The 72,089-nt window shown below is 44.4% G+C and overlaps 1 protein-coding gene across 1 annotated transcript; it reads right to left on the reverse strand.

Annotated features, from left to right (window-relative positions):
- Positions 1–10,163: 10,163 nt before the first annotated feature.
- On the reverse strand, positions 10,164–32,967 carry LOC126528366 (uncharacterized). Its single transcript, XM_050176262.3, has 5 exons — positions 32,805–32,967; positions 21,039–21,177; positions 17,650–17,789; positions 14,259–14,361; positions 10,164–10,706 (listed from the first exon to the last, which is right to left on the reverse strand). The coding sequence occupies exons 1-5, from the start codon at positions 32,857–32,859 to the stop codon at positions 10,298–10,300; spliced, it is 846 nt and encodes a 281-aa protein (XP_050032219.1). The 5' UTR covers positions 32,860–32,967; the 3' UTR covers positions 10,164–10,297.
- Between the last annotated feature and the right edge of the window lie 39,122 nt (positions 32,968–72,089).

Here is a 72,089-nt window from a genome sequence, read left to right on the forward strand (position 1 = left end):
GATATCTGGCTTGCGAGAGGCGCGACGTTCTCTATGTGTCGTTGTGCGCAAGCGCAATGCAGAAATAATGAGATTGATAGTTCAAACTGCAACTATATTGAGAAGTTAGGCGAAGGTTTTGCTAGCGCTGCTTCATTATCTTTAACAAGGAAATATTTGTCGTATCTTGATACTTCGCTGCTTGCGGATGCCCGGATTATTGCACTGCCTATAAATATAGTGACCCGGCGTCCAATGAACATTCTGTTGAATGTGAGCGCCTGTGTGTGTCCCGTCCAGTGTAAAAGTTTCCGCGCTAAAACACTATAACGAATGAAAAGGCACGGCGATGTGGCCACTCGGTTTGCTATCTTTGTTCTTGTGGCGCCACTTAACGCCTCCGAAGCCATGGTGTATTAAACCTTTTAATAAATATCTCCCCGAAACATGGCAGAGGCGTGATGTCCCTTCTGATTAAGCAGGCGACGCCACTTCGCAGACAAGGTTTGCAGAGAAGCCCGCTGATTCTGCTTCGGCTGTTGTACTCCGGTTGCCTCGGCACTTTTTCGGCCATGTTTAAAATATTTACGTTGATTTGCTCTAAGCAAAGGAACAGGTATATCTGGCTCGGACTGTACACAGATATATTTGAACATTTCTGTGATGTTCGCCTACGCGATCTGACAGCTTTAGGAGAACTTTATCTTTAAATGGCTCGTAGTGGAGATTAAGTCATTGATCCGGTTGGCTTGTCGGCATTCTTACTGGGTGAAGTTGACTGCATTGGATATTTTGCATCATGCAACACAACAGTTAGGTCCACAGTTGTTGGCGTAGCTCGATGCACATGCCAGGATGCAGGCGAAGAAAGGTTGAATGTTTTAATTAGTTAAAACGCGTCAACACTCGGTCCTGGGCACTCCCAGTAAATTGCAGGGAGTTCGAGTAAAAGTCCAACTTGTTTCTCGAGCCTTTTCTGTATAAGTTTTAAAGCATCGCTATAGGCAGTACAAAAACTGTAAAGGATGGCGTAATGAATCAGAGTTTGTTGCCTCCTAATATGGACGCCACGATGATTAGAGGAATCTATTGTTTTTCAATTCGGTGAGCGAACCATGGCGTTCACTTTGATGCTCAGCATTGGCAAACCTTTGATGACTTCAGCGGGTCGCGTGACAGCTAGTAATAGTCGAGACCTCATTCATTAGCATATATGTGCTAGAGGCTGCCGGGACAGATTTTAGAAGGACGTGTGACGTAGCTACATTTTTAGCAACCATGGCAAACAGGCGAAGAAGAGTACGGGACAAGCAGAACTGCCTCTGAATTTGCGCATCTATTTTTTTTTCTTAGAACAGTAGATACTGCTCCACTAGAAATGCCAAAGTGTCGCTTTCGAATGTACGCCATTGAGTACCCCACTCAACTTTTACCTTCACAGATGTGATCTGGCGTTATCCCTATTGCATCATTTCTGTAATGAGAGTGCATCTCTACAACATTCCTTTTAAGGTGGTTGCCAATTTAAGGTTCGAAAAGAAAGGATTGTTAGAAGAGCCATTATGCAAATTTCACTCCACGTTGACTTTCCCGGTGGCCCTTTCCTTTGGTGATACCAAACTGGGTTTTCGCCATTGGGACGTTCGTTATCTTCTCTGCAAGTGTCAGTGCCAGAAAAAAATTCTATGCTAAACGTCTTCGTTATTTTGTAAACGAATATTAAATATATAAACTATATATAAAAATATATGAACGAATACGGTTCATCTCTTTAGCCCATAAATTTTAATTTGCACTGATTCCAGTTACCAGTCTTTATTGAAATTGTATTCTTCAACAAGAGTATTATTTTTGTATCCTTGTATGGCCGATCCCCCAGAATGTTTTGCGCCAGGACACTGAAGTAAGCAACAGCCACTGCAACAATGACTCGTAACACTTGAGATTAAGCGCTTGTACCGCAACGTTCTTCGTCTTTTTATCTCTTCTTGCGCAGCTCTTTAACAACGTAGTTATACCAAGCTCACGGAGCCCCTTGGGAACTCGTTAGTGACTGAGGCGGCGCTTTTCTATCCAAAGTCGAGAAGCGGCTTATCAGGGAGGTCCACATCATCCACCGCACTACTTATAACCCCTACTACCCGCTAACGAACGTGGAGCGTGTCAACCATACTCCTGGGGACATGTTCGACATACACGTCACTTCCGGCCATTACAGCAGGGACGCTGTGCTTTCGTTACTAATGTACGCCTAAACACTGTCACTCAAACCACCACTACCTTCTCTTCGTTTTTCCTATTGTACGGCCGCAAATCTTCTTGCACCGTCGACACGCTTCTGCCCTGCCAACCCGAATCTTCGGAATGTGTTGCGGTGTGTCAAGATGTGAATCAGGCTGAAGACTACATATAGCACGCCTGCTGCCTTATCATGGCGGATTCGTGCCACCAGAAGCATCGTCATGTGGCTCATGACCATTCAAGCTTCTCAGCACGTTTGGCTCTGTGTTCTATCTGAAACTCGTGGCCTTCCCTCTGAATTTTTTTCTATTCAGGAGTATTTCCCGTGAGGCATAAGGCATAAAAGAAAATTAAAGGCTTCCAATTGTGCATCCTGCAAGAACTTCAGCACTGGCTTTGCAAACTCCTTAGAAAATTTCTCCCCAGATAACATGGCCCTAATGTGTGAGTGGGCCAACTTCCCGCTTGAACAATGTCTTACAGGCCTCTGTAGCCGTCTTCTCTTCAACACCTCTGCAATCGTGACACTGTCCTTATACATCAATTTAAGCTCTTGTACGATCCCTCTGCGTCGCCATATGCTTAAGTCATGAGCACGACATTTTCTCCTGCGGGAGACACCTGTGATGAAAAAGAACCACCGGTCAGCCAGGCGCATCTCCAACGTTTATCTACGGGAGTTTGTTTACTACGTTTCCATTGCGAACCTGGGCCAATCCCTCGTCGTGGATACGTGCCATATGTTAAAGGCGACAACAATATACAAGAACCTACGGAATTTAGCTTACATGGCCGTCTTAGTTTGATGCTCCGGAATTTTACGGCCCCGATCGTTATGTCTTCAGATATAGTCAGATTGACTTAGATAGATTCGTTTGTGAAAGCCAGTTTTACTATGGTACAATAAATATAAAATCTTCAGTGTCAGTTTTCTCAGCCTGGCAGTCAGAGATTCCCAGTAGAACTCATGTTTGAACGCCATGCGACATTTTCTCCTTTTGTACCGCCTCAAAACAAATCTGGCCGCTTGGTTATAGAAGTGGAATAGAAGTTACGTAGACCGTATTTGTTTAAATTCACAACTGAGCATCGCAAGTACCGCTGAAGGAAGTTCAACGCTTTACCATCGTTAGTCATGGCATTACCTTCGTGCAACTTCCGTGAGCCGCAGGATTAGAATGTTACCGCCAGGTATTTATGCGAAACATTATATGAAAGGTGCGTGAAATTAGAGCCAATAGTGCTCAAGGAGCTTGGAACTACTTTATTATTTCACTTTCGTATAATCAAGCAGTCTTGTGCCATTTTCCTAAGCTACCACGAATTGGTGGACGTTAACGATATGATTGGGAATGGGAACAGCTGTCGCGGATGCATGGGTAACGCCGTCGTTTTCTACGCTACACAGGCCTTTTTTACCCGAGTGGCTTACTACGTGGTCGCTACGCCGCCCGCCATTGCTCCATTGACAGCGTCGCTCACCGAGAGCCCTGCGCCATGCTACTATCTGGAAATTGCGCGCGCATTCGCCGATCCCATTCCTCAGACCATAAGTTTCCCCGCTATCAAGTTGTCAAGATAGACGCTGGAATTAGGTTTCGGTCCGCCTTTAAGCGCCTGGCCGCCACTTTGTGTTTTCAGTGGGCCCGGAAGCAGCCGTCGTGGAAGCATGGCTAACCACTTCGGTTTTTACGCTCCGCAGGTGTGTAACCGCTTTGCTGTCTTCGCTAGAAACTCTGACTACCGCTGCTTGGTAGTGTCCCCGTGCCCATAGGGGCAACGCTTTCATTTTCCCCATTTTCCGGGGGTGAGAGGGGCGATCAGCTTTCCGAACCCCCCCCCCTCCCTATATAAATGTGGGTGTGCGTGTGTGTGCAACGTTTAATACCAGTTGCACTTAAAGAACTTTCGCGTAGAATAATTCTTCCCTGAACCGGCCTTATATGAGTATTCAGACAGTTCAATATCACAACCTGGGTCTCCTCGCCCTGCCACGAGACTTGCGTCTCTCGAATCAGCCATGCGTCAAGCAGATTCAGCTAAACCCGTTAGGGAAGTGTATGTGTTCTGTCCGTGTTAAGTCGCGCATATACACATCAATAAAACACCCATGTAACGCCTTGTGAAAGTTTTAATGTACAAAGATACGATCACGAAATATTTCTCTTATACCGAACGCGATTCTGCACCGAACGCGATGGCTTCTTGTTTGGATGTTTTTTTTTTTAATATTGGCTGTCAAGTCGGGGAGGCGCCCCTCACTCGGGGGCAGCCCTTACGCGGGCTTATACAGTAACAATTTTCCTGTATGCGAACTGTATTATATTTCGCTATCACTAACACGGCTTCGCCTTTCCGGCCAAACTGCACCCCTTTTTCTTCTTTTTAGTGTGAGTCCGAGTATAAAGGCTGCTGCGCATGACTGCTATTGATTCTGATTTAGAGTGAATCTGTCTTAGCTTCATTTCAGTTACTGAGTAAATCATATATATTTATGACTTCTGTATACAAGTGGCGATGTTTATTACGCGAGAATTATTATTAAGCGAGAATAATTAGGCGAGGTTTTTTTCATGACTCAGCATTGCCTACTGGAAACAGTAACAATGCTGAGACAGATATCGTTCACGTGCATTACACACGCCGTCAATAAAAGACTGTCGAAGGGGTCATTGAATTTTGCTTGTGTTATCGGGGTCGAAAAATCGCGCAAAGTAATTAGAGGCGAGGTGACTACGCAACAACATATTCATTTTCTAGGCAATGGCTATCCATACCACTAAAATAATTGTTAGTTGGCTGACTCGTTCTCTATAAAAATATAGTAAACTTCATCCTGTGCACATATTTAGATATATAGTGTGTCTCCGTGTGGTGTTCAGAGCGGAAACAAAAAAAAAAATGTTGACGTGAAGAAATGTGCAAGGGGCAGCCGCCGCCTTTGCTTGTCCTCCTATTGTCTGAATATGGAGAAATTAGGCGAACGTACCATTTTAAAGCCGTGCGCGGCCACGCCAAGAATGCTGCAGTAAGATTATAGCTACAATAACATTTTAAGTGAAAAAGTAGAGTGAATCGAAAATAAACCTTGAATGATGTTGGTAAAAGAACTGTAGTAGTGACACTTTGGGAGCTGGGGCACTCCTTCATCATGCAGGGTGGGGAGGGGGCTCTGCCCCCTCCAGAAAATTTCGTAGGGGGCTCGGGCCCCGGACTCGCCCCATAGTCGGCTCCTATGCTGGGTCATGCTCACGAGCGCTTTGTGGAACTTTGTTCAATTGCTTCTGTTCTTCCTTGTTGCTATTGGGTCCTGGCAACATTGAGACAAGACCTGGTGTGTACCCCACTCTACCTACTCAAACCGATAGCGATTTGGAGCAGGCTCAGGAAGGTGCCATGATGCATATGCGTGGTGATCATGCACCAGCATGATCATGCATGGTGCATGATCAAGGAACTCTCGAAAGAATTTGCAATCGTTAAAGTGGCAGCAATAGCCGATATTTAGACAAAAAGTGTAACCAAGAACCACTGGAAACTAGGCTCATTGACATCTTCACCCGCCTGAAAGTTCTCTATCGTAAAACAAACAAAACTAGTTCCATAAGCAATCATATCGCTACCGTGCCAGATACTGCCGCATGCTGATGTCGCAGAAAGCTTCGATCCAGACTCGCATAAACGATCTAGAAGACTGGTCGATACGCGAAACCCTGACTATACATGGTATTCCAGACGCACGTGACACATGGCAGCATACGGAGCAGAAAGCGCTTGCTCTGTTGCCTACCGTGCTGGGCAGTAACGTCTCAGAATCCAAGATCGAACGCGTACACCGTTAGGGTAGTTTCATAGCATCAAAAGGCCAACCTGTTATTACAAGTTTTCTTCTTTGGAAATCAGAGACATTCGGTTGGCTTCAAGGTCAAAATTGAAAGAGAATGGAATATCACTTGCGGAAGAGTTTTCCGCTGCCACTCACTGTGCTACAAGAGAGCTCGCGGAATTTTCCAAGGGTCTACCCGGGTTGCCTATTTCCCAGCTCCGGCACAACGAACTCATTGTTAACACTGAACGCTACATATACGACGCAGCCGCTTCCGGCATCAAAAATCTAAACCCGCCTACACACAGGTGAATCATGCGCCAGGGCATCGCGACCTGCCACGACTAACTCGAGTGGCTAAGCACCGCCATTGATGATTGCGAGGAGGCGTTGTGGCCTGTTGGCGACGCGCAGTGGGTCTACACTTCTGGAATATGGCAGGAGCGTACTTACTAGGCGAGAGTCACTTGACTCACATCTTGGAACGCGCAATTGAGCTATCATTGCAGTCACTAAAACCTGGCTTCACACAAACGTTGCCGACAGCGAAATATTTCTTCACACGCACAGCTTCACCATTTATCGCTGTGACCGTGAATCATGTGTAGGATACGACGTTATGTTGACGGTTTCGCGAAATATTTCGTTTTACTGTATCTGAACATTCCCAACATTTCCTGATCTTTTGATTCTTGGGTTCCGAGACCGTTCCTCATTTTTCGGAAAGCTCTGACTTCGCCAATCTTTGCGCGGTATATTATTTTTATCAACCTGTTTCGCAACGAACTGGGTTATCAAATAATACAGCAAATACGCACGACATTATACCGGCAAACTGTCCTGATAAATTATCTGATTTACGGCATCTGCCTTGCCTAAGTGATCTTCTAGCGCTCGGTATCGCAGAAAAATTTTGTCATTTATAAAACAGCAGAACCAAAAGAGGCGTCGTAATTACAAGAAGCAACTTTCAGGATAATATTAATAAACTAGTTTTCTAAACACTGCCTTAGATCATTTTCGAAAGTACAGCAGCAGAAACTAACGGGGCTATATTTGCAACAACTGAGCATCAACTAATTGACAGACAAATTTCTATGCACAGCTTTTCTTCCCATTGAAAAGTACTTTGGCACAACTTGCATATAAAGCAGTTTTGTGAAAATAGATTGGCTCTATCACTCAGCCAAGCGTTCTCCCTCCTAGCAGGGGGGATGCATATGTAAAAGGACAAATGCTTATGTTTCCGCAGTAAAAGTTTCTCGTAATAATTTCCTCAAATCTCGTTACCGTCTATGCTCAGTAATGATCCAGAAAGTTTGGTGAATCATTAACTTCGAACGTAACAGTGAAATCACATTACGTGATACTTCTAAGAAAACGATACCTGTTGCTGGCTGCCCTGTTGCGTTAAACGATGTATTTTATCATAATTTAGTTACAACATCATGCACAAGATTTCCCAACGTGCACTGTTTTGATTCTTCATCTGTGAATCCAGCCATTGTTCAACCCCGCGTGGTTGAAAAGGTTATTAATTCTTTGTTAGTGCCCTCAAGCCCAGGAATTGATCTTATCAATGTTTATTTTTTTAAAAGTACCAACATATATGCTAGTATCATGCCTTCTGAGATATATCAACAATAAATTGATGAATCGACACTGCCATCCGGCTGGAATGTTGGTTGCAGGTCACAAATCAGGAACTAACATTTCGCCCTTAAGCTATCACCCTATCTTGCTAACTAGTCTCTCGTGTAATATCCACGAACGTGTCCTTTACGTAAACATTGTTTATTTCCTTGACACTAACTCATTATTTTCGAATGCTCAATATGGCTTTTGGATACTTTTTCGATGTAAAACCTAGCTGGCATCTTTCACACATAAACTATGTACAATTCTTAATCGTCTCACTAAAGCTGATTGTATCTTGCATAGACCTTGCAAAAAGTTTTGAAGAAGTTTGGTGCTGTTTACATCTTGCGAAATTAAACAAAATGAACATTCTTAGAAAACTACACTTTTGGACCGACTATTTTCTATCCGGACGCTAGCAACTGGCGTCTGCTAAGACATTTAATAGTAGCTACGTTCATTCTGGAACTGCCCCAAGATTCAGTACTGGGCCCTGTCTTGCTTCTCATTTATATTAATGACTTCCCCAATGCGTGTACTCCAACATTCATTTATTTGCCCATGATTGTGTAGTCTTCCGAGAAATTGGTTACCAAAATGTGTGGCCCTTCTTCCAAACGACATCAAGTCTATATTTATGTGTAGCCTGGTTGATGGAACTCAAAACAACTAAATTCAAGGTAGCGCGTGTCTCCTGTACAACTACTTGCCCCGCTTCCTATTTGCTCGAGAACTCAGTTCAAACTCATAACATCCTATTACTACCTAAGTGTTCACATAAGTTCCTCTCTTATTTGGTCTCTTAGTATTAGGAAAAGGGTTAGCATTGCTAAGTGCTCGTTAGGCTTCTTTAGGAGCAACTTATCTGCTCATTCTGTTTCTTTGAAACTCAGCCTTTACAAAACTTTAGACCGAAGTAAGTCCGAATACACCGCTCCCATCTGAGACCCCAGCACTGATGTACTAACCACGGCCCTCGAGCTACTACAAAGTAAATCTGTCTGCTGTATTCTCCTTAACAAGAGCCGCACTGCCAGTATCACTTTCATAAAAGGGTCGTTACAGCTTGCGTCACTCGCCCATGGCTGCAAGTTTTCTCGCCGATGTCTTTTTCAGAAAGTATTCCACAGTCGCACACTGAACAATCACCTTCCACCATCATACATTTCACGGCATTTTCATTCTGCAGGAAAGGTGGGAATAATATCGTGCTCAACGCAAACATGTCATCAAGTATTTATACCCCGCCTTTCACAGGACTGGAACTACCTTCCCGGATCAATCACCTTGCCTGTTCATTGTTCCCACTTTAATACAATTTTAGACCCAAGTGTGTGACTGCGTAACTATCAAACTATGTTTGCTTGACTACAACTATAATTGCTTGACTGTTTTCTTCTTCTGGCTTGTAGCTATACTTTGTCGTCGCTTTAGCTAATGTTGTATGAACAGAAAAAAGCCTCTATCGTGTGTTTTTCAGTATGTACCGCTCCACTCTTTGTAATGCCTCTGGCCCTGAGGGTAAAGAAACAAACAAGCAAACAAACAAATAAACAAGCAAACGGACAAGTAAAAGAATAACTAAATAAAAGAATCAGTATATAAATAAAAATACACAAATAAATAAATATTTCAACATGGCTGGTTACTCTTCGTGACCACGCTTTTTGTTTTTCTCAGCTACTGCATTCCCCGAATCCGCAGTGCATGAAGTAGGTGCCTCCCAGTAAGGCCAGTAGTACGGCTTTGCCGAAGGCATGTTCGCGAACGACGTAGACAGGCATATTGAATCAAACTTGTTGCAAGCTTGGTACGCGTTCTTGTTTTTGTGTGCGGGTTAGCCCACAAAAAAAGTACAGAGGGGGAACAGTGGAGCTCCAACGTTGGCGAAAGCACGAGGCACAGCTGTGAGGTGGGATTGTTCAGTATTTTTCAAGGTCAACCTGATGTATTGATTCTGTTTGCAATAAATATATAGAGGTAAAGTTACCATACTAGCAGAGGGCTAGTCGCACATTGTGTTAAACGCTTCTATAAAGGTGACTTCCATAGTGAGTCAATCATTGGGAATATCTGAGAGAGAGGGCTCTGTCTTTTCAAACGTGCCTGGCCGTCGGCTAGGAAATGAAAAGCGAACGGCATAAATGACATGGCAATATGACCTTCATTTTTTTACCTTCCGTGCATGATGAATAAAGGAGATTCGTTATTTCACAGGGAAGCGTCTCAGTCAGCTTTAACCAGTTCTGTTCGGCAAATGTCATTAGCGTTTATGAATGCATGGTGTCACCGGGAGTCAACCGCAACGTGGCGGTACATGACAACTGCCATGATAGAAGCTACGCATAGCCAGCTTGATAAGCGAGTAATACAGGTGCAGCGGCTTGTGTGCGGCTTATCTGTGTCAGAATTTGTGTCGCCCTCCTATACACGGGCGCTTTGTTGTAGCGGCAACGCCATACGAAAACGACACCGTGCATTGCCGCGTGTCTTGGATGTTTATTTCGGTAAATAGCCTTGAACAAAGCAGTGTGCCCAATGGCGAGATGGGAAGTTCACGGTGGCTGCTGCCGTCAGCACGGCTAGTTTGAATCTACGAACGTTTTTCGTCAATCACGCAGCCCGCACAAGCCATGCGATCGCCACTACGCCAAAGGCCCCGACCGCTTGTGCCGTCGAAGCGGCGCCAGGGGGACCTTGCGTCGTCGGAGGCACGCTGGTTGTAGTGGGGACGGGCTCGGAGGTTGTAGCCGTGACAGGCTCGGTTGTTGCAGCCGTGACAGGCTCGGTGGTTGTTTCAGTCACAGGCTCCGGAGTTGTGGATTGTTTGGTGGGTGAGACGGTGGTAGTCGAGGACTCCGTGGTTGCCGGCTCGGTCGGTGGCGCCGGCTGCTCCTTGTGCTTGTACAGGTGTTGGACAGCACTGGCCACGTTTTCCAGGTACTGTATAAACTCTCCCACTACAACCTCGGAGCAGGGCATCAGAGCTGTCTCGAGGCAATGGCTGAGGTTCTTCGCGGCCCTGAATGAAGAACACGTGCATTAGCGTACTCTGTGTGATTTGCAATTGTCTGCTGGAATACCACCGGCGCCTTATACAGACCATTAGATGATACCATATGAATAGTAGAAATCAACGCCTTGGTTCACGACGACTAGGTTTATTGAGGTTGTCGTTTAAGGAGCCTGATAAACTGCTGAAAAAAAAAATTGACCAACCTATCTTCCGACATTAAAAAGGCTCGAATGGTTTGCGTGACGTTGCATTCTAACCAAACTCGAGTGTGAGTGGGTTTTTTATTTTTTATTTTTTTTTTATTGAGACGCAGTTTTACTCTGAGCGGGAAAGTTCCAACAATCACTTGGTAATAATATACGCTGTTGTAGCTCAAGGAATCTTCGTTCTGCAGCACGTTGAAATCATGAGCTCTTATTTTCGAACGCGCGGGAAATTCGCCCCCACCAACCCCATGCAAGCGATCTTGCACGCGACAGCGACAAGCGACGCGATGGAGATGGCTGTCGCGTTCGCTCGTCGCCTACAAGTGGTACCCCATGCGAGCGACGACTTCGAGTGTTGCTGGTATGAGGGCAGCAATATAGGCGCCGAAACTGGCGTGACGCGTGCTTTGTTAACTCAAGTTGATGTGTTTTACTGTAAAAAGCAGCATAAAGCATTTCTGAAAGTCTTGCAGTAGGTTCTTATCCTTGCACATATAAAGATTCAATCGTTTGCTCGTTCCGTGCGACAATCGGAAGTACTTGAGTTATGTACGTCCAGTTCCGGCTTCGCGCTATTGGCCAGTCGCTCATATCACTTTCGGGCGACGAGCGACGAATTCTAGATTTGCAGAACCGAGCGATCGCGCGACAAGAGCGAGCGATCTGTTCACGCGACGGCCCGATCCGTCGCTCGAAGCCGTCGCTCGTCGCTGTCGCGCACAAAATCGCGCTCATGGGGTTTAGACTTTACTGGTACTTTCTTTTTGTTTTACCTCGCGGGGGGGGGGGGGGGGGGGGGGGCTGAGCTTAGACTACCAAGGTGTGATCGCTGGCAACGTACGTTGACTTACATATAGTTTTGAAAATTAATATCAGTCCGTCTCGTTTTAGCACTTTTAATATTTTAGCGCCGAGAAATATTTACCCCAATGATTACAAGACAGCGCAGATGTCTACATTCTAGCCAAGCAAGCTGCCGCACAAGCAGGCGATGCGTTGCCTACTGAATTAACTGTATTAGAGCCGTTCTCGTGGTAGCCTTGTAAGACTCAAATTAATTTGTTGACTTAGTGGCATATTATTACATTTGTCATGCATAACAGATAAGGGAAGGTTGGTGATTTTTTATATGGACCTTCAATACACTATATTGCAGTGCTTGTCACAGCTTCTCCCGAAAGAGATAAAATTTGCGCAATCCAGTTTGCCTTGACTGCAGCCCTCCCTTGAACTAACGCCTCCATAACCGAGGGATAGCCATGACATGACGCGCCTAAAAACGCATACTACGAGGAATCAGAACGAAGCCCGGAAATTACGTTGTAGAATTAAAATTTTGTTGGCAGTGTCTGACTATTGGTTTACGCTTGTCTCTTGTTTTTAAGCTGCAAATATGCGTCATGGATTACCATCTAGCCCAGTTACATACTTTGGCAACCTTACACTCGTATACATATAAGGCACGATATCGCTAGGGACGTTAAGCAGGGGAAGTTATAACTGGCAGGCATCTCGACCACAGGTGTCTGCATAAGGATGTGATCATGAGCCATAACAATGTCGCTTAAATATAGCAGTCTTACAAAAAAAAAACAGTGAACAAATAAGCAATGCAAGCAAGTTAAAGAAAATACAGTCGCTGAGGAAGGCCGGAAGCAAGCGCAAAAAAAAAAAACTTTTTTCCTGTCAAGTGTTTTCTTAGGACTAAGAGTAGAGCCATGTAGTTTCGACACACATATTACGAGCCAGGAGGTCAATGCCTAAATTTCTTGCCCATTCTGACACCTACTACGAGTTTGCACCACCCCAATGAGTTCTGTGAAGAAAGGATACGCACATTCTCAGTTTCCCTTATACTGCGTAAACTCAAGACCTCCCTCCTCCCCCCCCCCACCCCCTGAGCATCCGTTTTCCTACTTTTCCGCAGGGCCTAATTTCGTTCAGCTACCAGGACGCATGATTAGTGATACGCTGTTTCTCACCAAATCCCAGTCTCTAATTAGCGTCTCAAGCTTCTCGTCATCTGCCGCGATATCGTGCTGCGGCGGGTAGCAGTACAGTGACGCTCACCTCTGCTTCATCGCCTCTCTACGGCATACCCCTTTGCGCGCCACCACAGTTCTCCTTTCTGCCTTCCTCATTTGTGCCACAGTGAGAGCTCGGCAGTTGTGTTATCAAGTGTCCGTTCATCAACATTTTACGAGACTGCCTTACTGTCTCTGCTTTATTATTATTTTTGTCTCCACTGACGCTCGTATGGTATCTCCCTGTCGTTCCTGTCATCGCTTTCTTTCTCTCTCTCCACTGACTTTGACAGAGCACCTAGCACGAGTACACCAGTGTTGAATCGACGATCCACACTATTACAGTTAAGCTCGGTGCGCAATCGTTTGCGGAAACGGGTACAGGGTAGACTGTTTTACAAAATGAGCGGTGCAACTGCCATTGACTGGAAGATGCTATCAATAAACAAATTAAAAGATCATAGGATTCTTTCCATCTGTACTTGGTCACACTAAGGTGCTTTGTCGGGAAGCCTTTTTAGTGAAGTCTCCCGGATTTTCCTGAGCGTTGATGCTGTCTTGCCGAATTGGCGTGCGCCTGGCGTTCGTGTAGCACGTGCGCGCGAGACACCGTTTGCACGACAGCGTGTTCCCGCGTGCCAGTTTACAGTATGCTAATGACGCGGAAGTAAAACGGGCAGAAGGATAGTCAAGTTACCCCTGTCTTTCGCGTCGCACTTCTCTCGGCATACGTCTGTCTGCCCAGGCCCTTTCCTTCAGCTAACATCATCGTTCCTTTTAAGGCGCTACTGCATCGACGTCTTACAATGTATTTTGCGCTAACTGGTATTTGCAGCCTTCCGGCTCCAAATAGTCGCCGGCATGCTTGCATTGTGAGCGGTGTAGCGCGTAAACATAGGCATTGTGTCGCAATATAGCTGTCACGGGTGCGGTGCAAAAAATATCAACATTGCATGGAATTACAAGTTTCAAGGATCACTCTAAAGGTAACTGTGTGCATCGGGTTTAGTTTTCCAGCGTTGAGTAACTTGTTCACAAAACCTTCGAGTCACGTAGATTCAAACATGCGCGTTCAGTCTGCGTAGCTTTTGTTTTTCTGTTCTCAAATTGGCCTGCGGTCGAACGAAAACGTGTGTTGACAGAAAATAACTTCTGACTCCCGTTTCACGACTAACAAAACCTTTCAGTCTTACAACTAATGAATCAGACGGCTTTCTTTTTTTTTAGAATTCTATTGCTGCTTCACAATAAGAGTTATAATTTACGGGGTGTTTAATCCCATCCTATATTTCTGTTTCACAACACAGAATGTTTATTTTTTTACTTACAGCTCGTTTTGCTTTGCGTTGTGCAAAGAGAACTCCTTGACGAACTTGGCGGCGCACTTTGCCATGGTCTCATTGTGAATGCATGTGCTCAGTTTGTTCACACCTGTTTTGGTTGTAAGAAAAGAACAATAAAATTCGGTTTTTAGAGTAGCCCTGAAAAAAAAAATTACGCGACAGATGAAACGGTTACAAAGGCAACACGCTGATAGCGAGTGGTTTATTCTATCACCTGGCCCAGGAGTCCAAAAAATGTGGTCTAGTTCTCCTGTTCTAGCATCACATGTGTTTTTACATGAAATTTTTTAAAGAATATGACACAACATAATTGTGAATCGAACGAGTTGCCGCCACCACAATGAGCAACATATCAAGATGTTCATATCACCATAACTATCATCATTATTATCATAATTTTACATACTTTATAAGTTAATGCACCTCCTAAACATCCGTTGTGTGTAGATTGGTTTCCTCTTTATTTCATTCTCCAAAAACTAAATTGCTTTTGTTAACTCGGATCTAGCTCATATGTGTTACTTTCACTGCACTGCAAATAGCATTTGCTCATCGTCGGGACGCTTGCTTAGTGAGAGCACGTGGCAATTTTTTTTCTTATTTTATGCGTGCAAAATCATCTTGCCTGACAAGCTTTTTTTACGTTCAAAGAATGAGTGTGCCATTCTTGGTCCAAATATTTCGTGCACCCGAACTCGTGTTCTTCGTTGGCTGACAATCAAAGCAGTGAGCCGCATTTTATCGTGGAGCAACCGATTCTGGGCAATTTTCATATCTATAATTTGAAATCTGAAAAAGTACTCGATATATAAACACTGACCGACGACCGGATCACCGACTACGGTTCGTGAATGCTACGTTTCATAGAAGCCACTCTTGAAGGTACTTCATAGAAGTTAATCTTGAATTTTTTAAATCCGACATCATATTGTGATAACGTAAACTTTATTCGGCATTATATTTCTTATCTTCTTAGTTTCATTTTGATGTAATCTCCATTCATATCTTATAGGCTTCTGTGAACCCTTGTGATGGGGTCTGCGGGCTCATCAAGCTGCGAGTGGCAAATTTTATCTGCCACTCGTCTGCCTGTTTATTACCATACCCAAAAACAGATAGGTAGACGGATAAGATAGATATATTCAATAACCAATTGATTGATTGATTGATTTGCTGAATGATTAAAGTTTGATTTCACCCCTGCGACAACAAGATGGAGGAAATACTAGTAAAACGGTATACTCCGAAGACAAATCTTTTTATTCATCAGCATATCTCTAACTGAATTTCGCAAATATGCTTGTGAATTTTTGTAATGAAGTGCTTTTCGGCAAGCATCATCGACTGTTTTGTTTCCCGAAACATCGCAGCGACGTTCTAATTTTCTCTTAGACATGAACGTATTTTCACGATCGTTGTAAGTTTCGTGCGTTATTTCCTGCAAAGTATTAGTTGGAAAGAGGCAGCTCTAACGACCTGAGGACTACGTGAGCAAGCGTTCCAACTTTTCTCCTAGGGGAATGTAGCAAAAAAGCAAAGCTAATAAAGTGTTACTAGAGTTCGGGCATTCATGTGTTACAATGTTTGTAATTTTTGTTATTTTGTGCGTGTGCGAGGTTTTCTTTATCAAGTGCGGCTGCGCAAGAATTACTCAGCTGTCACCTCAGAAAACATCAGCTCCCTTGCCAAGGCATGATACACGTAAATGTAATAAAAGTACAGAACAGTTGAGAGCAGGACAAATTCCGATAATTCTATTCTCGTGCAACAGCAAGAACCGAGTTGACTGAATGTTTTTTTTTTTTTTTTTTTTTGCAAACAAACGAAACAGCTAGTTTTACACTCACTGTACTAAGTAGAAATTCATGCATGTCATAACGTGCTAAAAATGCTGAAATTGGGCAACGTACAAGTAACTGAAGCACTATGCTTCCAAAATCTAAGTCGGTACCAAAATAAATAATCGCAATTTGGTAAAGAGCATCAATTAAGGCATCTAATAATTCATATATGAGTTTTTAACTTGCGTAAAATTGTAACAATGCTTACCAGTTTTTTTGCATCTGTCCTTCTCACAAATCACTGGCATGTTAGAGAGAGGTCTATAAAACATCCGTATTGCGTGATTCGATGTCTTAGTAGGTTGCAGTTTAGAGAATTGTTATTTCGCTTTACTATCGCTGAATGGCCGAGTTGTAAACACAATACTAGAGGTTTTCAAAATTTCTTAGGGCTTACTTTGGGGCTAGTTGGAATGACAAAAGGGGGAGACAGCGCTGCTGCATTTAAGACACGCACGCACGGCAAACACGAGCGCAGACGACCATTGTCTGTGCTTGTGTTCACGTTTGAACGCGATAGCGTTAAGGAGCCCCTGTTACAGAAAATGTGGCGGCAGACGTCGCATTAAAAGGAAGATTTCCGAAGCACATATACCCAGGTCTTCCGTATGATGCAAGGGATTGGCTGAAATAATTAAATTTCTCAAGCTAAAATAGGTAAAAAAATTGTAAACTACGACTTGCACACAAGCTACAGACATAATAGCTCTCGGATTGTAATTTGACTATACGAGAAAACATAGTTCTAGTACGCGGAAACTCAAATAAACCCCTTCACATACACACAAACCGGCCGCGGTGTTCACAGACCGGCTGCGGCGTCCGCCATTTTGCGCGCGCCGGCGCTATGGGGGTCTTGGGCGCCGCGGACCACGCGCCCGGTTCCTTTTATTAATTCCTGTTGGCGCTCACCTTCGCAGCATTGCAGCCCGCGCACGAGGCCTTGGTTCAACCACAAAGCTCTCCTTTGTGCATAGCGTTCGGGGAAAGCGTTTCGAGGTAAACATTACGCTTACCTACGCTCCAGTTTCTGGGAAGCGACAGAACCAGTCAGGGATCTTTGAATGCTTTCACGTTCCACTCTTAAAGGCGGAACTTAAGCATCGTCCAAATTTGTGTGTGTGTTTTAACTTCTGCAGCGCTGTTTCGTAATTAGATAAAAATGGGCTATTTCGAAGAAATATAAATGTATATCCTAAATTAGAGATCTAGGCCCGTATTACCAACAATGTTTTCTGTCAGAATTGTTTGTCAGAAAAATGCCAGCTAATCCTGTTGGCGGTCATATCATTAACGGATCTGGCGGCCAGTCACAAAAAAAAAAACGTTTACAAACAAAACTTCGCGAATTCAGCCACCGACATCCAACAGACAGAAGTTTCATTTTCAAATCCTGCGAAACATACAAAATTACGTGCCAAGGATGGCAAGGAATACTATTTATCCGTTCACATTTATTTAGGACGAAGCTCGCGAGTTCAACTTCGCCCTAAATGCTGCACGTCGCACGTGCTTTCCTCGTTAGCAGTGCTCACCTTCGCACATTGTCTTATTGAGAAGCAGGAATCGAAGCTGGGCGTAGCCTGTCTCCTTTTCATGGAAAAGTTGTTTTTCGGGCTCTTGACAAGCGCCGTAGTAGTGCACACATACGGACTGCTCGGGAAAGTCTGCCGGCCTGCGTGAAAATGAAAATAGTGAAAGAATAATTTTTGTGTTTTTGAATGCTGGACTCTGGCGCGAAAGCACAGTCATGGTTATTACCTCGGTTTAAGAGCTTAATTTGTCGTTTGATGTCCTATACCACGATGACGCCTAAAGCATCCAACAACGTATTTAAACTCTGGTGGGTAATGAATATTATGTTATTTGTAGTGTGTCCATGAGACTTGTACAACCTGCACTAACAATAAAATTTTGCATGTCTAGTGTGGCGCCTGTTTTACTCACACAAATACAAAAATATCGTGCTCTAATCTGGTTTCCGTTCAGTAATATACATGACATGGCTGTCGTTTTGCCAGGGATGTTTTATGTATTGCGCCCCAAGAAAAAAGGGCCAACAGTTCTGCGGTATTTCGAAACAATGCGCGCCAAAACAAACACAAAAAATGTCATGCTTTTGTGCACTTTGTATAAATAGCACCCGTAAGATAAAAAGTATATATATATATATATATATATATATATATATATATATATATATATATATATATATATACAAAAGGGGATCAGAATTGTACTGTTGCCTGATTTTGTTGATGCGGTACACACAAAAAACTGCACTTCACATATTTAAAATATTTCGATTACAGAAGTAAGGCCATTTGCTGCAAATGCAGATTGTGTAGAGAGAGAGAGAGAGACAGACAGAAGAAAAGGGAAAGGCAGGGAGGTAAACCAGATGGGAAGATCCGGTTTGCTACCCTATGCTGGGGAGAGAGGGCAGGAGAGGTAAAGTGATGGCAAAGTAGAGACAAAGAAAGAAACGGCCTTGACATACAATCAAAGTCGGTCGCTGTCACCGCATATCATCACCGCACAGCACAGTAGCAGTTGCAGCACTATAAGCACTGTTCAGGCTGCAGCCACTTGTCGAATCCTGTCGCCCTTAAAAACAGATTGTGTAAAACGTAGGTAGGCTTTATAGAAACTTGCCACTTAGAAAACTATACTATCCCGAAGCAGGAAAGGTGAAGGCGTGCTACATATCTATCTACGACCCCACCAACAATCACTCAAATGACCGCTTGGCTTTCAACTATGTTCTTTAACAAAATTCTCATGATAAATAATTTACCGTGTAGATTAATTCTGAAGTGCGTTATATGTGTTATTATGTGTTACTATATGTGCTTTCATAAGATAACAGCCGAAATAACTTCAATAAAACGTTCTGAATTCAAAGGACATTGGCATTCTACAGGCTGTAGAAAAAAGAATTTTGATTTATAGTCTCCAAGAATAATGCCATTGCTAAAAATGGGCAACTTAGAATCTGAATTACGCTGCAAATCAAAAATGACGCACCAAGACAAGACATCGCAGTTCACTTTTGCTCCAATTACAGCATCTGACGCGAATATATATGCTTAAAGCTTACACCTTATCGTTACTGTATCTCTTTTCACTTTTTGCTTGATTCCTACTCGCAAAGAAGTTGTGAAGAGTGCATCAATTTTGTCTTCATTAGATGCGTAGATTTTACAGAATTTGGACTTTTTATTGCCGAGGAAAATAGTTCTAAAGGACATTTAGATTTAGTGCGACTTATGTGTTGCTTTTTTTTCATGTCAGTGACGTTTAATATTTTCGCATCTTTACGCGAAAACTAATTGGCGCGAATTATAGACGCCAAGATCTCCTAAGCATCAGTTATTAATAAAATCTCACAGAAACTTCTCAAGTAGATGCCCAAGTATACTTAAGTATTGTGCCACTTGCTCACCTCCACGCCGCCCTGTGTCATTATCAATGTTACGGAACTTGTTCTTTTTAGTACGTACCCTTAGGGACCCCCATCGGTCGTTCGCGTATCACGTTCGATAGTGAACATGGTAATGCAAGTTTATTTAAAATAGAATTCATTACGGCACTCGAACCCACAACCATTGGTGCTCATTAAGATTAGCGACCGTTAATTACGCACTCGAACCCTCGACCTTTACTGGGATTCGAACACACGACCTTTGGCCCTAATTAGGGTGAATAAGGGTTAATTAGGCGAAACTGTTGCAAACCCACCACTAGATTTGCTTAGAGGGTATGCAATGCTTTATTGATGATTTGTATGCTTGTATGGAGCTTGTTCTTTATTAAATGTATGCTCTTCTTTACGTTGTATGGATGATTTCAATGAATGTAAGCATTGTTCGCTTCACTTTTCTGAGCGCTTGTAGCCTCTGCCTTAGTGGGCATGAGACATTGCATTTTTGCGTGCTAACGGGGGTACGAGCCATTGCTGACGATGAGTGATGCTTGTTTTGAGCTTATTCTTTCTTGGAACTTACGCTGTTTCTTACGTTGTATGCGTAATTCCAATGAAAGTACGCACTGTTCGCTTCACTTTGAGAGCTTGTAGCCTCCGCCTTTGGTGGGTATAAGCCATTGCTTGCTTACGGGGGCATGAGCCATTGCTTAAGGGAGTATGAGCCATTCATTGTCTTAGGTGTCGGACAAATTTCTCGTTAGGTAGGCATAGAAATGCTTACGCTTTTGAAAGGGTATTTTACGGTCACGAAATTCTATGATATCGCAAACAAAAAAAATGGGCGATTTGAATTGAAATTTTACTTTCTTGAATCAGTATATTTTATCATACATTCTTTTATATACGACACACTTGCAGAAATTTGGGGAAGTGGTGGCCAAGTGAAACAATTTGTCTGTTTTCATGTATTTGCTTCAGCTTGAGGGCTCCTACCTGAATACACAGAAACAGAGAAATCGTTCTTCTTGGCCACCACTGTACCAAATTTGACTAGGTTTGATGCATTGAACAGGAAAATTTGAAATACAGGCACGGTCGAAAGTCAATTGTTTATCTATTCCGTCGGTTTTCTGTTGATCGGTAAAAAGTACAAAATTTCAAAAGCGAAACTATGGAATTTAAACTCAACAATTCGAAATTAAATTAGATGGGGGATGGGCTGTCACGCGTCATTTTATCTTAGGTATCTCTGGTGCACAGAAATTCAAGGGGCGACATAGGGACACGTACCAGGTGAGGCCTCTCTCCTGGCTACGCCCCTGGCCAGGACGTGGCTTCACCTGGTACGCTTACCGCCATAACTTGCAGCACCGCGAAAAGCAAATTTGATTCAGTCTTCCTTCATGGTGGCTTCGTAGTTTCGTTGGCGCACTCAACAATGGAACAGAGGGCTTTGCATTAGTGAACGCACTTTCTTTTTTTACTTGTTTTACTTACGTGCGGCACACACCGCTTGGGTAAGGCTGTGACCCATGCGGGAGCAAAACTTGGACTCCATGAACTTCCGCCTCAGCCCAGTAGCAGGTGATGGCCTTGGTCACGTTGCACTTGTCCTCCACTTCGTCAAGGCACATCGCTGTAAAGTGTGGAAAGAACACGAAACACAACATTTGCCTTCCTGACAGTGGTGCTGAACACAGTCTGGCGTTTGAAAAGATGTTAGAATGGGACGATCTGTGGCTGATTTACGGCACATCTCGGGTTCACCGACTTCGTATCCGACGGCCAAAAATTTTCAGGATCTGTCGCACATGATTTAACTTTACACCCTTGCTGCGCGTCAGCACAGCAACAACTTATTTTGCTTGTTATGAACATTTTCTTTTATCAGTTGACTTAGTCCGATGAATAAAAGGATATTCTAAGCAAGAGTAAGCAGTCACACGAAGATGGAGATCTGAATTGTTCAAGAGTGCGCTAACAAGGCGTGGCTCAGCTGGAAGCGGATAGCTTAAAGATTTAGTCCTCTGCGAAAAGTTTCTTGATTTTTGTTTTGGCGAGAGCTTTGCTAACCACACAGTGTATATGCAGGTTTTTCATACCATATTGACGATGTGAGCATTATGAAGGCAACCATTGTTCATTTCGAGCGTTAACCCTGGTGGAAGAAGGTAGGTTTTCTAACCGGGCTTGGATGCCTTAGAAGTCGTAGGGAAAAAAATTGTTGGTTTTCTGGATTCTACTTGAAAGCAAGCTTTTGCTTTTGTACCCTTGAGAATAAAGCAAGTGCGATTGTATCTGAAATAGCACTGATTGGCATAGGTAAACGGAAGAAAATTGTAAAGCATTATTTTAGGCCCCTTGCGCAAACATATCTGAAGGATTGACGTTATGCGCGTTAAAAATAAGCGTCCACATAGTAGCCGTGAGGTGGGAAAACGCGATGAAACGCCAATATTGGCGTACATTATCACATGCTACGAGCTCGAATCACCGTGCAAATCGAAATTTTGAAATTCGGGGCCGACATTATATGAAAAAACGCAGTCGGCTGAGCCGAAATGTTCAGTTATTTCTGAGAAATCATGGAGCGTCTAGCTTCATTTCTTAAGCTTTCTCAATAACTGTTGTGTCGTCGAGTCTGATTTGCAAGTACTGTGAATCTGTGCTGCATAAATGCCATTGCATATCTCTTTTAAAGACAGGGCCTTCATTGCTAACTTTACACAGGTTTAACCTTTCAAGAATATTGGAATCTCTTTATTACTTCCAGAAAAAATGCGGCTCTTTCACCCAGAACTTTGCAGCTAGTCGCAAAAGGTATTAAAACGTAGGTCGGCAAAAGACAGGTAACGAGAACTTGTCGCATAGTTGATAGAATTAACGGTACACGCGTAACTAGTGCCAATATAGCCGAAAATGACCATCAGTGCCTCACTGCTACATTGTTTCACATTAATGATCTACAAGAACTATGTCCGAGATCGGCTGACTTGGTCTCTTGGTCAAAAAAGAAAGGTACAAACACGTGTCGATACTAAAGAAGGCAAGGTCGGCGTAATTACTATATGAAGAAAAAAAACGAGTGAATAATCAACATGAAGAAGAGAGAGAATACGGAGATTTATTCAAAATTCTTAATCAATAAATCATTTGAGCCAATTCATTTAGTACGTCGACTTTGTGTTCAGCGTCGACACTTCGTTGACGCTTCCTTTCTTTTTGCGCAAGGCAAATTTGATAACGCTGATTATCTTATGGTTTGGTATTCTATAGTAGCGTGGATGACTAGGTTCGTCTAATAAATGAAAACTGACCTACATCAGCGCTTGTGTCACGGCTCGAGTTCTGATTAAGATATGCTAGCTTTGTGACAGTGGTGAAGATTGTGGTGTGCCCACGAAGTAGCAAAGCGTAAACAGTAAAGCAAATCAGCAGTCTCATTAATTACGCCGTATGGTTTGTATTATGTCTGACTAGGCGACGGGGCCTGTTTTAGTCAATGTTTGTCGAACGAAAAAGTAATCTAAGTAAGAGCAGGCTATACCGAGACAAAGGTAAATGGTTGAACGTACATATGTTTTCCGTATAACGCGCACTCATGTTCCACTGATACAGAAACAAACGAAATATACCGAAAATATAAAGTACCCGTGCGTGGGTCTTGTAGGAGAGCGTTTAGCTCAGTGATGTTCCCGCTTACGTTCTTTCAAACCATTTGCAAACAGAGTGTGCTCGTCGGGTAACGGATTTGTGGTTCTTTACTCGAAAATCAAGTGAGATGCTACCCTGCAGTGGAGCGCAGAGATCACATAAGCATTTTTGCATGAATTTCATGTCGCTGTACCGTCAGCCTGACCACCCAAACAACGGTGCCTGTGTGGCTGCTGAAATAGCTTTTCTTAGACAACCACCATCATGCTTCATGCCGCTCCTGCAGTTAGCAGGCGCTAAGTTCACGTGTGATGCCTAATTAAACAAACAGAATAGTTAATTGCCACTTCGGCGGACACTGTTCGAAACTAAACACCGGCCCCGGACACAAACAATCACAGGGAAGGACATTAGTGTCCAGCCGCGAAGTTACCATAATAAATATGTCCGAAATAAGGACCGACTTTCAGTTCAAGGCACCGTTAGAGAAGAGCAAATTATCGTTTTGGCACACATATGTATGAGTTATAAGTAGAAGTTAGTAATGAGCACGTTTTATTTTCGTGTCGAAGCAACTGCGACATACTGTCACGTGTGCCAGTATTTTTCCCGTTGTCCGCATTCGCTGAATCATCGCTACTATGCTGTTATCGCTCTTGCGCAACACGCGCGTGCTTTATCGGAAGCTTCGCGAATTTTGCCGTCGCTCGGATATTGAGGTGGTCTCATTCCGTTATCAAATTGTACGCACGTCAAGAACAATGTAGTAGAATTGGAAAATGGTGCTCAGCTGTACCTGCGAACTGGCACGGTCGGATGCTTAGTGCACCTTGATTATTTCGTTTGTGTACCACCTGTCATGCACGGAAGCACGTTTTAATGCACACTTAAGAAATTTTCTTTCTCAAATATATTGCCTTTGTTGTTGTATCCTCTCCTGTAGTAGCTCAGCATAGAGCTTCTGTATGTGAAGATGAAAATTCCGGCAGAACGCATCTCATTATAAAGGTAGACATTATTGCGATTAGCATTGAATAAATGCAGCGGCATACCATACTCCCAAGTTATTCAATTGAGCATTTCTACAATTTTCGACGATTTCTACAATTTTCTGTTACAGACATCTTAACCAGTACTCTGTACCTCCACACTCCTCGCTCAGCGCATGTTCTTGTCTCTTTCTGTTTACTTCTTTCTCTAGACTAGGATGCTTATCATGCCGACTTTTTCACTTGTCTTCATATGTCATCTTGTTCTTTCCTTCGTCTTTACTTCGCTTCTTTACTTTCGTTTCTATGCTTCCGTTCCATTCTTTCTGAAAAGTAGGCCAGCGTCGGGCTCCTTCCGGTGGCAGTTGCCAGCCTGCTCCTTGCTTTTCCTTTCGTCTTTTTAAAGTGTATGTTTTTTCAAACTAAATTATAATGATAACGTAATATCAATTTGCGCGATTCTTCAATTTCCTGCTGCCGACTTCTTTACTTCTAGCCTGTTGTTCCACGTGTTCATCCTGGTACTTACCCAGTGGCACATATTCATTTTGGACGAATGCCCAAGAATGTTCGCATACCTAGTTATGGTCAAAAGTGTCTATTCGGACGCATATTCATTTGCAAATGCCTAGTTGCAAATATTCAGAGCCTCAAGTTGGGAACGCTTGCACATACTTAGTGAAACATACCCAGTGACACAAGTTGGCGTGAAAAAGAGGATAGATGAGGATGGACATACCGAAAAGTTAAAAAAAATATCCTGTGGTTTTACGTGCCAAAACCACCACTTGATTATGACGCACACCGTAGTGCGGGACACAGGAATAATTTGGACAACCAGGGATTCTTTAACGTGCACTTAATTCTAAGCACACGGGTGTTTTCGCATTTCGCCCTCATCGAAATTTGGCCGCCGTGGTCGCAATCTACCAAAATGTTCGCGAAGTCCTAAAAGAACTGTAAACAAAATTCAAAAACTCTAATAAATGCATAGCTCGGGCAGCCACGGTGTACTCATTTGTGTGTGCGACTTGTTTTGGCCAGATTTGTATAGTATTGAACCAAGAATTGTTAGCGGCAACCAAATGTAGTGACAGAGAAACGGTATGCTGCAACTAAATTGGAGCATCTGCTTACCTAACTCGACTTCATTTAATAGGGTGGTCAGTTTATTATTACCAACGAGAGATTTCACCCAAGACACTAACATGTTCTACAGAAAGTTCGTAATGCCTTCATTCAATAACTAACTCGTGTGTGGGTTTTAGCCCGTGATTGAGCTGTTGTTTTCCTGAAAAAAAAAACGCTACGCAACTAGCCACACACTAAGTCAGGATTAGATTGTTCTTGATTATGGTTACTCGCTGAACCCCTACCAAGAATAATTCTACTACCGAGACTTTCTACCACGGAAGTCTGAATTAGCTTGCCATCTTATCGTGCATAAATTGGGCACATTTATGGACGCCGTATAACAATATGTGATGGAAGAGGGAAAATAAACCGAAAAACGACACGAGCACAAGAGATTGCACTGGGAGCTGCAATCAGGCATATGTAAATAAAAAACGAACTCGAGAAATGTTATTGGAAATCAACCGGAATTCACTCATCTTGCCGCAATCAGGGTAACGAAAATGTGAATTTGCTTTATGAAGACACATTCGCCCCATGAATTTTTCCAATCTTCTAGTTCCTATTTAGGGCTGTTTCTGCTCGTGCATATTCCCTATGCAACGACGGCATATACGCGATTAAATTCTCGTCCCTAATTATAACAGACGAAGAACTGTAAGTATGTTGAAAAACGAAGTATTCTCACGGATGAAATAGAGACCAAATCAAAGTGTACTTTGAGTGGCCACTCGAGATTTTGTACCCTGGGGTCGTACGTCGTAGCGATATGTTTAGTTCCAACTCCTTCTTATAACCGATGGCGCCCCGCGGCCAATATCGGCGATAACAGCGCTTCGGTGTTCCATCAAATGAAGAACGACAAAAAGAATGCAAAATGAAATTTACTGTAGCAAAATGGTGAACCATGTTTGCACGGGCTGTAGCTAGCAATCCTTTTGTTGAAAGGCAGAGCTGTGTGCCACGTCTTCCCACGCGATTTTCCCTTTTTTTCATGTGATTGGCATTTACAGGGTGCCTCAGCCTACTTTCCAAGTTGTTTCTGCTTGTCTGTAACTGCTTTCCCGCCAACTTAAGTGAATGCGTAATCGATGGCCTAATGCGTCGAGCATCGGGCTGTTGTGCGGAACGAATCCTTTTCAAGATGAACCGTTCAACCAAGTATGCGACAATTCGATTTGTGCCGCTTTTCAATGAAACTCCTTGACGCTTTGAGTCACTAGCACGTGCCACTGTTCAATGACAAAATAAGTATCCTTTAAGATTTATCCCGTGCTGGGGACCATTGTACAAGCGTCATGGATGTTTAGGCACGTGACAGGTGCGGATTTTGCAGAGGCACCGCTAGGTGGCGCAAAGTGTCCAAAGGGATGTACGAAAGAGCAAATCGGCTGCCTACACACCTGATACGCGATGCATTTGGATTGTGCCAATACGATGCGTCCCCACAACGTTCCTATGCTAATCGGAATAACGCCCACAATCATCGTGAGATTGTTTCTCACGGATTTTTTTTTTTTTTGCGTATAGACGTTTGGTAATATTTCTTAACTTATTTCTGCGAGAAAAGCCTATCATATGCTGTTTGAGCTCTGTTGGGCCTGTATTCCTTACGCTCCAATCGTCTCGCGGAATGTTTCTGATATTCTGTGCTAAACGTGACTTCCTGTGAAGAGATTGCGTTGGGTAAGGTGTACGGTACCTCGCCTATTTTTTTTTAATGTCTTCTGCAGCAAAAAAAGAAATAAATTATAATGGCACTAAATAGTTAATGCATAAGCAAATGACAGTGAATATTATATTTTAGTAATCATAATAATACCGTAACCACTAGTTCACTCGACATCTAGTGTCTCTCTAAGCCCTGATCCAAATGCTTCATAATCTTGCTGGCCTGTTTACGTTGGCGCAAGGGTCAGCCACTTGCTAACAGGAATCGTAGCTCAAAAAAGACAGCCCAGTTATATTTCTGTCCACAGTACAGAGTATAAATTCGCAACATACCGTGTATAATAACTTCTACCGCGTATCAGAAATACTGGTCTAACACCATGTCCCCTGAAAAGTCCGTTAACAAAATGATTGCAATTTACCGCATATTGCTCGCTGACAATAGTCTAAGTAATTCTTTTTATCGGGTATGAAAACTTCACCGATCCGTGTAGTTGTTTCATTAACGTTCTCTTCTACGGCATATTTTGGGCAGCCCGAAGGACGTAGTAAAGGCTATCAATTTCAATGCCTACAGGAACACACAGGACGAGTTGAGCAGCGTATCCTTCGCAGAAAACTATTTGTATTTGCTGCTTCCTGTCGAAACGTGTGAACTAACGTCGCTATGTTTCACGGAATCTGATTCTGAGCTGAGTTTTCCTGAATAACCCATTCTAATCTCGCACGTAACCACCCCTCGCTTTACGTGGGCGTTCTAATGTTCGACGGCCAGCACAATTGAATAGCGGCAAGACGCATTATCTCCTTTCGCAGACGAACATCGCATTGCTATGATAAGCGCAAATTTCTCCGTGATACCAGGTACGAATAATAACCCGAACTTATCTTTCCTTTGTTTGCCACGTGCTTCTGATAAACCCCTATCGTACTGAACAAAGCAGGGGCGTTTCGCCTCTCATGCGCTGCGTGACAGCTTATTTTATATGTTAACCGGCGCCTTGGCGGAAAGAAAACGAGTAGGCAACATTAGTACGCGGGTTGAGCGCTTTTATATTTCAGCCTAACGCTTTCGTTTTCTTTCCACGAATAGACGAATTGCCTCAGCGACTATGGCATTGGTCTGCCAAGCGAAAGTTGGTGGGTGGAATAGCCACCAACAGCGGTTGCATACAGAAGGGTGTGATATGTAAAGTGCTTGTTTATCGAGCTCAAACCTCAGATATATACTATGCCATTTCTCATATCACGGCCACTAAATTAAAAAAAAAAGTTGCAGCCTGTTGCGTGCATCGGAAATGCTGTTATCCACCATGGCGTCTTCAGTCGCGGACTGTTATCTCGGATCGGCACATAAAATGCGTCAGGAACGCGCTTGGAACGCCGTAGGAGATGCGTCCCAGAATCGCCAGCTAGCGCCGCTCGGCACAGCCAAGCGGCCGAGAGTGCAACTATACGGCTGTCACGTTCGTTCCCATTTCAGCGTGCGTGACGTCGCAGGCCGCACATTTTTCTTTTTTGATCCATCAGCCGTGCTCATATGCACCGTGTTGCGGTGTTGGGACGTTAACAAACTGTGTCATTCAATTGGCGCAGCAGTTTTCGGAGTCAGTCATCAATTTCAAACATTTAAAGAGAATTAATTAAATAATTTCTGTCGTCGTCGGCTCTTGTAGTTTACAGCGGTTGCATGAAGAGACGGTTGAGATTTCAAGTATCTTTAACTGTAATATGTCCACATGTTCTTTGCCAACAAACATTCTAGTATTTGTGAATTCTAAATAAAAGAGACTTTAATCTCAGCATGGTTGTCAGGCAAAGTAAGAAATTTTTTCAGCTTTCCCTCCAGTGATTTAGGGAAGGATGAAATCAAGTGTTTGATTAACTCTGTGCGCGCATTTAACCTTTTTAATTCAAGGACGCGAATGTGCGACATGAAAAGCGAGTACCTCTACATCGAGGCAAACATACGCAGTGCTTTCTATTAAATAGAATGCACAGGCCTAAACTTGCGTGGCCTAGGCAGCAGAAATAGTTCCTTGCTTTTTTAAACAGTATTTTACAAACTATTGCACGACATTTCCTATCTGTGTCGCTTAGAATGCCAAATGAATATTTAAGAACAATAATTGTGCTGGGATTACTGCGTAGCATTTAGTTACAGATAATATGAGAAGGACTAATCTTTCATATCCTTCAAGCAGCATCCCTTATAAATTGTCAATTCTCATTTCCCTCAATCGCATATACTGGTACATCAACTTAGTATATACGGAAGTTGTAGACATCACTACTTTGGCTCAGCGTGTTTTGCGATAGCAGGTGGTAATTTTGCACTAGCGCAAAGATGGTGAGATGCGAGTGAGTAGATATCTGCTAGACTGAATGCCATCCATGCCAAGTCTGCCATACACCTACCCATGCTCATGGTACCATATTTACAGCATACAAGTAAGGATTACGCAGCCTCGTTAGTGTAGCAAAAAAGTGGTTCGAAGGGGTTTTGAAACATAAACATTTTCTTTCTCTTTCTTTTCTTTTTTTTGGCATGAGTTTCATTCTTGTTGCCTCAGTAGGGCGAACTTCGGTTCTTTTACTCATTTTCAGTCTAGAAGCGTTAGCATAGTTGTGGTTCAATGTCATCGATTTAACCTTCTCTGTGTCAAGAGCTACGAACACTAGACACATACAAGCCTCGCAAAATGAGCCATAAATACAATCTGCAGCCGAAGCGTGCAAGTTTTAAAAGCAAGTTGTTCCGCACGAAATGCATGGTACAGAATGTGTCTGCTATGATAGGGGAGACTGCGCGTAAAAATAGGAAATACAATGTTTGCGATGCCCCGCGTGTACTTTGAGAGGGGAAACATGGAATATCCCGAACTTAGGCATGTGAGGTGATGTATTTGCAGCCTCCGAAACTTTGAGCTGGAAAGTAACTTTGCAAACATGATGGCTCGCATACCATGGTCAGTTTTATGGAATAGTTTTTATAAGGACGTTAACTTCTAATTTTGAAACAGTTCTTTTTCTTTGAGCATTTTATTGGTGTGGCGGAATCGCTATTACATCGCCGTCACTCGCCGTGGCTGCTTAGCAGCTATGGCATCGCGCTGCTAAGCAAGAGGTTGCGTAATCAAAACCTGGTCGCAGTCACCGCATTTAAATAAGCGCAAAATGAAGCAAAAAACTAGAAAGAAAACACGCCCGTGTGCTATGCAATGGTTGCACGTGAAAGATCCCCAGGTGGTCAAAATTTTCTAAGTTCCCCGCTACGGGGCCCTTTGTATTAAAATCGTCGTTCTGGCACATTAGAACAACTTAATGTATATTTTAACCTCAACGTAGCACGCCATCTGATTACGAAATTATGCAGTAATTTTGTTGAGGGAGGTTTTACTCAGCTCCCCAATGTGTTCTACAATGAACGTATGTTCAAACGCGAACAATTCCGAAAGTACTCCAATTCCGAAACTTTTCCAGGCTCGCCGGTATTTGTAATATTTTATATGGGAACGGCCTAACCCCTGATATTTCTATTGCACGTACTCGTGGGGCATTGCACACTTTCCCAATGGCAGCTCATAAAAGGCGCGTGTTCGGTAATACCTGCGCAATCTCGTCTGCATTGTGGAAGACATCCTTCTTTTTATTTTCCAGACAGTGGATGGTTTCTGTAACGTTCTTTGCGTAGACAAGCCCAGAAAGAAACCCATACGAGTGCGGTCTGTCTCGGGAAGATAACACGGCGCTGCCTCGCATGCCGTGATAACAGCCACACCTGCGGTCTCCGTGCAAATGCACCCAAAACAGCACATACTACGACGGTGAAGATTTGCTGCGTGGTAGGCTTAAGCAAACAGGTTACTTTGTCACCACCGTTTTGTGCTCTCCTGTCTGCTTCCCGAATTTATTATTAAATTTCTTGATTGATTTATTTTAAAAAGCTAGAGGTGCTGTGAAGCCATTATGGCAGGGATACAGGAGGGACACGGTATGTGCACAAAGTGTAAAAGCCATTCGCGTATGACTCTAATCCTTCCTTACAGAGTGAAGTAGAACGCGCCTGCTTGAGTTCGTGCACTGGAAGCGACAGTACGCATCACAATCTTCAAGTCTTTTTTAGAAAAAACCACGACACGCGACTGCAGCGATTCGACAACCTGACTTCCGTTCACAGTGAAGTTTTGAAACTCCAATCATTCTCTCCATAGAATAAACGCCCTAAATAATCAGTGTCCGCAAGCCAGTAGAAAATAACCGGTGGTCACACGATGAGGAGAGTGGCGGCTGATTTTGCAAAGTAGAAATATTTCTTTTCATGCAAACTTCATTGGCTTTCTTGGCTGGAACGTGTGACTTAGTGTGCCTCAGTTATCAAACTTGTAAGGGCATTTCCCTGCCATTTTTTTTCCGTTTGGCTGGGATGAATGAAATTTTCTATATTCTGGGTTAGTTCGGATTCATCACAAAAGAAAAACCCTAAATACGCTTTCGCTGGAACGGTTTCCAACGAATGTCTAGTGTCATCGTGACTGCAGTAGAGGCAACTTCCTGTGATTCCGTATATCGCAAAAGCAGCAGCGTAGCATGCAATTCACGAAGCTTGTAGCTACAACACAAGTCCTCCACGGAACCACAGTGTAGAACAGACACCACCTTAAGGAGAAGCTCCAGCCCGGGAGCACCTGTCTAAAGACATGGAAACCGGCGAATTGTTTGTATCGGCAAACCACTGTACCTATATTGACGAGGTTTCTTCAATTAAAAGAAAAAGAAGTTAAAGTCCTCTTTCAAGTGGACTTCCATTTGTTGCGATAAATACTTTCAAAAATAAATTCAAGAATGTCGAAAGTTTAAAAAAAGACAAGTATCAAGTTTACACCTTTCTAATCACTACCAAAGATATATCAGCCAAACTGATGTATTATACACACCACTGTAAAATATACTACTAATTTGGGAGTGGGACTTTCGCAATGCCCTCGTAAACCATAACGATTCCATGTAACTTTACACTCACAGTATATCAAATTTGTCAGCTTTAAATGCTCTCACGGATGCAGTTTAACTTCTATGCGTGGTTTTGGTTACGAGTTTCAGATTTGCAAACTTTGTGCCTCTAGTTTTTTTAACTTGCAGATTTTCGGTAATTCTTGGAAAGATCTTCAGGTCTTAAATCCACACTGTCCTTGAAATAGTTGCTAGAATTTTACTTTTCCTCCTCAGTGCAGCCCATTTCATTCAAATTAGTCCAATGTTTATCTTATAAAACTGTTCCTACGGTTTAAATGTATTTGAACAGGGAAATCAGAGTTGGCCCCGAGCATATGGTTGTACTTAGGGTTCAGAAAGTCCAGGAGCCATCACGGAGGAGGACGTGCAAAATAAAGTGCGTGCTGATGCTAAATGGCATTCTGAGCTTATGCTTATTCATATGCGTGATAGATGGGCAGTTTCTTTTCTATAGGCGGTGATGATGAGTCATCACAGTTTCAACAATGTCTAAAAGACTCACAACGAAGAAGGCTGCACCAATGTCGTCCGTTTACATAATTCAATCTGGTTCTGACCGTTACCAATTAGGTCACTGTCCCTTCAGCCGAGTCGAGTCAAAGACACTGTGCATGGGCTGCAGTGAAATCATAGCGGCATGGGCCACTTCGTATGATTTGTGTGCCAGCAGGGACGTAGCAGACTCGCACTTGCATTCCGAAGAGGGTTCATAGGTTCGCGATACGTGATCTCTAGCGAACTTGAGGAAAAAAGTTCGCTGATCGTGACCATCTGCAGTACGAATGGGTCGATGCCTCACCTGACTGAAATCCGGCGAGCAGTACTGCAAGCGCCGTAAGCCTCCAGCTAGCCATCTTGAACAGGTGTGAGAATGGGGCGTTGCTTGACGAGTGGAGCGTGACGAGAGTGCCGCTACACGGATACCACGCCGAGTATTTCGCACGCACTGGCAGGTAGCGATATGGAAGCGACGCTTTAAATGGGTCGTCTTTCTGATAGCGAGGAACGCACCCCGACGAGAGATATGAGCCCGCTTCTTTCGGTTCCTCCACGCTGGCCAAGGTGGGCTCCTGTACCCGTCACCCAGGCGTGCTATTGATAACGCGTACGGTAGCTTATCGGTTCCTCCCTCGCACAGACTGAAACCAGAGATAGGCGTAATTAGGCTGGCGAAGAACAAAGCATAACGGGATTGGATGCGCGCGCGGGAGGATCAGCTTCTGAAATTTGGGGCATCTACTTCCGTTGGCTCTAACACCCGCATGACCTGTAAACAATGGGGGTTTCAAAAGCGGAAACGTTGTTTATTTGCGCATAACTAGCAGAGCAGTCTCTATAGGAAAGCGGAACGCGTCAATGGAAAAAAAAAAGGAAGCTCTACCCCTCGTAACACATTTAGCCGTATCTCATATTATGGCGTATCTGCTGTTTCAAATACCGAGAAAAGTCTATGATGAAAGCACTTAGCCTACAAAGAAGCAGGTTGTGATACCATTGGTTAAAATTTGCTATTGGTTACAGAGACAAACGTAAAATGTTTTCCGGGCTATTCTTCACTGACTGTACGTGTCTAAAAGCTAAAATTTCATGTGTGGCACATTATATAAAGGCGTGCAATATATATGATGTAATTATGTGAGTTTGTAGGATCGCAGGCACCCTTGAAAAATAAAGCGTTCCTTGACTGCGCCTGCAACATTTTACCCTGCTAAATCATTCAGTCGATTTTACTCTAAAAGGGTGAAAGTGATATAGCGAAACAAACTGTTTACCAATTGTGTACGTTCTAAAATATTGTCAATTCGAACATGCTTTAGTTCATCGAACATACTAAAATTGGTGTGCCACAACAATAAAACGATTAGCCAAGAGTGAGGACAGAACACAGGGCACCCGGCACAAACTTATACTCGAGTTAAAATTCGACCCTGTGGACTATGTGGCATGTGCTGACTATAGGGGGTAAAATATTTTCAGCTCAAGATTTTCTGCACAACGAGTGGAGACTAAATGTGGAAAATACGGTACATCCAATTAATCGCGAAATCGCGTTTTTCGATATGACTCGCTAAACAAACCGCAAATTCATGCGGACAGTATTACGATATTGGCACTGTCGGCGAAAAGGCTTCGTCGACCGGTGCAGAGATTATGCCACAAGGTAAGCAAGTTTATTAAGGCTTGTTGATCGGTCGGCTGGTGGGATCTGATTCATAGATAACCTATAACAGCGTGAAAGGACAAGGATGAGAGAGTGACACACACACGTGCTGTCTTACGACTGCATTTATAATAAACGTAGTTGTAAAATGAGTTTTAAGTCAACGTATGTGCGTGTCGCCTTCTCAAGCTCAACATTTCACGCTGTTATTCGTTCACTATGAAAGTAAACGTGGCACGTAAGAGACGATTCAAGCGCTTACCTTATAGTGGTATTACTTCTTAGATGTCTTGCGCAATGTACCGAAAAGCTCTGCACAGAACTCCTGAGAACTTTCATACGGAGCTCAGTTTATATACACAGATCCGCACTCTTACGTAAGAACACCAATGGAATCTATTCAAAATCCTTGTAAATTCCGTATAGCTTGTCCGGGGGACGTATGCGAACGGCGTAGAACTGCTGGGCTACTTTTGTTGGTGCCATGGTCAGTGTGGCTACACCGTGGCAGTGGACTGATTTGGTTTATTTGTGTTGGCAACGTCGGTGCACTTAGAGTTTTGCTTAGGGTTTCCGATGGAGGCACCAAAACACCCACACAATGCACTCAAGCTTGAAATGAAGAACTAAGTTATCGATGAGGTTGAGACTGATTGCTTCATTAAAAAGTCCCGTTTCATTGACTAAAGAACTTTTTTTGGTATTTCTGTAATTGTGTTCTGTGTTGCTAGCTTCACTGCAAGTAAAAACATTGTAAGAAGACGCTTTGTGATCAAATCTGCCGAACTTATTATGTCCTGTCGGCAATGAAGTATCTTCCCCTTTTTAAATGGCATCTTGTGTACTCTTGACCTCAATTTCTCAATAAATGGAATGACTGATAAACGGAACATATTTCTCTGGTCTCTCGCAGTCCAATTTAAGGATAGTCGATGGCTTTAAGTATTTGCGACGCCTAGTCGAATGTGGTGTACACAATGCCCGATCGTGCTTCTTATCGACACCACGTGCAAAACTAGCACATTGAATTGGTAAATTCAATTAGATCTCTGTTTCAGCTGTGAAAAAACGTTCCAAATATACTTGTCAACGTCTTTCCACTGGCTTGTTGTTGAGTAAAGTCAGTGATTTATTGCAGGAGTACGCTTAAATGGGCTGGTTGGTTTATGACGGAAGGAATAAGAACAGCTCGAAGGCCAGGACCAAAGCACGGACGACCTACACAGCGATGACTAACAGCCACTTTTGCATCTTAAAACTTATTGTGCGCAAACAAACAGGGACGAAGAATAGAAGAAACACTAGGACGAGTGCTTTCTAACAACTGGTTTTATTTTTGAAGAATCACCTGCTTATATACCCACAGATCTGCGCGATCTAGTCAACAGAGCACGCCTATAGCGCATATAATACACACAGATCTGCTCTCTTGACTTGATCGCGCAGATCTGTGTATTCTATGCGCTATAGGCGTGCTCGGTTGACTAGATCGCGCAGATCTGTGGGTATATAAGCAGGTGATTCTTCAAAAATAAAACCAGTTGTTAGAAAGCGCTCGTCCTAGTGTTTCTTCTATTCTTCGTCCCTGTTTCTTTGCGCACAATAAGTTTTCAGATGAATCTGTTCCAACTAGGCCGACTTGCAGTCTTGCTTCAGCCACTTTTGATGGCATTTTCAGTTGCCATGCACTGTAATGCATATGCGCAGAAAGGTACCAATATATATATATATATATATATATATATATATATATATATATATATATATATATCACATGCCACTGTGGTCTGCAGTTTATCATACGTTATTTAAGTAGCGAATTCGCTCCACTTCAAGAATACAGAGGGCACGCTTACAGGTGAATCACCACAGTTGTGTAGGAGGAACGCTTCACGCATCACGCAGAACAATGGGCAAACGCTCATCTGTTACTCCTAGAGCAAGCAATTGAGTGCATCTCTGAAGAGGTATGTGCTGAACCGGCAGCGCAGTCTGCATACAGACTGATCGATACTCGTAACACTGCGCGCGTGACCAGAGGGCTTCAGGAGGAAAACAGTTGATGTCTTCGATAAAGTGGTAGGGTGAGGCATTGTGCGCATTGTATTGTAGCGAGTACATATAATTACAGAGTAACTACATATCGATTTAGTGTAAAGCTTGGTATGAGGTGCTCTTTTTTCGAAAGGAGACTTGAATCACTGGCTCAAAATGCTCGCATCAATTAATTATCGGGTGCAGGTATTGCGAATTACAAATTATTCTTTTCCAATTGCCGAAGAAACTCGGAACGTTGAACATAACCAGCCATACTTGGTACCGTTTTCAGCAAAGTGCTCGTGTGCAGGAGTACTCAGCAGACTAAAGGGAAAATATAACCGCAGTGACGTATCACAAGGTCAAAAAAAAAAAACTGTCAAAAAGAAGTCCCTTACGCAGTTGTGTACAACTTGTGTAAAGCGTATTGTCATCAATATATGCGTTCGAACTTCTGATTTAGATTGCTTTCTTCTTGCTGATTAAGGACATGACACATATTCCTCCGAAGGCTGTGAAAGTCCACGCAAAGACTTCACTCGCTGAGTAGAGTGTGTAGCAGCACGTAATGAAAACAGGAACTTGTTCGCTGATTTTCATACAAGGAATCATTTGATGAATACTTTGATGTACCAAAAATTAAAGAGGGAGTGGGATTTATTAGTCGCACTCTCTCTTTAATCCAACGATCTTTGAAGGTATCGCATGTATCATGACTCCAAAGCAGAGAAACACGATATTCTGACATACGACAGCTTCTTTTCCTTTATTTTAGTGCGGTAACGCTCAGAACGATATGGCATACTTGCCGTGTCATAACCTCCACGTCGCTCGTACATCATGATAATTTGTTTTGAATCTTTATAACGTTAGGCAGGGCACGTGAATGAAGCAGGCCAAAATGTCGTGGAAACAAATGGAACGGACCCCGTCTCCTACGGCAGGAATTTTTTAAACTCCTGTTTTAGCAAAAGCATATCGCAACTGGCCTCAACTCCAGAGAGGACAATGTCGGCCATCGGGGAGAGGGCTAATGTACAGTACTGTCCACAGTTGAATGGAACGTTGAGATAATTCCAGCTTGACAACACATAAAAAAAGTTTACATTTTGGGGCTTACCTTGTTCGCAAGCAAATATTGTCTCTTTTTTTGCCTGTATTTTCCTGGTCCGGGAACTTTCTAAGAACCTAATGCCTCGGTGATAGGTTCATGCTATTGGTGACCAGAATGTATCGGTCATTCCGCATCAAAAATTAAAAGCACACAAGAGAGATGACAGTTATCGTTTAGGACAAGATAAGCCTCGGAACCTATGAGCATTTCTTCGGCGTATAGCTCAGTTATGACCCGATTGTCTCGGCGGAATTATTTACCTGCGCACTTTTACCCTGACACCTCACATCAACAAATTTCTCCATGTGAAGCTGATTGCACTTTTCTGTTATGTTCCTTTGATTACTAATTAGGCGTTTCAAACTGTAACCAGCATTACTTATGAAACATTATGCTCATGTACCATTGGTACACCGATAGTTTCACGACTCCTATCCAGGGTTAACTTCCGCAGTTGCTTTCGCGACATTTGCGAGGGACCGAAAGCTTCTTGGCAACGTTCCATTCTTTCCTCACGTTCGCCTTCATTCCTTACATAAAGCAGCCTCTTAATATTCCTACACGGCCTTTTCGCCCGATGACGGTTTATATCTTTTTCACGCTGGACTATTGGACGTCGACGTTATGTTCGCCTCAAGGCTAAAAGTCGACTTCGCTCCTTCAGGTAGAAGCCTACTTTCGGTGTAAAGTATAGCCATGGCTCTTCAACAGCGTTCAATAACTTATCCACAATGAGGAGTGCCAAAATAAATGTGTGGAGCAAGTCAACCCGTGTTAAACCTGACTTTCCTGAACCAGAAAATGTTTTTTTTTTTTTTTGCAATGCAGAACGAACACGTACAGACCACAACACTCGCGAGAATGAGATGACGTCGTCTAGTAAAACTGCCATTGCTACCCTACGGCACATGATTCATGCCTTTTAAGTGCATTTTGCGTATATTGATCTCATTGTTTTTCTCTTTTAAAGCTACGCTATCTCAGGAAATATCGCTTTCTCTTACTGAGCCCGATGTAGTGGGTTTGCTACCCTGGTGTGGCAGCCACATTAGGGTATGAACAGCTTTAGAAAAACGCTGACGCATGGTACTTTGAGTGGAGGTTAAAGAAAGGCAAGTGGCCACAATTAACCAGGATACCCTACCTCAATCGCTTTTCTCAAAGCCCACTGTGCAGCATCAAAACGTTGAATCCCACAATTGTATATTCATCACCCTTTTTATTGTGAACCACCAACCGTAAGCATGTCTCTTTGTGTGTCCCCAATTTGGTCAGCATCAAGAGAGTTGACAGCATGGGGTCCAATTGCCAGGAATTGGTTGGTTTTGAATCCTAGATGCGTTGCTGCTTGAGTGTTCTTTTTAACATTATGCCAATAAGTCAACATCAAGCCGCTACTAAATGTGAAACTCAAACTTCTCTGCCTCGCAATTTTTTGCGCATGATCCTTATTTCAGGTGCTTGCATTCGCCGTACTTCGATAACCCGTAATTGAGTTGACTGCCAATTGGGAAAGTTTTCTGTCAAAAAGTTATCGCAATATATTACCGGTCTAGGTCATGGTTACAGTATTGAGATTGAAACTTGTGTACAGCTTATACTAATAACAACCCTGTCGTTCAACGTAAGTGCTCAAATGCTTTATAAACGCGCAGTGAATTGTACAAGCAAAATATCATCAGGCGAAATCTTCATTATGTCGAGAGCTACTTAAAGGTGTTCAGAATAAATTTGAAGAAGTTTGCAGAAATATTGAAGACATATTTAAATATGTGTAGCCAGCCGAACGTCCGTCCGGGCAACCTTTCAGGCCATTGCTTGTCTTCGTTCCTCCGACATGTAAGTCACGATTATTTCACATGGGACATCGTAGAACTTAACCGCCTCGCGAAAAAACAAACACAGGATTATTTTTCAATGCTTATCCTGCAATTGCGGGATAGCTATAGACTGTGACTTTCGCAAGGTCACTCGAAAATCACACGAAGAAGGCCATTGCGTCCCGATTTCGCTCTCTACGACAGAGGCCGCGAGGCAGTTTCACCATCTGGCACGCACAGTCGTTATACAAGTGAAGTACCGAACATATATAGAACACCAGACTACAGAGAAAAAATCATTCGCTCCCACCGGACTGCGCCGAGGCGAGGCATCTCTTCTGCGTGGGTTGTGGCTCGGAATTGCCTTTAGCAGAGCTTATTCAGAACTAATCGGAATGACTCAGAGCGCTGCGTCTGATGCGTGTGGCTGCAAAGACAACATAGACGATCAATAGGGCCACTGTTCTTGATTTAATGCACAAAGACAATCAGTGGTCAATACAGTCAGGCGTCAAGATGATCGTCCACTATCTGTACAGGCGCTCCTGGAACCCTGCCCCCAGAGATCATTCGCCCAGAAGCCAGTGAAGCCATTTTTGTGATCCTTGAAACCCTACTGGCTTGTGCGAGCGCCCCTGACTACGCGGAGCGTGTGTCCGCGCATTCACCGCCTTCCCCTGTTTTTTTATATTTCCCTGTTTCCTTCTTCCAAAGTAGGGTAGGCAACCAGACGTTCTTCTGGTCAACATCCCTGCCTTCTCTTTTTTCTCTTCCTCTCATTATGACGCAACAAAAGTACAGACGTGGGAAGAGCTGCTCTGAACGCCTGTTGAAAGAGTACAAAAAGCCCTCGTTGCCTGGGCCGAGAGGGTCGCTCCTCGTGAGGGGCCATTCTAGGGCTCGGGCCTGCCAGATCATAACTGAGCAGAGTCTCAATAAAGTTGTTACCACCACCACCCTTACGTGCCTTTTTTATTGGTAACAAAGTCAATAGCAAAAGCCGAGCGGATATCGCTGTTCTATCTACACCCAAGACAGCGCAAACTTTGTTCATATCCCCCTTTCCAAGGTAAAGTAGAGCACATTTGATTGCCCGTCCAAACCACCGTCTGCGGCCCACCCATCATTATCTAAGAGCTTAGCCATCCGTTTGCTCTATTGCAGCGTAGTCACCCCTTTTCTAGCTTTGGGGGCTGTTCATGCGTGCAGAGCAGTTTCCTATCGGGATGGCCGATAGTTTCAGCCGCAGCGTTCGCTGGGGCAATGAAACAGTCGTACAACTTCCATACGAGTGCCGTCGTTTTTGAATGTGCAAAACACAGACTGAAGAGCTTTCCGCTAGCGAAGAAATATTTCTCAGACACTGCTCTCTGTCGGAGTCCGCGTGGGCAGGTATACGAAAGCGTGATACTACATTTCCTCGGTTTTCTTTCTAGTATTTTTTTTGTTAGGAAAGCCTAGGCGGTTATTATTGTTAAGCGCTTTATTGTGCTCACTGGAATAACTGTTTTCTCTCACGTCGTTTTATACACTAGTTTTGCTACAGCCAAGCCTTGATACTTGAAATGAAATTATAGAATTACATAAAAGAAATAGAAACGGAGTAGAAAAAGAAATAAAATCAAAAGATAGAAAGTAGGCTTTGTCACTGTCATGTCGTGACTGGTTTATGCAAAGCAGCAGACCTTTCATTGCTCGGATTACATCCCCAATCCTGTCCAAAAGCCATTAGCGGTCATTTATCTGCATCTATTATTGCGTATCAAGTATTTTTTCTAGTGCTGTAGTACAGGTGCTGCCCATGACAGGTCAACGCTCGATAGCTAATACTCGGTTAGGCAAACAAAGATCGCGCCCGTTAAAATCCATGCCTTTTTTTCTGCTTATCTTTGGCACAAAGCCTGAGTTAAGTGAAGAGAATTTGTGCTTGCTTTTATGTCCATGTTACAAAGCATCACGAGTGCCGATGAAGCCGCTGACCAGTTTCATAGGATACGCCGACCCCATTTTTAACATCTTGATTTTGTGGGAGCCACAGCTATCTGCGGGGCGTGTACAGTCTGTGGGACCTGTACTTCAAGCGCATCTGCCTGGAGACAATGGTAAAAAAATCCGGTAATTCTGAGCGCGTCATTGTCTTGACGGGTGTATGGCCGGCCGCCAGATAAATCGTAATGTTACTCTCTGAAGGTTATTCTTGCAATTGAATTTCACATGGAAGTGCAATATACGGGCAACGCATGTGGAATGTTTGCTACACTAGTCGACTGGCGCACCGCCTTTCGACTATTGTCACACCACTACGCAAGCGTGTGTAATAACGGCGCGAGCGTTTGCAAGGTAAATGAATATGTTTAAATCTTGGCTCTGGGCCTCTTTGCGAAAGTAGGTAATTGGAACGCGGCTAACTGTAGCTCATTATGGAATCTTCTCGCTCGAAAACCGCCGTGCGATGTTGATCCGTGGTCGCGACCCGTGTTCCAACAAACTAGCATTCCTTACGCCGCCCTACGTTCATGCAGTAGATCGGAGTTAACGACATGATCTGCCAACGTGCTGGTTACTACCTCAGTAGAGCCGTGCTCCTTTACATTCAGATTTACCGCATAAAGCATGGGAATACTACCGATGCACTTCTGCTTTGTTATACTGAATGGAAGGACATACTAACTACGTGAGGGCCAATATTCAGTCTTGCCTTATTGATTCTGCGCATGTGAACTCAACCTATTATTATTATTATTACTATTATTATTATTATTATTATTATTATTATTATTATTAAAGAACAACTGTGATGGCCTATTGGCTATGGCGTTACGCTGCTAAACATTGAAGTTATGAGTTGGATAACCGGCTCTGGCGGACGCATTTAGACGGGGCAATACGCAAAACCCGTTTGTGCTTAGGTTTAAGCGGATGTTGAAAAACCCCAGGTGATCAAAACTTCTCGGCGTACCTCCGCTGTACGGCTTCCCTCTTAATCCGCTACGCAAGGTTTGGGACGTTAAGGCTCAGGATTTAATTTGGTTTCACTTTATTTAATTTCGGTTACACACAAAGTCTGATTCAAAAAAAACCAAAAGAAGTGCTGCAGCATCTAAACTAGGGAGAACTCGTACTCCGCATGAAGTCCGGCTAGGCAAAATTGTGGGTGTCCTCTAAATGATGCGTAAGCATTTGCTACGGATCACCTGCAGTTTCGTCGTCGTATGCTGCTGTGTTTTTCGTATAATTAACACCGCGAAAGAAACGTGAAACGGAGAAGCGCGGTGGAACTACCGAAATGTTAACTGCGACCAGCATGAGACGACGAAGAAGAAGCGAGTAGTTGCAATGTTCACTCGTGCTATACGATGGCGGGTTTGTATCATGCCACTGCTTTGTGTAAGATGAGAGATGGCCAATGCGTGGTGCAGTACGTGACGTCATTGAACAGTCTCCCGCCTGCTAGATTTCTTAGGTATGCGTGGTCGATGTCCCTGCCTCCTTTCGATGCGGACCGTTATCAACCATGATGAAACGTACTCCGGTGGCGCCGACTGTGTATGGCATGGCCACGCGGGCCCTACCTTGAAAGCGATCTGTGATGGGTACTGAGCGCGCCAAGTGCTGATAGCTTCGTGAGCACTGTGTTCTGGCCGCTTCGTTCGCGTTGAAGAGAGAGGCTGTATGAAGGGGAATTCGCTCGCTGCTGTGGGCCCTATCTTGAAAGCGATCCGCGATGGGTACTGAGCGCGCCAAGTGCTGATAGCTTCGTGAGCACTCTGTTCTGGCCGCTTCGTTCGCGTTGAAGAGAGAGGCTGTATGAAGGGGAATTCGCTCGCTGCTGTGGGCCCTATCTTGAAAGCGATCCGCGATGGGTACTGAGCGCGCCAAGTGCTGATAGCTTCGTGAGCACTGTGTTCTGGCCGCTTCGTTCGCGTTGAAGAGAGAGGCTGTATGAAGGGGAATTCGCTCGCTGCTGTGGGCCCTATCTTGAAAGCGATCCGCGATGGGTACTGAGCGCGCCAAGTGCTGATAGCTTTTGTGAGCACTGTGTTCTGGCTGCTTCGTTCGCGTTGACGGCAGAGGCTGAATGAAGGTGAATTCGCTCGCTGCCCTACCTTGCATGCGATCGTACTAAGTGACGGATAGACGGAAGGGGTTTCTCGTTGGCTAGGCATAGAAATGCTTGCGCATATAACATGCGAACAGAATTGACATATACAGGTGTTACGACATCACAATCAATACAAAAAAAAAAAGATTTGTAGAATGAGAGGCGCATCAACTTTGCGAGTCTCATCTATTCATCCAAGGAAGCTAATGCCATCCACTCATTGGAAATACTGTATCATAATCGTGTACTTTGTACATAACCAAGTAAGATGTACCTAGAAAGATGTAAAAAAAAATTTCAGATACCTTGGCACACACTGCAATGAAAGCTGCTGAGGAAAATACTGGTACGCTAGAAACAGGATAATCTATTTTGCTATGATACAGAACATATTCATGATATCTGCTTGGTTTCTCCTATAGGCACTTGCTTTGTGAAGTGTAACCGTCTGTCAAGTCTTCTCTTTTTCAGACTAAGGCACTTGGTATTCTACTTGTTGTCTGAAGTAATGCGTTCTCGTTGTTGGCATTCCAAATCAATATCTGCGAAAAATATACCGGTGACTGTGGTCGCAGTTGGGGGCCGATGTGCACTTTACTTTCTCCATGTATTCTGCCAACCTAATTTATAAATTTTTTTTTTGGGGGGGGGGAGGCTCTGAGAATTGTTTTTTTTTTTTTAGGGTTCACAGGCCTAATTCTGAGGTCGACCATTCAATTGTTCGAGAACTATAGTAGAACTCTATTTGGTGGAGCTGATGCCATCCTATTGTTTTATTACGGTTGCTCCGCACACTAATGTGCAATAATATACCTTACAGCAGAACTGTTTTTAATTGAGTGTTTGGTTTTATCTATGCTGGTACTGTTCACAATACTCTCCCTGTGATGCTTGCTGTAACGCTGTTCGCTAGTGTATTTCAGGGCAAGTTCTCTCGATACCACATTCCTGTGAACTTTTGTTTCCTGCTCAGCCGTATTCTATTTCTGGAAAGAAATATAGCGGTGTCTATATAGCCAGTCTGTTCATAGGTGCGAGTGTGAGTATGAGACTTCGTTATGAGTACATTAGGCTACGGTTTCTTGTGTTTAGTCAATCAGAGAGTAAATTTTAATAAATCTTGAACTCGCTTTTCACGAGTTCTGAATAATGGGAAAAAATTGTCATTAGCATATCTTACAAATTTAGGAGAACCAGTAGTGTCACAGAGATTATTTGTGTAAATTTGAAACAAAAAAGCACCAAAAATAAACACTTCAAAGGACTTTGCATTACGGCGATTTTGGAATATTCTTCACAATTTAGAGACAAGTGTCAGTATTTTGCACTTTTATCCTTGACGAAGTCAGAATGAAGTCAGAACGACGACGTAAACTCCGTACCTGCCTAATTTGGCCAGAACCCTCCCATGACATAAAATGTGTAATTCTTTTCTGGGGTCAACAAATAAACCTAGTCTGTACAACCTGCGTTCAAAATTACGTATGATGTCAAGATTAACAGTCACTAAAACTTGTTCTGTGTATTCGGTCTCCTGAAATTTGAATTGTACGTCATATTTCGCCTCATAGTTGTTAAAAATCTGACGCGTCCTGTCCTTACGTAGGCTTCATAAGACTGGGAAGACAACATGGCCGGTCGTTAGCTCAATGCATATCCCCTTCTCCTTTGAGCATTGTACAGATGTGCGCTATATCCTACGAGAAGATCAAGAAATGTACCGGCCTCGAAAATTTCACCTGTTACTTTAGCTGATACCCGTCATGATGTCTTTAATAGATATTTCATTGGCGCTTGTGTTATTCAGCCATAGACAGCAGCAACGTTATTTTTTGATCGTGTTTATTATTCAAGCTTTGACCTCACTAGGACTAACCGGTAATTCTTATAACGCAATGATTATTATTAACGCACCGCGGTGGCACCGTGACTATGATATTTCACGGATGGATTAGCACAAGGTCGCGGCTTCATAAAATTGTTTTCATAATAATTTCCGAGCATATCGCGGGACTCCAGTGCCCGATGCAGTAAGACTCTGGCGTGGCGTAGTTGGTTAATGCTTGAATGAGTAAAGGCAAGGTGCAAAAGACCAGGACTGAAGAAAGACACAAACGACAGGACCGGCGCTGCTCGAGACTGGCAAGCAGAGACGGCGATCAGCTTGACGCACAACATGGCAGGATCGGTGCGAAAGCTTTGTTTAAAGAAAGGGCCCAAGGTAGAAGAAATATTTATTGATAGAAAGGGTCCAATGTAGAAGAAATATTTGTTGAAAGAAAGGGTCCAATGATTGGGCTAGTTGGTTCAAGCATGAACCAACTAGCCCAAGCAATAGTTTACTTGGGCATATTTCTTCTGCATTGGACCCTTTCTTTCAACAAAGCTTTCGCATTGATCCAGCCATTTTGTGCGTCAACCTGATCGCCGTCTCAGCTTGCCAGTCTCGAGTGGCGCCGGCCCTGTCGTCTCTGTCCCTCTTCAGCCATGGTCCTTTGCGCCTTGCCTTTACTCATTCAAGCATCACCTAACTAGCCCCAGCAAGATTTTACTGGAGCGTATTTCTTCTACATTGCGCCCTCTCTATCAACAAAACTTTCGCACCAATCCTGCGAATTTGTGCGTCCACCTGATCGCCGTCTCAGCTTGCCACTCTCGAGTGGCACCGGTCCTGTCGTTTGTGTCCTTCTTCAGTCCTGGTCTTTGGCGCGTTGCCTTTACTCATTCCCGATGTAGACTAAGAGACTCTTCTAGTTCTTCCAGCTCGTGTTGCGTTTTTGTGATCTCTATGACAACAAACGCCACGTTCTTCAGAGGCTGTTAAACCGATTAGATAAGAGACCATTTTCAGAGACTAGGATTCTCTGACCGTGGCCCCATGCGTCACAGGCTTACAAAGTGACGCGGGTACTGCTAGGTATTCATGAAAGCGACTGGCCTCAGTGACCGATTATAGGTGTGAAGTTATGGACATGGACATGTACTCACACCGATAGCACCTTCTTCCCACCGTCTCCTTTCTTTTCTTCCCTTAAACCCCTCCCCCTGTGAAGGGCAGCAAAGCGGACTTGCGTCTGGTTGGCCTCCCTACTTTTCCTTCCTTCCTTTCCGTCCTCCTCCTCCTGCAGTTCCAACAAGCGCAAATTGTGCCTAAGGAGACACTTATACCACTGCCATGCGGCCACTGGAAAATCTTTTGAGGAAAAAGACTTCTACCGAAAAAAAGCTTTGCTCGCAGACACACGACAGGGGTTGATTTCTTTTTCAGAAGCGGTCTTTTCTGGACGCGGAGTTCGTCGATCTCTTTTGCGGCTGAAAAGGAGTAGCCTCGAAACTAGCGGGTGCCAGTAATTATCATGTAATAAAAGCCTAAGCAAATACGTATTTTTTTGTCACCTAGGCTCATCGTAAAAAAAATAAATTTGTGTCTCGCAGAAGGTGTAGTGAATCCAGTCATGCTCATTTCCTTCTGCGCTCCCGTGATATGATCGAACGGGTCTCGAAAGAAGGTCGAACGCTGTCTAAACTAGTGAAATAAATCTTTATATCAGCGTCTCCTCATCTGATGTAAATAAATTTATTTGAAAACCTTGTAGTAAAATAAATATTTCACTTTATATTTCGAGATGCATCAGTTTATTTTGGCCAATTTTATTTCGAACACTAGCGCCACGCTTTCGTAAAGCATGTCTAGACGGAAACACTAAAAAGAGACCATGAGTGTCGTGTGTCTGTCGGCCAACACCTCTTCAATAAAAAGTCTTTCAACTTGGTAAAAGACCACCTAGGTAAAAGAGTTCTCGCGTGCCCGTGTGACAGAGGTACGACATTTAGGCTAGTGTTCGTTGTTTCTATTCGTGAATGTCTGGCATGTGGAAGGAACGAAAATACCACAAGAAGAGCTATATTACCTAGAGGAGCCGTCAGTAAATACGGGCTTTGTAGTGGAGTAATTCACGCTCATGTAGTTCAGTGCTGTCTGTAAAATAGCGGCTTCAGGCATCTTCTTCTTGGGCTCTATTCAAGGGATGCACTTTCGAATGTGGGAGAGAGACATCATCCATGGAGGAAACCGCAGTGACATAATCCGTTTGGGGACAATAAGTCGAATTTTGCCAACAACTTGCCCAAGTCCGGAATTGCTTTGCCTTTGGACATTGCTCAAGGAGTTATTCTTATTTTGAACGGCGTGCCTTATATGTATGCGGGTGGTTTCCTGAATTCGTAACAGGTCAAGTCTTAGACAGTGAGCCTCAGCTACGTTCCCTGTACAAGACAACCCTTTCTCAAGACCGAGGCAGATGCGCAGGCAATTGTTACGTACGCCTTGCAAGATTTTCTTATTAGTAGGGGACAGTTGCTGCAGGATAGGAAGGCTATAGAGCAGGAGGTCATCAACGTAAGCATTATGAAGCAGCAACATCGACCGGAGTGGCTAACCCGCAGGGGTGCAGCCTGAAAACTAATAATCTGGACATGTTCCTATGGGTGGGCAGTGGAACCCATACTACTGCGCATAGTACTGCGCAACCATAGTACATAACTATTGTGTACTTCCTCTTGTCCTTCGTCCGGACTGCCCATAGGAACATGTTGAATCACCAACTCGCCCAGCTTGCCGTGTTAATTCAGTTCATAATCTGGGACGCGCCGGAGATTCGACGCCGTAACATTTTGACTTCCGGTATCCAGGAGGGGATACGGTTGATCAAGACGCCGAGAAACCGCTGTGCGAGTACATATAGGAAGGACTGGATCAACCACGAAGTAGGAATGCGTTTCTACCCCGCTGCAACAGCCGCGATGCAAGATACGCTGACATGTTTAGAAGCGCTCGCTGAAGTTGCTGATGAGCTACTCCACGAGGTCTGGACGCGTTACATTTAATGATATCATCAGCGTACAGCGTAGATACAGTGGCCGGTTCGGGGTGCGGCGACGACCCCGCTCACTAAGCTCCCCGCGGTTCGCTGAGGACAACAGCGTGCTCCGATTGGTATTTGTGGGTGACATGAATCATGGCCCAAAAACAATGGTCTGACTAACGGATCGTCGTCTGCTTGCCGAGTTGCACGTCCTCGAAATGTGCCGCCATCATGGTAGAAGCTCGTTACGTTTGGAATCCTTTCAAAGCGAGTCCGAATTGCGGCATCCATCTTTTAGCGAATGTGCACGCTACCGACGCACTCGCACGAGCGAACTTGATGAAGTTTGTGAGACACTCGGACATAGTGTGCTTGCCGCAGAGATAAGTGCGAAAGGAAGTGCGAATAAACGTGCGATTTCACTGCTGGGCTCTGTGCTTACCCTGGGAGCGTAGGCTCTCTATTTAGGTCTTGGTATACGCAGGTCCGGACACACATTTGCTTCTTTTAGAACATCAAAGCCGCGCTATGCAGAGACCTCGCATTAATTTATGAACTCGTGATGTGATAACGATCACTCTTGAAAACTTCTAAAGTCTCTGCGGTCATCAAGTGGACCTGTCAATCTAATGTGAACCTGGAGGTCGGCAGTAACATTTACTAGTTGTAGGGTAGATAATGTGTATGCACTTGTAACAATATCTGCATTAATGATATCCTAAAAAATTGCAGTAATACTTCGCTGAAATATATTTGTGGTGCTATGCGTATATACCGTAGATATATAATATGTCAGATTAAATTGTACCCGTATGGCCTACGTCTATTACACGATTTAAGTATACGTGGCACTATTATTGTCAACGATGTAAAGTTTATTGTAAACAGTGAAGTGATCACAAGAGTGATCGAATCTGAGCATTTTTGTTGTTAAACGTGTTTAGCAATAATGAACACACAAACCAGATGTCTTGCTCAAACACACAAATAATCTGCATTAAGGGAAAAAGAAAGAAATATCCAACGACACCCAATGACTTCTTATGAGTTGTGAATGCGAAAGCATTCATGTCGAATTTAATAGCGCTGAGTGGTCCTTCGGGTTACGAACTCCTCACGGGCAAACGAGCGCGTTGAGACGCTCGGCGAATACAGCGCAAGGGCGGTGAACTTCGATGCGTGGCGTCATGCCATTTCGCCCGACTGCCATAGAACCTATTGGGGACGTTCCTATTGGGGACGCGGTCGTCACGTCGGGCTTGGCAATGGAAACTTTGGAGCAAGTAGGATGATGTCATCAAGCCGAGTGCACAAACCTTCCACCTAGGAGGCGCTGGGCGCCGGTTTAGCCCAGTCGGTAATACAGTCGGCTTCTGAGCCGAGTGCCTAAGCTCGCTTCCGTCAGGATCTTTCGAATTTATTCTGTTCTGCTATACATTCGTGTAGTGGTTACCCAGGCGAAGTTAGAACGCACTCGACAGCTTCTGAGGACGAGGAACGAGCGGATAACAGAGGCCTCCGAGAGCGAGAGCGGATGTCGCGGCGACGCCTTTCTCCTCACGCGACATCTGTCGCGCCGAGGCAGGAGCATGCATTCCCTTTCGTCCCCTCTGCTCCGTCGAGGCGCGCTCGTGATGTGGCGTCCCAGCCGATGGGAATTTAGGTGCCCTTTCGCTGCTCCAGACGACAGACACCGGCTTTTTCGCTCAATCGGCCATTTGATGCTTTCGCATTAAAACCTTAGGTAAGATTAGGAGTGCAAAAAAAATTAACGAGGGCAAAGCATAGGTCTGAAAGAAGACATCAAAGAGTGAGACGTCATGTTGCTTGCGCAGCAGAGAGTAGTTGGCAACTATATCTGACAATAACATCGCCTTAAATATTCATGTTTATGAAAAACAATCTGAAAAATCCCTCCTTTCTTTCCTCTGTCTTTGATTGATACTGTTTGCCGCGAAACATTTCACAATGCGCTCCGCTTAGTGGGTGTTTATGCAAATTTTGTACTGAGCTCTGATTGGCAGTCGCAGGAGGACGGAGGTTGAATTATCACTGGTTGGTTCTGACAACATGCTCCAGCAGGCATCACGCCGTGTGAAAGACTATGCGACTTTTTTTACATTTAATCTAAGTAAGGTACGATCGCGTCAAGGCGGCGTCAGGTTTTTTAGCCTCTGTTTATAGTTTTCCTCAACAGCGCAATTAACTTGCCACGTTAGGGAGAAACTGAAGCACTGGTATGATACCTAGACTCCGTTGCTAATGTTCACGCACTGTGGTTTCCCGAATGACCTAAAAGCTTAATTTCGTCGCTTTGGCCGCACTGAATACAAGTAGGAAGTTTTCGAACTAAATGGCTCAATATGTTTGCCTGGGGAAGCGGGAGGTATTTTGCAGCGACACAAAGCGTTTTCCTTTCTCATCATCTCACGCACCCAGTGCCGAATAGAACTAAGCTTGGGCTATTGCCTCTGGACCAGTCGCAAAGGGCGAAAAGAACAAAACTTCAAGTTAACGTCCCACAATACCCTGTTAGATTTCGCTTATAGTGTTTATCATTGTCCGTTCTTCTCGCGTTTCTTCACTGACTCGCGCGCAGCCATGCTGACAACGCTGCCGGAATTTCAGACTCGATGAGAGGGATGATGAAAGCAAATCGAATTGGTATCAATCATTGCAAAACACGACCGCTGACAATTTCAGAGCTACGTCATGTGCCGTGCGCCAAACAGCCGACATCACCCGCGTCGACCGCTACACGTGCCGCTTGTATCGCTTAGAAAGTCGCCACATATCATACTCGGTTTAAGTACAAACACTTATCTTTTCCTCTCACTTTCAGATGTGTTGTCGACGTTATCGTGCTCACACTCTCATGAGCGAACTGATACTAAGTGATTGTTGCCTCGTGATTGCTACACCGAGGTGGACCAGACGGACCCGATGTATCAACTTTTACGCCTGTTGGGAAGTTTATTGAGAATATGCCCTGATGAGCGGCCCTCTTATCGTATTATTTGATGGCGCGTTCGACCGAACTAGCAGCCGGTCTTCAAATTACGTCGATAGACATCGTTTCCACTGGCCATACTCTCATTTATGTCCTCAACCAGAGTTCACCTATTCTTCCAAATAAAAAACCGCTTTCTAGCTTGTGCGTAATAGCTTTCGCGAGACAGTGCAGCTTCAGGTAATCCCTATGCCACTGAATGCTCGGAGAAATTTTGCACTTAAAGATAATATCAATAGGGCAAAGCGCCAATCAAAGTCAAACCTGGTATCAATGATGATGGCGGCGCATCTATTACCTCAGCGTTACCTCAGCAAAAAGCTTGTACGCTTCACCAGCAAAAGTCTCTGCGCAATGCGAACGATAATTTTCACTGCAACGGAATCAACTAGAGTGCTAGTGTAGAAATGATACGGGGTCGCAGTTCAGCAAGATTTTTCTCTCTAGTGGGTGCACTGATGGCAATACATTAGGCGAAAGTAACTTCTTCCAGTTTCAGTGTATTTGCACTCCTTGGAAACTTTCATACATCGCACCCTGAGATTATCTTTCCGCCGTTGAGCGGGTTAATTAATGTAAACGCATTAGTAATTCCGCTTTGATACAAGGCTAGAGCAATGATTGTACTCTGAAGTATCTCTAGAATCAATTACCTTAAATGAGGTAATAATGGTGATAAGACTAGCACACAATGCGAAAATTTCGAGCAGCCACACGCATCACCACGGGTACATGATTCCGCTTCTTCAAGTAACAATGTCTAGCCAATTCATGAACAAAAATAACCTTTTCTAAATTCATCGAATCTTGCATAATAGGAATTATGGCGATGATTGCGGTATGCGCTGGAATGTAAGCGAAATATTCGTCGTGAGGGAATGAGTGAGTGAGTTAAAGAACTTTATTCGGTTCGGAGAAGACGCAGCGGAGACCTCGCGCCACCCGGCTAGTCCCACGTAGGGACCGCCAAGCCAAGCTTGACTGCCCGATCGCGGCCGCTCTGGAGAGCCACAGTTTGGTCGCCGAGTTCGGGGCTGCCCAAGAGCGCAGCCCACCTATCCTGTCTGAAGGAGGAGCCGTTCGCGTCACACTCCCACGACACATGATCCAATGTTGCCGTTAGTCAACAGGCAGGACACTTCGCACTGGGATACCGTTCGGGGTATATTGCATCATGAACCGCAAGGTTAGAGTACGCACGGGTTGTAAAAGTCGAAGGGTCACCGCCCGCGCCCTGCATAAGCCAGGGTGCGGGAGGGGCAATACCCGTCTATACAGATAGTAGCGTGTGGCGATATCATTGAACGTCAGCAAGGATTCCCCGCGGGGCAGGGGGACTGCGGAGGCGGTGCGGTCAGTGAGTCCGCGTTCGGGCTCGTGCGCGCCCTCGTTAGGGTTAGAGGGAGAGCCCTCAGTTGACCACAAGTAAGCGGGAAACCAAGTGAGGGAATTTGGAGAGATACTTAGGGCCTGAGGGGAGACCATCCCGGTTTGGTAGGCCTTAATGGTGGCCTTGGGACCACTATATATTGTCTCTCGGTGCGAGGTCATTATGTCTATCTTTGTTACATTACATTCTCGCTTTACATGGGGCCGTTGGTATGCTCAACCAAAGCGGAAATCAAGGACACTACGATTTGACCCCAGAAGCACCACTACTGCTTCAATTTGGAGCATCGACCACTGCTTCTTCTCCGCATTCACTGCGAACGTAAACGCCATCATATACCATCCTGCCAGAAAAAAATATGTATCTAGCCAATTATAGAAAGCTTTCGTTCCAGGACTTGCGGGCTCTGGTGACACCATACTGCCACCACTATAACTGCAGTACAGAGGACTTCGTGTAGTGAAATGTAAGTTCATTTGGCCTCTAACTGCAGGAATAAATGCGCGTATTACCGACAGCGTCATGCACATGAAGCTAGATACATTGCACGTTGGCGCTTAAAATTTGGTGCCTTCAGATACCCGCTTCCTCAAAAGCTTGTCCCGGTCGCTGCCGTTTTCTATGTTAGTATTCAAAAATGTAGGTTCAAAGTTTTAAAAATGTAAGTTGAAAATTAAGTTCTTCAAGACATTTCACGATAAGGCTTGGAAACCTATTCAAAATTTTGAAATATGATTTCGAAACGCTGCTCAGAAATTAACATTCAATGCCAATTTTCTTTAATTTCTTTCTTAAGTCCTTCGAGTTCCTTTTGTTTCTTTTTTTATCCTTCTTGTTAGTCTTTTTCTTTTTGCGCCTACTTGGAAAGCCCCGCACTCCCATTTTACTGTTTTAAGAATTGCATTCCCTGAGTAAGAGAAAGGATGCATAGAAATGCATGGAGGTTAAACCGAGGTATTTTCGGTTGGCATTCTTGCACGGCTGGAAGGATTAGAAAGAAAGAAAAAAAGAGGGAAAGTGATTGTAGAAAGAACAAGGTGCGGCTTTCAGCAGCCCTTTCGTAACGAGGACGGCTCAGTTCCTCTTAAAAGTGAATGGGCAAAGAGGGCTTGGTGGTGAGAGGAGACGCGATGACGCTGGAAGGTTATAGCAGAGCTGAAGTTGCGTCAGGCAAGCATTATCACTAATCAGGTGCTCGAAAGAACAGCGACTACAAGCACAAAGCCGAACGCTCTGGAAGCTGAGGTGAGGGCAGCTGTGCTGCGTGGCGGGACCGTCGAGCCCTGGGTCGCATCTGTCGACATCGGTGATGACGATTCCGTTGACTCGTCCCTCGGTTCTGTCTACTCGCGGGTCGATTCCGTCGAAATTTCTTCTGATTTCCATGGCAACTCGGTGACGGGACTGAGGTGCCCGCCGTACCCGGAAAGGTCGATCACCACCTGCACAATTCTACACAAGTGCTTGAGGCGTGGGACGTTAAAGTCATCCTTGGCGCACTTCTTCAAAGCGACCCCCTGTAGTGCAGAGAGCCTGCTTTAGTGGCAGTTCTAATACGTGGTCATTATAAACATCCCTCAGTAGGCATCTTCCTGTGTTTCTCTCCTATACTTTAGGTAACGTACGTCTCATCTGGATGTTTAACATCGAAGCTTAGGCTTGTTCACGGATGCTCTTTGTAGACGGTCTGTGTAGACGAAAGTAAATGTCCTTTGTCGTTTATCTTTTCCGTCCTTCCACTGACCCTCTGCACCCTACTACGCATTCGCGCTTCGGTCACACTGCTCATCTTACCTAATTTCATGTCCTACCCTTCCTACATATTTCATAGCATCCCACAGAACCACTTGTATCCGGGCTCCCAATACCTTCAGCATTGCACCAATACATATCCTTTACATGAAACGTACAACAGAGTATGCAGGAACCCGTATATTGAATAGCAGTCTGTTTGCCATAAGAGAAAAAGAAAACTTTTCACGCACCTTGAAAAATCAGATGATGCAGAAGGTTTTTGTCAAACACAATATGAAAGCGTTGCGTCTACATTTAATATCACGAAAACCACATTTCTACACAATTATTTGTGCTCCAACAATATTGCATTGTTCTATGTATTATGCCTACTGTTCACTGCTGGATTCTAAAATGTATGTACGTGTATATAAAACTATTGTTATTTTTTTTTGTTTCGTTTTCATCAAACCTAGACCTTTACTACACCATTGTTCGTCCTCGCCTCCAATATACATGCAAAGGCTGCAGCATTCTCAGCCTCTACTGAGCACGAAGCCTCGCAGTAATTGCCTAACGCTGTTACATGATAGCGCGACATAAAAGCGCCAGACTTCAAAATGCGCACAACTCAAGTAAGATAGGTTCGAATTGCGGTGGTGGAGATTGTGGGCAGGTTTTCCTGGCCCTGTGCCGAAGGTGAAGCTGCAGGCGACGACGAAGCCCGACGATTAAAAAAAACACTCTAAAACAAAGCTAACACTCTAAAATGATGTGCACTAATACACAAGCAAACAAAAAAGTGCTGCGACTTTGTTTCCTTCAATGTTGTTAAAATTAAATTTTGGGCTCGGCCTTCTTATACAATCTTCTTTGACCTATCATATCTGTTTCTGCTATGCATTGTTTAATCAATTTACTACAGTCACGTTCAGTATGAGTTGCAACACGGTACTCGGGCTCGTAGAGGCTCCTAGGCGGAAGAACGGTACCTAAAGATGAGAAATGCGAGAACTGAGCACCCTTGTAATTACAGGTCTTTATTGAAACAACTTTATTGTATGCCTCGCCGCCGTGCGGTATTGGAGCCGAATCGACGATGGGCACTATAATGTGTTCTATGTATTTGTTGCAGCTTATATTCAACGCGACTGGAACACACGTATGCAAAGCCTCTTGAGATATTCAGATTGCAGGCTCGAGGTTTTACCTTAAAAGCCATGGAGGACGTTCTCCCGTATTGCATAAAAACATCATTCATCGAATAAGCAACCCCTACTTGCCGTGAATCTGACGGATGACAGAGTCTCTTAGATGAGCCCCCCAATGTTCACTTACTTGTAGTTGGTTTTCCACAACGCTTCGACCGTCATCGATTTTGGCTGGAGGTGAAGTAGACAGCGCTTCAATCCTTTTTGCTCACGCATTTGTTGAGGTGAGAGCTTGCCTGTAGGAAAGAATAAGGCAGATGTGGCATAGAAAATTAGCGCCGTGATGTCCCTATAGCACACTTAAATAGCCATCGGAATTAGTTCATTTTTGTCCCTGTCACACCGCACGGCTGTTTTAGCCGCTGGCAAGTCATCATTAAATACCTTGCTTCCCCTGCAGTATGTACATATTGCGGAGATGTTCCGAAACTTATCATCGCCTTATGTCCACTCTTTCAACGCACATGTACAAAAGGCCAATTTTTGCGCTTCATTTCTGACTTGCTCTGCCATCGGGGTGTCTTTATGATGACCTATGACTGCCAGAGAGCACAACTTCAACGCGAATAGCAAGTGCCGCAAGACACAGTCTTGAGCCCAGTACAGCCTATTGCCGTGACGTTCAGGTTGTCAGACTTGTTGTCAGCTTTAAGAGAAGGAATCGACATAACTACACGCTTTCTATTAGAATTCAGCATATGTGTTTCCGACAAAAAGTCAGCAGCTCTGACCTTGACAAAGAGACCTGTCGATAGCCTTCTTGTAGTAAACCAGGCTGCAGTACCTGTTGCACGAACCACCAATTACCAGTTTCCTTGAATTAGTTTAGATCGAACACTATCTTGGGGCGCGCACATATCATCTCGTGAAGCGCGCATTAACTGCACAAGACATTTTATGAGATATATACCATGCTTTAAATTGGGAGGCTCGACGGAATCAATGATATAACTACCATGTTCCTTTACTTTCTTTTTTTTTTTGTTCGTCAAGCCACAATTACTCATTGCCAGTTATTCAAGGCTCCTTTTAATGGTATAAAAAAGTTAAAACATTGCTCCGTTGTCTACGACATATAATGGTTCGCCTGGTGCAACACGAATTATTCTTGCACTGGCTGGAAGCAAGAGAACCTACAGTTGACTATTCGTATTCATGAAATCTACTGACGATTTCTCTGACTGTCGGTCAGACACAAGGACAGTTTTCTTCAAAACAACCTACTTCATAGATATGAATAGATTCTGGAATGCAGTACAAGGGCGTCATTCATTCCTCGTTACGTCTCTTGTAAGGCCTGAACACCGACATCCTCTTGCAACTTTGACAATTCCGGGAATTAATAAGAAATTGTCTAGTTATCCATTGCAGGCGTAATACTTCCCACTTCTTCAAATGAGCACTCAGCAGGATTTCTTCAAATTAGTTTTCACAGGCAGTTCGATAGCCAATGAAGGTTTGGTGACGGCGCTTTACGTCCGTAAATTTTACGTGAACACAAGTTACCGATTCAATCACGAGACGTCATCTACACATTCCGAAATCTGTGGTTTACTGCAGTCGGCAAGCTTCATATCACACAGGGCTTCTATCGGCGATTGGGTAGTGCGTCATCTGTCTTTACTGGAGGATGGCTCTAGATATCCAAACTACAGCTCACAATTACGATGACAGTAGCTAGTTACCCTGAAGAAAATATCAGACGTAGTACCGACTACATGCTTAGTTGCCAATCAAGTGAATTTTCAATGGATTTCGGGCCATGTCCAACAATGAAGCAAATGTGATGGAAAAGAGATAAGCGGCTGCGGCATGTAATTTGGATAACTTAGACCTTATTGTCTATTTATCATCAAATAAACGTTTCTGTTAAAATCTAGACTGCGACAACTACAAAGTGAGGCCGTGTGGTTTCACTTGAAAATTTACCTAAATTCTGGGGTTCTAAGCTCCAAAACCTCGATATGGTTAGGAGACACGCGTAGTGTGGGAATCGATCTTAATTTTGACCATCTGGGTTTCTTTAACATGCACTAATGCACGGTACACGGACGTTTTTTTTTCCATTTCGCCACAATTCTAATGCGGCCTCCGTAGTCGAGGTTCGAAGCCGCACCCTCGGGCTTAGTAGCGTAACGCCGTAACCAATACCCCAACGGGGCGGGGCGTTCTCTGACGAGCAAGCAAAATCATCCCTCCTATTCAGTATTGACCTGTTTTTGTGCTTGCGAACGCACCAACAACTGATTGTGTCTTTGATGCTTGACGCGCTGACACGTCTATGTCGTGAGGTGGCACACACAACTTACTTTCTACAAAAATTAAAAAAAAAGCTTATCCGTTGCTTGCGCCCACTGTAACACAATGTATGCGTGAGTGAAGCATCTGCCCAGCGAGTGTCGGCCAGGGGATGGCAAATAGTGTTCATGCTCCGGCCACAACCCCGAAATTTCTTTGCTAGTATGAGTGCTGCGCAGCCTCACTCTCATCTCCCCTTTCCATCACCGGCGCCGGTCAAGTGCGTGCCAGCCCCCCGATAAAGTTCTGGACGCGCCGCTAGTGTCTGCAATACGAGCACCAGCGAGAGACCCTGCGCGACCACTTGAACCGGCGTCATAGGCGTCCTTTATCTCTTGAGAAGGCTCTTAGTCCCTGGTCGTGTCTTCGCAAAGAGGCGTTTTGACAGCTTTCCGTGACTTTGTATAGATATAGCGACATTATGCAGTCAAGCATGCCTGCATAAACTGTGACTTTATGATTATCTTTATGAGATTTGTCTTACGCTGCGCTTAGCATTCTTCCCCGTGATTGTAAAGATTGAGGGTGTTTTGGTAATGCTTGTTGAGGTGGCACGGTCTCATATAGTATATAGGCCCGCTTCATATGGTGTAGCAGGCTGCGCTCAAGTAAGTTCTGTTCTTGCGCTATATAACTTACTGTCTTTTTTTCGTGTTGTTTATTTTCATACGTTCCTTAGTCACTGGAGTTCTTTTTTTATGTTCTGGGTAGCCTAGCTTTTATCGATCTGTTTTCTTACGTGATCGCATTCAATTAAGATGAACAACGTGTATTTCCGAAATGCAGCAGTACTATCGCGGAAACAAGAATGAGTCGGAGCGTATAGGGCAGACATTTACAAGTGTTGAACGACGGCTTCTTGATCGAAGGTATGCATTCAGTGAATGTTATCAGCACTAATTCACGTTAATGAAAGCTCTCTAACGAGGAAACTGAAGAAAAAAGTGAGCATAAACCACCTTTACTAATATAGATCTTGAGCACCTTCTAGCAGTGGCGTGCCTGGCGTATTATACAGCGAGAAATAAGCATTTATAATTTTAAAGCGTTTGGTTTATATGTCAAATCCCGTCTAGCGATCTAGCGCGTTCTTGTTAATCCTCTATAGACAGCTCATTCAATACGTGAACTGCATCATCTCACTTGCCTGCTTACTTGACTTGTGCGCTGTCTTTCAACTGAAACTTCATTTGCACCACTGTTATTTCACCGATTCCTAATCTCGGTTGACCGGAACATCTATATTTACTGCACGACGCGCTGTGTTCCGCAACGTCGATGATTATTTGGTTTTTGTAGGCGGGGCGGAATGCACCCAGTTACTGGCTCTTCAATGCAATCATATGTGCTCGTTTAAGCAGGTGGATATTTTGAGGCAAATTTGGATGTTTGTTTCATGTATTCGATTAGGGTCCTGATTGTCTCTCATCTAAATTATCTGTTGCCGAAAATATCTGTCCATTCCCTCGAAAGTAGTTTTCATTCGGAGGCGTAGAGACTCTTCTCATGTGGTTACGCTCTGCTTTTCTTTTTGCCTTTGCCTGTGGCACATTGCTTCAGAACATGAAAGTAACTGGACATAAGGTCACATGTATTTTCTCGACTGCTCAAAAGCCAACCTGCGTACTGATTCCAGACTTGCGCTTGATTTCACAGCTCAAGAAATTTGTTGGTGCTTGCAACTATACGAAGGCGGTGAATAAGAAATCATACATTGTCACATTTGCTTCGGTATATTAGGTGAACACTTACTATTTGGTAATAAAGGCTTTACACTACATTTTGAATGTTTTAATCTGCGATCTGAGTTATGTGACAAATGAAACTGGAGCGAAGGTGTGAAAAAATTTATCTCAGCAGCCGTAGTACTGTACATCGCCCAGCTATGCGTAGCGCACCGTGGATCCATAGTTTTCTGGCCAATCCACCATCCCTCGCACTCATCCCAGAGCTCTGAGTCTCCAAATAAACTGCTTACTTGATCAGAATGTTTTATGTGTGCCTTAAGAAACAACGCTTAGTAATGTGAGATGCAATAACGGAATCACGATAACGTCGTGAATACACTAGCATGTGAACATTTCTTTATATTAATGGTGAAAGGGTGCATTCAGTGTTCGAAAAGTATCGAACATATTGTAACAGATACGAAAGGCACGGACAAGAAGAGAAGCAAGAGAAGACGAAGAGAACGAGCAGTTTGAGAGGCCGGGCTGCGCTGCGATCACGCTACGACCATCGTCCATCTCGTGTAAATAAAACCATTTCTTCGCAACTCACCGTAACAGTTGTGGTGGAAGGTGCTGGGTAATTGACACCCGAAGACGGAGGCTGAATCACAAGTTCTTCGACGGAGCCCTCGCCTTGCTGGACTCCCACCGAATCCACCGGAGTTGAATATGTCCCACGACGCAGACGAACAACGGCCCATTCCAACTGCTGCGCCGAACAGTTCCGTTCTACAACTGAGAGATGCGCGTCCCTTCACCGGAAGATTGGACGAAGACGTCGAGTAATGGCTCATCCATTATAACCGGGTGAGTGCCGCTAACAAGTGGAACAGCGCTTCTCAGCTTTCGAACGTCGTGTTCTTTCTAACGGATACTGCGTTGTTGTGGTTCGACAATGACGAGGAAACGTTCACAACATGGGCAAGGTTTGTTTCGGAAATCAAAGAACGATTCGGCGACTCCACGACTAAAAAGAAAAGGGCAGAACAGACGCTACTGCAACGTGCGCAAGTGCCAGGCGAAACCTGCACGACCTACATGGAGGCAGTAATAAAACTGTGTAGGATGGTGGACTCTGGAATGTCCGAGGAAGACAAAGTCGGGCACATCCTAAAAGGAATTGCCGAGGATGTTTATAACTTCCTCATCGCAAAAGACAACCTGGCTTCCGTCGCGGACATCATTCGGCACTGTCGTACTTTCGAGCAACTGAAGACAAGGCGCATCACGCCGAAGTTTGGCAGGCTAGCCAATGTGACGACAGTTGCAAGCGTGGACACCAACCAGCCCCTCGATCTGGCATCAACGATCCGACAAATAGTTCGGGAAGAGCTAAGCCTGCACGCGCAAGTGACACATCCAGGCACTCATAGCTTCCGCCTATCACCAGATTTCGAGCCAAACGTGGCATCCTTCTCACCGTATCCTGCGGCGAGGATTATGAACTCGCGCCCCGACAGCAGCCACGTCTCTACGACAGAGGCCCTACCTATGACGCTCGGCCACAACGAGAGCAGCCGCGTTTTCACCCCCGAGGCCCTGTGAGTTCTGTGAGGCCGCGACAAGAACAGCACCGACCCTACTACCACGACGCGACTTATGCACGATATAACGGATTTCAGCAAGCAGCAGAGACACGTTATCCACATGACAACAAACTTTCTCGCCGACCGCAGCCGCCTACCATTCGTTTCGAGGAAGACGCTGTGAACCGCGACCCTCCCGTGTGCTACAACTGCGGTTCCACAGGCCATATAGCTCGGTATTGTCGCCAAGGCCGTCAATCACGTAGGACACCACCGATGTTCTAGCCACCCAGAACCCGTACTTCATATGACTTGCGGACGACCGATTTGCTCCCAATGGACCACTTCTCACACGAGACCAAGCGCAGCGATTCGCCAGCATCTGAGCGGAGTTTGACGCCACCAAATAACCGTCCCCGTCGCTCTCCGTCCCCTCGGCGCCGTTCTTCCTCACCGCCGCCGGGAAACTAGCATCCGCGGCCAGTGGAAGTGTGGTCGCCGGACGGTCTTTGCAAGAAATACCTCTGCCTGTTGTCATGTTCAAAAACAAAGTGAATGTCTCGATTGACGGAATACCGACCATGGCGTTAGTTGATACTGGGGCACCTGTGTCTGTGATGAGCCTCGCTTTCAAAAAACCGGCTAGGCCACATACTTATGTTTTCTCGGAACGACGGTATTACCTTTCGTGGAGTAGGTGGCGAGTGGCTTTATCCCCTTGGTGTTTGTGCGGTGAGTGTTTTGTTGGCTGGGAAAGTGTTTGTGTCGGAATTTCTTGTTCTTTCTCGTTGTTCGCACGACGTTATTCTTGGTATCGATTTTCTTGAACAGTGCGGCGCTTCCGTGGACTGTGGTTGTGGCGAAATCTCATTGAACAAGTTATTTATATCAGCACATTCCGAACAAAGCTTGGGTGGTGAAGACGGGGACACAGACACACTCAGTGTTCTTGATGAAGTGATTGCACCATCGTGGTGCCTGACGCCAGTTCGTGTTTCTACAACTACTGTTGATGCTGATTGTGTTGACCTTGTAGTTAGGCCTCTACGCATAAACTGTGCTAAAAAAATATACTTGTGCCCTGCTCTGTCGTGTGCATGACGAAAGGAGTCGCCACGTTGTGGGCGCTGAACTGTTCCGCCACGCCGGTTGTCCTTCCTCGCGGTATGAAAATCGCTCTTTTCGATGAAGCCGCATGTAGCTCAATAGCGGCACTAACTACGGACGTCTCTACAGCTTGCGCTCCTTGCGATAATCGCCATTCTGAAGAGCTAATGCTTGGCATGACCAGCAAGGCTCTCGGTACATCGGAACGCTAAGCACTGGTACAAGTCCTTGCCAGGCATGAGGCCGCATTCGACTTCACGCATGGAGACGCACCCCTTCATTTACTGTCGTCCCTCGCTCGTCACAGAATAGATACCGGCTCAGCACACCCCATCCGCCAGAAGCCCTACCGAGTGTCATCGTCCGAGCGCAAAGTTATGGCTGAGCAAGTCAAGATGATGAACAAAGGTGTCGTTCAAGAGTCATCTAGTCCATGGGCAGCCCCAGTAATCCTGGTCCGAAAAAAGGTGGCTCCTGGAGATTCTGCGTGGATTACAGACATCTAAACGCAGTGACGAAGAAGGATGTCTATTGACTACCGCGAATCGATGACGTCATTGATTGCTTACACGCTGCTTCTTACTTCTTAACACGATTTGCGATCGGGGTTTCGGCAAATACCTATGGACCCTGCCGACAAGGAAAAGACCACTTTCGTGACTCCAGATGGCCTATTCGAATTTAATGTTATGCCTTTTGGCCTTTGCAATGCTCCTGCCACCTTTGAAAGATTCATGGACACAGTACTACGTGGTCTAAAGTTGGAGATATGCATGTGTTACCTCGATGATGTTGTAATCTTTGGCCGCACGTTTGAAGAACATAATGAACGCCTCAGCCTCGTTCTCGACTGCATTGAGAAAGCTGGACTGGTCCTAAACTCAAAAAAGTGTCGGTTCGTCGAACGTCAAACACTAGTCCTGGGACACTTAGTCGACAAGGATGGCGTCAGACCCGATCCTCGCAAGATTGAAGCAGTGAGCTCCTTCAAGACACCACAGTCAGCAAGAGAACTCCGCTCATTCATTGGCCTATGTTCGTATTTTCGTCGTTTTGTTCCCCGGTTTGCCGACATCGTTTACCCGTTGACAAGTATTTTGCAACAAAATTCATGCTTCAATTGGACACCAGAGTGTGACGCATCATTCTCTCAACTGAAGTGTATACTAACGTCAGCACCCCTCTTGCGTCACTTCGATCCATCTTGCCCGGCTGAAGTTCACACTGATGCGAGTGGAATCGGGATAGGAGCGGTGCTTGTACAACGTCACAGTGGCGCAGAACATGTTGTCGCATATGCCAGCCGTTGTCTGAGCAAATCTGAACGTAATTATACGGTTACGGAGCAGGAATGCCTGGCAGCCGTTGTCGCCGTACAAAAGTTTCGATGTTATCTTTACGGTAGACCATTCAAGATTACCACCGACCATCATTCTTTATGCTGGCTGGTCGGTTTGCATGATCCCTCTGGTCGCCTCGCACGTTGGGCGCTGCGCCTCCAGCAATACGACGTTGTGGTATCGTACAAGAGTGGCCGTCGTCACGCTGACGCAGACTGCCTCTCTCGGATTACTCTTGCGACTACCGACTGCGATGCTGAGAATTTTGACGACTGTCTCACTGCTGTTACTCCTACGTTCCCTGACACGGCAGACTTTCAGCGAGAACAACGGGATGATATTACCCTTGATCCGCTTTTTGTCGCCGCCCGTACTTCTAAAGGCAGCGGTCGCTTTACTGTCCGTGATAAATTGCTGTACAAAACGAATTACTCCGGGCATGGAGTGCGTTTTCTGCTTGTTGTCCCCGAGAGTCTCCGCTCTGACGTTCTACGCGCCATGCATGACGATGTGACATCCGGCCATTTCGGCTTCGTACGAACGCTGCACCGCACGCAGGAGCGCTTTTACTGGCCCAAGATGTACGAAACAACCAAGCCCTATGTCGCTAGTTGTGAAACGTGCCAACGTCACAAGCGACCGACCACCGCAGCCCCGGGTCCCCTTCGGCCATTGACACCGCCCAGTACGCCGTTCGAGCAAGTAGGCATATTGACCTCTTGGGTCCATTCCCGTTATCTAACAACAAGAACCGCTGGATAATTGTCTGTGTAGACCATCTTACACGGTATGCAGAAACTGCAGCCATACCGTCTTAAAGCGCTGCTTGCGTGGCGGTCTTCCTGCTCCGTTCCGTTGTCCTTCATCATGGCCCACCACGTGTCACTATCAGCGACCGTGGTCGCCAGTTCACGGCTGATGTCATTGAAGAGTTACTTCGTTTGTGCACTTCACAGTTCCCTCATTCCACGCCGTATCATCCACAGACCAATGGCCTCGTTGAAAGGACAAACGGAACGCTGACTAACATGCTTGCCATGTACGTCTCCTCCAATCATAAGAACTGGGACGACGTGCTACCCTTCATCACTTATGCATACAACACGACGAAGCACGAAACCACGAACAATAGCCCATTTTATCTCCTGTATGCAAGGTTACCGCGAAGCCCTCTGGACACTTTCTTACCCTTCGTTCTGCAGAGTGATGATTCTGTATCGAAGACTTTGTGTCTCGCCGAAGAAGCGCGTCGAATAGCTCGTCTTCGAACTTTGGCCTCGCAAAGTCGTTCGAAAGAGCGATACGACGACTGTCACGTACAAGTATCGCTGCAAAAAGGTGATTTAGTCCTCCTTTGGACACCGCAACGCAAGCGTGGATTGTGCCAAAAGTTCTTGTCACAATATTCAGGCCCATTTGTAGTTGTGGACCGCCTGAACGAACTCACTTACGTCATAGCTCGCCTCCTGTGCAATGGTCAGCGATCAAGCAGAACTCAGCTGACCCATATTGCTCGCCTGAAGCCTTTCTACCCTGCTTGTCCATCGTGACTCGCCCCACGGGCTTCGTCTGCTTGCGGGGAAATGTAACAGATACGAAAGGCACGGACAAGAAGAGAAGAAAGAGAAGACGAAGAGAACGAGGAGTTTGAGAGGCCGGGCTGCGCTGCGATCACGCTACGACCATCGTCTATCTCCTGTTAATAAAACAATTTCTTCGCAATTCACCGTAACAATATATTCGATTCGTGTCTGGCGCTATTCAATTTAATCTCAAAAATTGGTCTTCCCACACCCCTAGAAACCTGTCAACGCGTACGAGGCGTCCAATATCTATTCCTCGAAAGACGAACTCAGAAACATTTGCGCAGCCATTCAGCAAAGGGCAGGGGAGTTTATCAGAGCAGTAGGTGTCCTTTGAAGCGCGTCTCTATATCTTTACGAGGTGTGCAATGCTGGTGCCCTCTGCCCCCTGCCCATCTCTTGTGTTCAAGTCCACATTGACAAGACTGGTCGACGCATTAACTGAAGCAGGGTTTGGGTACGGGCTAGTTGCTATTCCGTGGTATCAATCGTCACTTACAGCGCATACATAGACGAGGGACAAAAAGGACGACGAAGACAAGCGCTGATTTTCAACTGATTTTTATATTGAGAAACAAGCATATATATACTGAGACACCAAGACAAAAGCGCCCCCTACAAAGCATCAACCCGACATGAGTATGCACTCAAAATTCACGACCTAAGAAGAACGAGAGCGCATGTGCGGCCTCATAAAAACCAGTTCTTTGTCTGTTAATGCAATTGATGGCTTACTGACGGAGTCACCATCGGCAATCGCTGCCAATGATAAGTCTGGTGCATTCATTAGAATGCCTAAATAAGTTAGTGGTTTCTTCAAAAAGCGGGATAAAGCCGCATTGTGCGCAATGAACACCTAGAAGCCCTTCCCGCCTTTTGCGAACTTTATTGCTGTGTTCTTGTAACCTAACGTTAAGACATCTACCTGTCTGCCTTATATAAGACCGACCGCATTTCAGAGGTGTCTTGTACACAACACCTTTTGAACAAACTGTATACCTGTTTTCTGTGATTAATACTGCATATCCTACATTCCTTAGCAACAGGGTTGGTTCTTACACAAAACAGGGCAAGTTTTTTTGGAGCAGAGAAAACAACGTCGATACCTGCCCTTTGTCCTATTTTTCAAGTTTGTGCGAGATTCTGTGAATGTACGGGATAACAGCTGTTTTGTTTCTTTGATCATGTATCTGAGGCTCAAAGATGTGAGGATCGGTGCTAAACTTACTGCGCAAGTTCTCAGATTGAGACAAGAAGGTTGCTCAGGTACCCTGCCGCCCTCAGCGGAGCTATCCGCGAACTGAAACTAGGTTCTATCAAATGATAACAGGATTTCGTTAGTGCATTATGCAAGCAAGCCAGAACGATACCTCTCTTAACGAGTTTTGAATGGGCAGATGCATGGAATAACGGTGGCTTATTAGCTCGCGGCTCGTACATTCAGCATACATGTTGCCACTCACACATAAGCTTCAGGTGAATGGGTCACTCAGGGTTTTTAGATTTGAAGTTATCTTTTACCCGGCAACATGTATGCTGGATGTACGAGCCGGGAGCTAATAAACCTCGGTTCTCCTATGCATCTGCCCATTCAAAACTCGTAAGAGAGGTATCATTCAGGCTTGGTTGCATAATGCACTAAGGAAATCCTGTTATTATTTGATGGAAGCTAGTTTCATTTCGCAGATAGAATTAGTGAAGGCAATGCGCAGAAGACCAGGACTCATGAAGAACACAAACGACAGCACCGGCGCCACTCACAACTAAGTTTATTTCCGCAACAAGCCTGCCTTATGTAGGCTAATCAAGCCGAATCACACACGAAACTTTAGAAGTAAAATACAGCAAGGGTCCCATATGCATTGTTCTTGTGGAGAACACATAAACACATGGCTCATTGTGCGGACGGGTAGAAGTTACCCAGCTTTGTGCATCAATGCGTTCAATACCCTTCAGACTTCGATTTAGCACCCTTTTTTGAGGAAAGTCACACCTTATGTTTGGTATACACCCTTAAGATAGGGTGTTTTGGCCGGAAAGGGTGCTGAAAGAGCGTGGGGATGGGTGCAAATGCAGAAAACACCCCTTGTAACACCGATAATGGTGTTAAATGTTTGATGTGCAGTCTTGTGCGGTGAAGCAATCTGCCGAGAACAAATGCTGCGGTTACCGCTCGGACGGTGTGCTATAACTTTACATGAGCAAGAAAACTGGCTTCGTTCTCTTTTTAATGACTTTTTCTAGTACGCCGCAAGAAGGCCGCTAAAATTTTTCGAGCAGCGCCCTCCTGAGAGCCCATGTCAGCAGTGGTAAATTTAAGAATACCGGTGCGCGGACACGTGCGAGAGATTTTTAATCAGTTTGGACTACTCTTGTTTGTCCATTTTAAAGAGGGATTACCTATGAACAGTTTTTTCTGGTTTTTTTTTGGCGCCAACTCTAGAAGTGTTTCGCCCTAAACTTGCAATGCTTAAATTGTTTGGAGCCCTATTGTCACTGTGACGAGCTGCTCATTGTTGTGTGACGATATATATATATATATATATATATATATATATATATATATATATATATATATATATATATATACATACATACATATATCTGTATATACATATATATCAACGATGGTCTATCTGCGCATGTGATCCTCCAGTGCACTACATCTGCAGGCTTGGAGTGGCGCCTGACACAGGCGAAAGATGCCGAGAGCAAGTGGGGCTATACTAATCAAGGTACAACCAAATTAGGAAGGCCCACTAAGCTTGAACAAAGATACTCCCTCACCACAACAGGAATTGGGCTCCCTGGTGCAGTATTTGGCCACAACCACCCTAATGAAATGATCTCCTCAAAGAAATGGCCCTCAGTCCCCAGTGACTGCGGAGCATCTGACCAAGGCGGCGGTCAGACTTGCAACGCAGCAGAGGGTGTTAAGAATATCTGGGTGGGGACAGGCCGCCAATGGAAGCTGACCCTTGCAACGTTTAACACCCGAACCCTCTCGAGTGAGGCAAGCTTAGCAGGACTCTTCGAAGAACTATCAGACATTGTTTTGGATATTATCGGCCTTAGGGAGATTCGAAGACCTGGTGAGGCTTACACACTGCTGAATAACGGCCATGTCCTCTGCTGTAGAAGTCTGCCGGATAAGAAGCAATACGGGGTGGGATTCGTAATTCATAAAGACATAGCGGGCAACATTGACAAATTTTACAGCGTCAACGAGAGGGTAGCAGTAATCGTAATCAAACTCAATAAAAGGTATAGAATAAATGTAGTACAAACCTACGCTCGACAGTCCAGTCACGATTATGATGAAGTAGATAAGTTTTATGAAGATGTTGAATTAGCGATGAGAAAAGTGCAAACGCGGTACACAGTAGTAACGGGGGACTTCAATGCAAAAGTGGGGGAAAAGCAAGCGGGTTAACAGGCAATTGGCAACTACGGTGTCGATTCTAGAAACGCTAGAGGCGAGATGCTGGTAGAATTCGCAGAAAGGAATAGGCTGAGAATAATGAACACTTTTTTCAGGAAATGTAGCAACAGAAAATGGACCTGGAAAAGCCCTAGTGAAACAAGTAACGAAATTGATGTCACATTTCCTGCCGATCCCTGCATAGTGCAGGATGTTCATGTGATAAGTAGTGTAAAATGTAGTGATCATAGGTTAATGGGGGCCAGGATCGACCTGAATTTAAACAGAGAAAGAGTAAAATTGGTCAAGAAAGAACAGGTCAACTTAGAGGCGGTAAGGGTAAAAGCAGACAAATTTAGGCTGGTACTTGACGACAAATATGCAGCCTTAGAACAGAGAGATGAGGATCATGACAAAGAGGTAATGAATGAAACCACAACCAGGCTGGCTTCAGAGGTAGCGATTGAAGTGGAAGGCAAGGCACCAAGGCAAACTGTAAGCAAGCTCTCCCAACTAACAAAGGACCTAATAAAGAAACGACAAAGAATGAAAGTGTCCAACTCAATAGATAAGATAGAATTCGCGGAATTGTCAAAACTGATCAACAAGGCGAAAATAAGTGATACTCGAAACTATAATGTGAGAAAGACTGAAGCAGCCGTAAAAAATGGACCCAGCTTGAAATCAGTGAGAAGGAAACTTGGCACAGGACAAACCAAGATGTATGCGCTAAAAGATAAGCAGGGTAATATCATCCGCACTCTGGAAGATATAGTAAAAGTAGCGGAAGAATTCTACACTGACCTTTACAGTACCCACACGACTAAGACGCGCTGTATTCAAAACAATAATGAACAGAATACAGAAACTCCTCCTATAACTATAAATGAGGTCGAGAAAGGCCTTGCAAGGTATGAAACGGGGAAAAGCGCCAGGAGAGGATGGAATAACAGTCGATTTAATCAAAGATGGAGGAGACATTATGCTAGGAAAACTGGCGGCTCTCTATACGAAGTGTCTATCGACTGCAAGGATCCCAGAAAACTGGAAGAATGCAAACATTATACAAATACCACAAAAAATGCGACGTTAAAGAACTGAAAAATTATAGGCCCATTAGCTTCCTCTTAGTATTATATAAAATATTTACCAAAATAATCTCCAACAGAATAAGGACAACACTAAAATTTAGTCAACCAAGGGTGCAGGCTGGCTTCAGGAAAGGTTACTCTACAATGGATCACATCCATGTCATTAACCAGGTTATCCAGAAATCCACAGAGTACGATAAACCTCTCTATATGGCTTTCATAGATTACGAATAAGCATTTGATTCAGTAGAGATACGAGCAGTCATAAAGGCACTGCGTAATCAAGGAGTACAGACCGCTTACGTAAATACCCTAGAAAATATCTACAGAGATTCCACAGCCACTTTAATTCTACCCAAGAAAAGTAGGGAGATACCTATAAAGAAAGGAGTCAGGAAAGGAATCTCTCCAATGCTATTCACTGCGGGCTTAGAAGAAGTATTCAAGCTATTAAACTGGGAAGGCTTAGGAGCAAAGATCGACGGCGAATACCTCAACAACCTTCGGTTTCCCGATGAGATTGTTCTATTCAGCAACAATGCAGACGAGTAACAACAAATGATTGAGGACCTTAACAGAGAAAGTGTAAGAGTGGGACTGAAGATTAATATGCAGAAGACAAAGATAATGATAAATAACCTGGCAAGGAAACAAGATTTCAAGATCGCAGGTGAGCCTCTAGAGTCTGTGGAGGAGTACGTTTACCTAGGTGAACTAATCACGGGGAACCCGGACAATGAGAAGGACATTCACAGAAGAATAAAAATGGGTTGGATCACATACGGCAGACATCGTAAACTCCTGAATGGAAGCTTACCGTTATCATTGAAAAGGAAAGTATAAAATCAGTGCATTTTACCGGTGCTGACATACGGCGCAGAGACTTGGAGGCCGACAAAGAAGCTTGAGAACAAGTTAAGTACCGCGCAAAGAGCGGTGGAACGAAGAATGCTAGGCGTAACTTTAAGAGGCAGAAAGAGAGCAGTTTGGATCAGAGAGCAAACGGGCATAGACGATATTCTAATAGACATTAAGAGAAAAAAAATGGCGCTGGGCAGGTCATGTAATGCGCAGACTAGATAACCGTTGGACCATTAGGGTAACAGAATGGGTACCAAGAGAAGGGAAGCGCAATAGATGACGGCAGAAGACTAGATGGAGTGACGAAATTATGAAATTTGCTGGTGCTATTTGGAGTCGGTTCGGCGCAGGACAGGGTTAATTGGAGATCGCAGGGAGAGGCCTTCGTACTGCAGTGGACATGAATAGGCTGATTATATATGCGTATCTATATACATAAATTGTCACACATCAATGAGCAGCTTATCACAGTGTCAATAGGGACGATTTAAGCATATATATATATATATATATATATATATATATATATATATATCGTCGGACAGATTTGTGCCGCCTAAAAACTGTTTTCATCTTATTTTCTACTCCGCTCTTCATACTATAGACAAGGTGGGAAAGCGATAGTTCCGTAATGTTGGGGCTCTTTTTCTCTAACGAAATTAGTTACAAAATTGGCTCTACTGAACTGGCCAATAAAATATCAACGCTGTCCCAGACACCTTGTTTCTTAAAGATGGGCCACGGCAGCCGCATTTCGATCGGGGTGAAGTACGAAAACACCCGTGTACTTAGATTTAGGTGCACGTTAAATAAGCCCCCGGTGGTCCAAATTTCCGTGCTCCCCGTGGCGTCGTGCCTCATAGTCAGATAGTGGTTTTGGCAGATAAAATCCCATATCTTTTTCTGACAGCTGGCCTCTATATTATTGAGCACAAACACAATTATATATTCCCTGCAACGCGTAGGACTACTGGCAGATGGTTCGTATCAACCGAGTTCTTACGCAAAGAAGGTGCGGAATCCACACCATATGTATGAGATGTAGATAAAAGGTAACTACAAGTGGTAGTTAGAAAGTACTTTCCTTCGCACGCCAGTGACACCAGCAGAAGAAAAGCTGTCTGGAAGAGCATGTTGAGAAACGAACTATTTCTTACCGCTTCAAGCCATAGTAAACCTGCAGGAGGGCTTCACTTTTTCAGTATAGTCAACAATTGGTTAGGTAGGCCGCTCTCTGTAACGCCGGTGGAAGTTCTCGAACTCAGTTCAATGTTGGAGTTTGACCTAATTTGAGCTATGGTGTCCCGACACCACCTTACTTTGATCAGCTATTCATGGGCTCGAAACTTCGCCAAGTTCATCGACAGAAAAGTCGGTGCGCAATGTGGTCGCGTCCAAGTCGTTTTTCTTTTCATGAAGAGGGAAATTTAGCTTTAAAGAAGGAATGACTATTTGAAATTGCAGGCCTTTTCCGCGGGTTGCTTTTTGTTTTAATTCTGCGTAGATAAATTTCTCCAGTGCATCATGTTTACGTGTAGACTTCCCTCGAGGTTTGTATCTAAAGAGATACGACAGATCCATCGCATTTGTTAGAATCTGTGAAGATCAAAGCTTTCTGGATTTTTTTTTCAAATGAATCCTATGTTAGTATCTGCATAATGTATGCTATAGTAATAATTTTCA

This window comes from Dermacentor andersoni, chromosome 9, assembly GCF_023375885.2.
Source record: "Dermacentor andersoni chromosome 9, qqDerAnde1_hic_scaffold, whole genome shotgun sequence".
Lineage (NCBI taxonomy): Eukaryota > Metazoa > Arthropoda > Arachnida > Ixodida > Ixodidae > Dermacentor > Dermacentor andersoni.

What these genes read in the sequence shown, in the direction of transcription:
- LOC126528366 (XM_050176262.3), bottom strand. Translation starts at nt 32,859, where the DNA reads ATGGCTAGCTGGAGGCTTACGGCGCTTGCAGTACTGCTCGCCGGATTT. An exon ending in GCTCGCCGGATTTCAGTCAG is followed by an intron (nt 21,178 to 32,804) that starts GTGAGGCATCGA and finishes CACACTTTACAG; the next exon opens with CGATGTGCCTTGACGAAGTG. An exon ending in AACGCAAAGCAAAACGAGCT is followed by an intron (nt 10,707 to 14,258) that starts GTAAGTAAAAAA and finishes TTCTTCATTCAG; the next exon opens with GGCCGCGAAGAACCTCAGCC.